We start from the raw sequence: 60,948 nt of genomic DNA on the forward strand, positions 1-60,948 counted from the left end.
ATCCGATCCGCCATAACTGGCTCACAGGGCTGGTTATCAAACCTCTAACTTTTCCGAGGACCATATTTGATAGTTGAGCTTAGAGCAATTCACTGGCACTCTGACGTTGAACAGCCTTCAATAACATGTGGAACAGTTCCTCCCCGATACCTTTCATGAACTACTTCTGGGATTGCTTCAAGAATTCCTTCCGGGATTCCTTCGGTAGTACTACCGGGAAGTTCATCGCTTCTGGGATTCTTCCATGAACTACTTCCGAGATTCTTCCGGGATTCCGTTGAGAGCTGAATCAGGGATTCCTCCGGGATATTTTCTGGGCTTCTGTCAGGAATTGTTTCTGGAATTTTTTCAGAAACTCCTCCTTGGATTTCTGTTTTAGTAACTGTTGATTCTCGTCGTCGCTGTCTTCGTTTACATCTGTTTTTCCGGATCCCTGTATTCCATACAAATTACGGCTATAACGAACCTATTAGTAGTATGGGTCGTGTTTTTAATCGCTGCTATCATGTTTTTGATTTACATTTGTCTCGTGTCTCCAACAAAAACCAGTTTCGCAAAGTGTTAGTTTGATTGAGGGGTTAGGTGTTAAATGTCTTGGTAGAAATAGGTTCTTATATTTTAAGATTGTGTAAAGTAGCTATAAGAAATTGTAATTGTATCATTTGGAAATTGTATTCTGTTGATGCGAAGAGCAGAAGAGGTTTTATGCCTATTTGAAAGAGAGCATATTGAAGCTCAGCTCAATCGGGCTTTTCCCTGCTCCAATAAAGATAAAGATATAGAACTCTTTCTGGGATTCTTCTTGGAACTTATTCCGGGAAGTTCTTCTAGAATTATTTCAGAAATTGCTTCCAGGATTTCTTCAGAAACTCTTTCCAGGAATCATCTAGTAATTCTTTTCTGGTTTCCTCCAACAGTTTCGTTTGGAATTCCAGTAGATCCTTCTGAAACTCCTCTATAAGTTAGAATGGAAATCTTTCAGGAGAAGTTCCTCCTGCAATTTTAGTTATAGATTTCCTCATGAAGTTCCTAAGGGTTGCCTTGAGGAAATCCTTCAGTAAGTTCCATCTGGTTTTCCTTTAAAGCTATTAGCAGAATCTCGGCTGGTATTCCTGGGGGGTTACCGGAACTCCATAAAAAAATTCCCAGAAGGAATCTCCGAAGGAATCCTGGAATAATCTCAGAGAATCATCAAGAACTCCTAGGGAATCCTACATTGAACTCCTGGAACAAATTTGTGGAGAAACCACGAAGGATTCCTTGGAGAAATCCCATATGGGATTCCTGTGGGATCCTAGAAGGACCTCCTGGAGGGATGCGACCGTGCCGTCATCAAAGGGAACTTCAGAAGTAGTTCCATAAAGAATCTCAGATAAAATTTATATTTAATTTTAGAGGAATCCAACAAGGATGGGAACACTCACTTGCAAAGAGTTACACTCACTTGATGTTTTCTCAGCTGAGAAGCGTGCAATCAAGAAACGATGTATGGACGACTTTTGCTTTATGGTTTTGTCTAAAAGTTTGCCGAATAGAGTAGGGGTCGCACACGCATACCGAAGTCGTGAGGAGGCTGCAAAGGCAACTCTCCATGAGGTGAATGTTAATTACACTCACCTCGTGGAGAGTCCCTTTCACAGCTCTGTCATGACTTTGATATGCGTTTTTGCTGCATGAAATTCTCTTCGTCCCTTCCACTCTCATTGAATTTTTGTAAACAACAAGGCCCGAAAATGTCAAAATCCAATACAAAATCAAATGCAGTGCCCTATGGAGTACCACATATGCACTTTTTGATTTGTTATTGTTTCTTCTCCTATTTATTGATTGGCAATTTTCGAATTATTTATGGATTTTTTTGGCATGGGGCATTTACATGAAGAAAACAGTGGGAGATTGCAAAGCGTTCTGGGAGTTTCAAGTGACATCCAGGGTTACCAAGAGATTTCAGGTTCGTTTTATGGGGTCTCAGATGGTTTAAGGGGGTATCACGGGGTTTCAGGGGCCTCTGGGGCGCTTCACACTATTGAAATTTTCCTGAAATCACCGTAATCTCTTTGAAACAACCATGAACGCCCTTATACTTCTGAAACGTCCTGAAATATCCTGAATGTCTTTGAAACCTCCATGATCTCATAGAAAAATCGGTTTTGAAGGCCCTTGAAACCCCTTGGAATGCATTTGGAAGGCCCCAGAAACCCCCTGAAACGCACCTGTAATTGGAATGCCCCTGAAACCCCCGTAATCCCATTGAAACGCTTGTCTGAACGTCCTTAGAAAGGTCCTGAAATACCCCAAAACATCCCAAGCAATGCTCTATTTGTGGGCTTTCTGGGAACTTTATGAAACCCCCTTGTCCTGATCTCAAATGCCCAGGAACTAGACCTGTTCTCATGAACTATGTTTCCTTTTTATAGTCATGGCATTATTTATGCATAGAATTCCCTCTTTTATGCCCTTTTTATTTTATGCACATTTTGAATTTATGCACCCAAAGGCAATGAAAAAAAAATACTGACCGCCCGCAGCTGCTACTCTAACTCTAGTAATCGCCATATCAGCTTCACTCATACAAGCAACCAGCTTCTGGGACTAACAGGCATCTTCAGTGTATGGGCTTGTTCACAAATGTCATAACGCTCGAGGGGGTGGGTGGGTGTCCTTCGTGGTGTTAAAGCCCGAATAATTTATTTTTTTCCCATACAAACAGTGTTACGAAGAGGTGGGTGGGTGACAAAATTGGCCAATTTTGGCGTTATGATATTTGTGAATGAACCCTACACTGAAAGGCGGCTTGCAGTAATGACAAGCATAAAAATGTTTTTAAATTTACCATGGCAAAACATGATCATCGACCCACCAACGCTTCTTGTGTGCGTTTTGTTTGCTCTCATATCAACCGGTTCGATAGCCGAGTGGTAGCGTGCGAGCCTGGTGATGTCAAGGTTCTTGGTTCGAATCCGGTTGCCAACAGGAACTTTTTTTAATTGAAAATCGAGTCCATGGTAAAATTGAAAACATAATTCTGTTGAATTGAAACGAAACTCAGTCTGCACAAATTTAGTGGCGTTGTGTATTTAAATTGACCCTCAGAATAGTAATTTTCACCGCAAGCCGCCGTTCAGTGTATGAACGTTGGTTGTCTTTTATTTTTGGGCGACAATGGCGCCTGCTGCGTCAGGTTGCTGGTCAATGTGGGGAAGGGGAGGGAAGTGATGATTGCAATCGCTTGTTGCCAATAGGCCGTTGAGCCCTCTGCGCCTGCACAACAAGGGCATGCGGATGTCGGTGTGTTGGTGGAAAAGGTTTTATTTTTTGCACAAGATTCATGCATTGGTGCATGGATGCCAGGCGTTAAGTGATAGATTATGTGAAGATTACTGTGAAGCGGCACAAGTTTGCTTGATTGCATAACTTGTAGGCGTTATATGATAGATTGACAATGTGCTGTAATGAAAAGTTGGAAAGAAGGGAAACGAACATTCGAATATACATGAGATGTAGGGTATTAGTTCCCTTATTAAGCATGTGGCTCCCATTTTCATCCTACGAAAAACAAAGGATTGAAGCGCTGTTTGTCTTGTTTCTTATTTTTGTATTTTTTGTTAGAAGTGAGCACCCATGTAAACAAAAAGAACGGAATCAATCGGTGCCGTAATCGCTTGTTTTCGAATAGGATGAATATGGGAGCGTGAGATTACTGATGGATCACATACCCTATATGTCGAAGAGAGTGAAAGTATAAAGTATAAAGATACAAATTAGGAGGAAAGGGACGGCCCATGTATTAAACCCAGGATCTTCTGCATATGAATAAGAAACGGTAACCACTTGACCGTCAAGGCCATCTGAATTTATGCACCCTCAGCCAATGGATTACCGGCAGGGCGTGCGTTCAATGTTGCTCAACAGGAGTAGAATGATTTTATGTTGTATGGCGAAAAGCATCTAAACTCGAATTTCTCGAAATGAAAAGCTTTTACCGAAAAAATATTTGGTAGGCACCAAATCGATCATCATTATGCACAACCGCTACCAAATATTTTTCCGAATAATGTGTTTCACTTCGAGAAATACGCCATTAGGTGCTATTCGCCATACAATATTTTTGCGATTTACTTTTAGCGATCTTTCGCGCATAGAAGCTAGCGCCACATTGGTCGACACGGAGAGTAAGAAAACAGTCAAAGCATTTAATTCATTGCATAAAAAAGACGTTCCAGTGTATTGAGTTGGTCCTTCTCAGAAATCGATAAGCATTTTGTACTATCTCCCTTTCGTTACAAGTTGGACACCATTTACAAATGAATTGTCCAACTTTGAGCTGGAACTAAGTAACCAAGTAACAGAACTAGCTGTATAACAGTTTCTTAAGCTAGAGTTTTCTTCAGAGTAGTTTGTTCCACTCTTGCACAGCAAAAATGTTTGTTGGGTAGGAAAAACAGAAGACTTATCGATTTCTGAGTAGGATTAACTCAGTGACTAAGTGGTTATTTTCTAGGTGTGAGGTTGTTAGAGGTTTATTTCTTAGCTTTTTCGAAAATAAACACCCACGTTGAAATATTTCTTATCAGAGTATTAATCAAAATGAAATGCACGCTAAGAAAAACTTACTCTCAAATGACCCAGACCCACCCAAATCTTATTTTAACTGAAATAGCTCAAAAGTGAGCAATTCGCATTGCCTTTAACTGATGTAATTTTCGCACTTAGGCCAGCACTAGCTCTGGAAATACTATTTATTTAAGAAAGAAAGAAATAAATTCACGGTATTATATACTATAGTTTTTATTCGATCTCACTAACTTAGTTTCTAAGGTTCTTACTACCTATCACAGTTAACAAATTATCAATATTCGAGATGGCTCCACGTGCATCTTCAGTCCTGCCCTATTATTGTGCATGTGCTTTGGTTTCCCGGTAGACATATCGAGAGTTGCTCGGAGAACACATGCAATCGAGGGCATTCGTGCTCCGTGGCTACTCCCAGCCGGCAGCTTATGTACATGTAGCAGAAGTGTGGATGAGGTATCAACCCCAACAACCTTCCTTCGCAAATTTCGTTCGTTATCGGAGCCAATGTGGTAGTTGTGGTACCCTCCGGATTAATCAACGTAGCGCAGGTATTGGGATTACCCGGAATGCAGATACGTAGCCTCTCGTTAAATACTGTCCAGCTGGGACATGCTTGCACTGTAGGAATCCAAAGCTGGCACCGGACGAAGTGCGTACAAAGCCGTGGGTGTGGCAACCGTCCGAAGGATCTACTGTTTGTTACGCAATACTCAATAGGTACTTGGTTTATAGTTCCGGGTGCAGGAGTTGTTGTCGTTGGTAAAATCTGCACATTACAAGTCTCCGAATCACCCGGCAAGCAAATGAAGAATCTCCGTGAGAACACAAATCCGTCTCGACAGGTATGCTCCCTCAAACTTCCCAACAAGCAACTGTTAAACTTTGTGCAGCTCTCCGGATGAGGAAATCTACTCAGCACCACTCCTCTACATGGATTATCTTCTTCAGGATCCTCAGGAAATCCTTCCACACATGTTTGCTGATTGCCTGGGACACATGTCACAAGATCCGTGGAAAATATCGTGCCCTCCGGACAATTCACGATTTCAGCTTCTTCCAAGTAACACACAATGAACTCGTAGCACACATCCGGACTCACCAATATGCCACTGAGAATCCCCTGACAAGGATTTTCCGTCTGCGCAGTTGATCCGCCTTGTATCGCCGCTACGAGCAACGCAAAAACTAACGACCTCATTTTGTTGGCTGCGTTCTCCAAGAATATCGATTTCGATCTAATAACACTGTAAACTGTTGTTGATATGATTTCGACAACTGATAGACAACCGGCTTTTATACGGGAGAGAAGGAGCCGCGTGCTGATAAGGTGAATCACTGTAATCGCCTAAGCCCCACATTTAGTGAATCGGGACCGCTGATTGCTTACGTCGTCGGATGGGATTGCCTTCAGCAGCCAAAACATGGGCCCACGGTAGGCCCGGATAGCTTATCGGGTTTTATGGCTTTTTTCCCAGAGCCATTGAATTGAGTAAATTGCCAGATGAGTGAACCTCAAGGCGGGCTATATTTTCGACTTGTACAAGTTCATATCTGCGCGTGATACGGTGCTAGCTCTGTTTGTACACAAATCTTTATTTGGGTGGGATTTGACTTGCTATTGTCCACCATGCTTACCGGTGATGATCGGGAGCGACAGTGCGGGTTGAAATTCTTCGAAATGCATCGTGACGACATGATGCATAAAAATCTGAATTTATCATCAATCGCTGTGGCTAAATTCAAACTTTGCCCCAGAATTAAACCACTCACTTTCGGTAACAAATGCATGGGGAATCACCATTATCCATTATCCATTGCTGTTCGCGTGTGAATTTGATGGATGAGCTTGGGCTGATGACTTGACAATTCGTGGGAAATAAATGTCATGTTATTACACATATCCAGACAGCTTGAAATGTACTGAGTTTGATTGCATTGTACTTAGTGTTGGAACGGTTGCTTGATTTTAATCCACAATTCAAGCTAAATGTTGCAAAACTAATATTTAAACCTTCTGCACATTTACTCGGTACAAACAAAAGTTTATGCGATTTTATGAAAACGTTGAATTCTTTAGAACTTTTTTCATGGTTCCACCCTTCAGGGATGGGAACACTCACTTGCAGAGAGTTACACTCACTTGCTGTTTTCTCAGCTCAGACGCGTGCCATCAAGAAACGATGTATGGACGACTTTTGCCTTGTGGTTTTGTCTAAAAGTTTGTCGAATAGAGTAAAGATCGCACATGCATACCGAAGTCATGAGGGAGCTGCAAAGGCAACTCTCCACGAGGTGAATGTAAATTACACTCACCTCGTGGAGAGTCGCTTTTACAGCTCTGTAACGACTTTGGTATGCGTGTGCGACCCCTACTCTATTCGGCAAACTTTCAGACAAAATCACCGTCCATTCATCGTGTCTTGATAGCACGCATCTGAGTTGAGAAAACTGCAAGTGAGTGTAACTCTCTGGAAGTGAGTGTTCCCATCCCTGCCAACCTTAGCACCTTGTTGGATACAGCGTAGCTTTACTTTTGAACTGAGCATATGGTACAGCATCATCTTCGTTGGATTGAATTCTTTTCCCCCTGTTTCGCTGTTATTTCTTCCAGCATCATCATGCCGTGACCAGACCACTGAAGTCTGCTGAATTTTATTGTTCATTTATACACTTCATACAACTCGTAATTCTTGCGTTGGCGCCACGAACCATTTTTTAGTTTCCCATCGAATATTTCAGTATCACTTCATGACGATGATGATAACGATCAGCTTGAGCTAATATGGCTTCAGAGTCATATTAGAACGGAATGATCTACCTGATGATTTGTTGTAGCAGGGTATGCTAAATGGAGACATTTGGAAAACAATATTATGGTTGTTTCCTCGTGACATAAGCCTAGCCACTCCATGAACTTTTTCCCGGAAACCAGATCATTTAGCTTCCTTATGCTAACATCCAACCACTTCCCCCACCCACGCAATCCCGATTTATATACCATGTTCAAATATAATAGGGAACAACAAGGAACGATCACTGAACCGCGTTACTGGATACTCAAAAACTTCTAAAGCTTCTTAGTATGCCTTCTTTAACCAACTGTTCAAAGTTTCCTCAAATCTCTGCGAATTGTCCTGATCCAAGCTTTTCTGAACTTCAGCTACTACACTCTCTTTGTGCTGCCGTTTCTTACGATTGTGGACCAAGGAAGTGGCATCCCTATCCCACAAATGCAATGTTTTCGTAGCCAACATAACTACGGCTCAAGCGTACGGCTCAAGCTGACAACCTATCTTTTAACACAGCAGCATAGTTTTAATGCGGGGTTGGAAAACAAGAAGACCATAACAGTCCCCTGTTGTGGACTCGTTCCTCTGCTCTTACCACTCTGTACCATTAGGGTGGGGCTAATTTTGAAAAATCTCTCCGGGGTATAATTTGCCAGGTTGAAAGTAGATCACTGGTCGAAATAAGTGAGCTGTGCAAAACTTCTAGCAGTTCTTCATAGTGTTCAAATCAACGTTTTCAATTTAGAAACTCTTGCCCTTTTAAATTGAGAAAACAGAAGACTTAAATATTTAAATACCTTCTTAAACTCAATCGAATATTCATTAGTGTCAAACGTTTTGCTGTTTTGTTTAGTTTTTATTTTTGGGTTAAGGAGGGGGGGGGGGGGAAGGTGGATGGTGTGTGATCGAACATCGAAACTTCTAGCAGTACTTCACAGTGTTCAAATCAACGTTTTAGTTGCATTAGCGTGCGCAGGGTTCTTGCTTAAGGGGGCACTACAACGTTGGTGCAATATATGATCATGGTACATACAAGATATAGTCATAGTGTTACACACAATATGAATTCCCAAGAAGGGGTTCCAACATGCTGTGGGGCTAACATCGCCAAGTACTTCATATTGGGATTCTGGAGGAGGGTTCGGATGGTGATAGTTTCATGGAAACGCGAAACTTTAATATGAAGTCATTATCTCGACTCCTTCAGAAATTCATCGAGGAGTTCCTTTAGACATTCCTCCAGAAATTTCTACAGGAAGCCTCAAAAATTTCTCCAGAAACCCTTCATAAAACTCTTCCAGGATTTCCTCCAGTAATTCCTCCAGAAAAACTCCAAGAATTCCTCCAGGAATTCCTCCAGGGATTCTTCCAGAAAATCCTCTAGGAATTTCTGCTAGAATTTCTTCTGGAATTCCTCCAGAGAACACTAAAGGAATGTCTCCCGGAACTCTTCCAGGCATTCTTTCAGGGATACCTCCATGGATTCGTCCAAGAATTTGTCCAGGAATGTAGTCAGGAGTTTCTCCAGTGATTCCTCCAGCGATTCCTCTATGAATTCCTCCATGAGTTTCTCCAGGAATTTTTCAAGGACTTTGTCCTGGAATTTCTCCGGGAACTTCTCCAAAATTTTCTTCAAGAATTCCTTCACGGATTCCTCCAGGAATTTCTCCACGGATTCCTCCAGATAATCCTCAGGCAATTTCTCCCAGAACTCTTCCAGGAAATTCTCCAGAAATACCTCCAGAATTTCCTCCAGGAACTCCTCCAGAAAATTCTCTAGGATTGTTTGCTAAAATTTCTCTAGTTTTCCCCAGGATTTACTCCACGAAATCCTCCAGAAAAACCTAAAGGAATTTCTCTCGGAGCTTTTTCAGGAATTCCTTTTGGAACTCCTCGAGGAATTCTTTGAGGGATCCCTCCATGGATTCATCTAGGAATTTCTCCAGAAATTAGGCTGATACAAATTTAATTTTGACTTTTTGTTTCCCCCCCCCCCCCCCCCCCCCCCCTTCAAAAAATTTCGGCTCAAAATGACATTTTGAGGGGGCAGATAAAAAAATATTTATGAAAATATCGAGTCTTGCTAAAAATTCTTTAACAAATCCGATGAGTTTTTAATATTTTTCTGACAAAATGCATTATTTTTTCATACGCCCCCCCCCCCCCTCGACCAGCTAAAGAGTGGTGGGACAAAAAGTGAAATAAATATTTGTAACGGCCTTAATCCAGGAAATTCTTTGGAAATTCCTTCTGGCATTCATCCATGAGTTTTTTTCAGAAATTTCAAAAAAAAAAGAATTCCCGAAGGAATTTCTCCAGAAAAAACTCCCAAAATGCATACAGGGATTCCTCCAGTAATTTCTCCAGGGATTCCTCTAGGACTTCTTCAGGTATTCCTCCAGAAGATCTTCTAGAAAATCTTCCAGGAATTTCTCCAGAAATTTCTCCAGGAAGGCTAGATTATTTCTCCAAAAATAGCCTAGGGATCCTAAAGAGATTTCTTTAGGAATTCCTCCAGAGATTCCTCCAGGAAGTCTTCCACGGATTACTTTGGGAACGCCTCCAGGGATTTTTCCAGAAATTCCTTCAGGCATTCCTCCTTTAATTCCTCCATGATTTCCTCCAGAATATCCATCGGCGATTCCTTCTGATATTCTTGCAGGGATTCCTCCTGAAGCTTCTAAAGGAGTTCCTCCTGGTATGCCTCCACGGATTCCTCCAGTAAATCCACCTGGAATTCTTCATGAAACTCTTTGAGGAATTCCTTTACGGTTACCTCCAGGTATTCTTCACGTATTTCTCCTGAAATTCTTACAGAGATACCGCCCGAGATTCTTTAACCCTTTGGAGACGGCGTTTTTGCCTCTCTAGATGCAACCTCGCTAGTCTAGAACACATTTGTGATGATCGATTTTCTCGGCTGGGCACATACGACCCATCCGTCCCCAAAGGGTTAAGGGATTTTTCCAGGAATTCCTCTAAGGATTCGTCAATGAATTTCTCCAGTCCTTCAAGAATTTATCAGCAATTCATCCACGAATTCTTCCAGGAATTCTTTTACGGGGATTCCTCCTTCAGTTCCTTTTCCAGAACTACCTCTAGCAATTCATATAAGTATTCCTTGGATGGAGTGCCTCTAGGGATTTCTCCACGAATTTCTCCAGAAATGCTCCCAGATATTTTCCAGAAATTCTTTCAGGGATTCCTCCTGAAAATTCCTTCAGGGTTTCATATTTAAACTCTTACATAGATTCCTCCAGGAATTCTTCCAGAAATTTCTCCAGAAGTTCTTCAGGGACTTCTCCTGAAATTCCTCCAGGAGTTTCATTCTAGAATTCCTTCACGGATTCGTTTGGGTATTCTTCCTAGGATTACAGCAGGGATTTCTCCAGGAACTTTTCAAAGCTTTCTCCATGATTTCCAAGGATTCCTTTAGGAACGTCTCCAAAAGTTCCTCCAAGGATTCCTCCTAAAAATCCTCCAGAAATGCCTCCACGGATTGCTCCAGAAATTATTGCAATATTATTTTTATGAATGCCTTCAGGAATTCCTTCAGAAGTTCCTTCAGGGATTTCTCCAGTAATTTTTTCAGGGATTCCTAAAAGAATTCCTCTTGGAATTACTTCAAAAATTCGTCCACAAATATTTCCAAGGATTCCTCCAGAAATTCTTCCTGGACTTCACCAGGAATTCCCCCGAGAATTCCTGCAAGAATTGCTCTCATAATTCCTTCAAGTTCCTCCAGGAATTTCTCCAGGATTCATTGCAGGGGCTTGTCAATGAACTCCTCCAGAAATTCTTCTAAAACTCCTCCAAATGTCCCTCCAGAAATTCCTTCAGGTATTTTTCCAGAAGTTCATCCAGCAAATTCCTGCACAAAAACCTCCAGGCATTCTTCCAAGGATTCCATCAGGAATGCTTCCAGGGATCTTTCAGAGATTCCGCCAGGGATTCTTCCAGGAATTCCTCCAGGGTTTCTTCAGAGTTTACTCCAGGAAATTCTCCAGGGATTCGTATAGAAATAATTCCAAGGATTCCTCCTGTTATTCCCCCAGGGATTTGTCCTGGAATTCCTCCACAAATCCCTCGTGGAGTACCTTCAATTATTTCTCCAGCAATTTCTTCAGTGGTTCCTCCTGGAAGTTCTATAGGAGTTTCTCTAGAAATTCTTCCAGAGACTTCTCCAGCAGTTTTTCAATGCTTCCTCCCAAGTATTCCTTCAAGCTTTCCTTCAGTAATTCCTCCAGAAGGTCCTTCAGGGAATCCTCCAGAAGAACCTTCAGGGATTCCTCCTGGGATTTCTCCTTGAATGCCTCCACGGAGTCCTCCAGGAATTCCACGAGGTGATAGAATGATACTCAAAATGATCCACGTAATGCTATTGCATATGCATAGAATTTTTAAAATATGTATGATGTGAGTATGGTACGTTATAAACCATAATCAATGAAACCTCAAGATAGTACATGCGTGGCAAGTAAATGAAATTTGATATATAGAATGCTAAGATGAAACAAGCGATTTGAAGATGGTGTTAAAATAAGATGATGCATACAAATCAAATTGCGGGTGGCCATAAAGGTACATGATGTCACCATGGTGTATAGGATCCCTTGATAACACTGAGATCGTTAGGATGGTGCATAGAATGCTGATATGGATCATGCCATTCAAAGAGTGTGCATGATGTCAGTATGATGCATTAGAGTCGACATGGGTTATGAAATGCTATTTTGATGGAATTGCGGGAATTGCAAGAATGGTGCAGGAAACTCAATGTGGCACAGAAATCAACATGGTCCAGGTACATGGAATGCTTTTTTGTATGCGAAATGCCAAAATGGTGCATCAAAATCAAATGTGCAACACATCGTAATGGAGCATAAGATGCCTAGACGATAAAATAAACGCTGAAATGATGCTTGTAAAGCTTTAAAGAAGGTGCGTGATACTAGTATGTTGCATTAGTTGTCACCGTTATTCGAAGATTATCAACATGTGGCATAGTTAGGTGCAGGAATTGCAAAAATGGTGCAGGAATTGCAAAAATGGTGCAGGAATTGCAAAAATGGTGCAGGAATTGCAAAAATGGTGCATGGGTACAAACAATATATTTCATATGATGCTCACACCATAACAATGCATCAGATGCTTAGATGATATAATAAACGCTGCAATTTTATTATTATTACTATTTATTAACGACACTTTACCATTGTTGTGGCATTCGTGTCATAAACGCTGAAATGATGCTTGGAAATTGATGGTGTATGAAATTTAATGATGGTTCATACCAGTATGATGCATTAGATACCCACTTGATTAAAAGACAATGCAAGAGATAATGCGTGATGATTCTGTGGCCATCATGATGGTGCATGGAAAGCTTTGAAGAAAGTGCATAAAGTTAGTGTGCTGTATTAGTCGTCACCGTTGTTCAGTGATACCTACTCGACATTTCGTATGGCTAGGTGCACGAATGCAAAAATGGTGCTTGGAATTCAATATGGTGCCGAAGTCACCATGGTACACGTACATGGAATACAATTTTGAAATACGAAATGCCAAAATGGTGCATGTTATACTGACTTGTAAAGTGTTGACTTCACTAATTAGTTGAAAGATGCTGCGTGAAATCAGCATGGATACCTAAATGATTCTGTGAACATCATGGTTGTGCATGTAATACTAAGAATTTTCATGTGTCAGTGGTGCAATAGTTGCCACCATGATTCAGTGATTCACAACATTGCGTGGGTAGATGCAAGGTGCAAGAATTGCAGAAATGGTGCATGGAATTTTGAAGGCAATGTAATTCATTTAGTCACAATATGGTGCATGAGATGCTATTAACCCGCGAGCAGTGGCATCTTTCGACGTTCGCATCACATTTCTTAGACAATTTTTGCGTAAGTGCGAGAAATTTTTAAGGACGAACAAGTGGGGACTTTTCTCGAATCTCCAAGTTGTTTTCGTGGTATATATACCTCCAACTGGAACACATTTTGCTTCTCAGCTTTGTGCTCTATGGGTTATTTCATCTGCCAAAGACAACTTTAAGTTTGTGTATCGTTCGGCAGGCACGAAGATACTCTATTTCATTATGAAAAGTTCTTGAGCTAACCGCTATTCGAATCTGTTACCCTTAGCATGATCTTGGCTAATGTGCGCGACTTAACAAGTTAGATATAGATCACAAATTTTATGAAATGAGTATAAGTGGAGAGCGGTGATAACCTAGAAGTCAGGAATTCCACAAAATTGGGAGTAAATCAATTGGTAATCTGATTATATTTTTTTATTGGACCACACCTACCTACAACGGTATTTGTTATTGATGAGTCAAGCGGATTAAATTCTCGGCATTCCACCTGAACGCCCTACACCTGGCTGAAGCTTCTTCGTGTGCTTCCCAAGTCTAAAATTTGTTTGACTCATTTCGCTATCTTTTGCTGGCCAAATTTCGCAGAATCAACAATCGATTTCGCCCATATTGATAGGGTTGCATTCCGAGCAAATAGCAGTCCTTTAGCATAAAGCAATAGACCTTTCTTTCACGAAAAAAAAACTGAACCAGTTTGGTTGTATTTCTTGAGTATTTATTGTTGCTTTCATCGCCACGATGCTGTATTTTCAACGGATTTTTTATGTATTTTTTGTAAGTTTATTTTTCTAGTGTTCAGTATAGTTCTGGGCTTTCATAGAAATTATGTTACTTAAATAATTATGCTTTATCAACAGTTTTTTTTGAAAATATTTTAGTAGTGTGCACGAGGATGAATTGCAAAAGTACCAACAACTTTCAAAGTAGTGTGTAATTTAGAACAAGCCTTTAAACATTTGAAATATACATATCCTAGCAGGAAACCCCTATTCGAGCCTCATGCGTCAACTAGAATCACATTGCATCGACGACGTCGCAATTATCCACCGATAATCTCTATTGTCATCCAGGTTTATGACTCCGTATGACAAAGTCCACAATGTTTACAAACGTGCTGACAGACGGTTGTCTTCTTTTATTGATTCAATAAAACACATTTGCCACTGTGGAAGATAATTCAATTTCAGGTTGGTGTCTCTATAAAAGCATACGTCCGATTATCAGAGCTCATCAATCCAAGTTGAACAGTCAAACGATGAAGAACATTTTCACACACTCAATTCCGGTGGCAATCCTCGCATCGATCGCTGCTGTGTCTTGCTACCCGCAAGGCGATCCTGCCACACCCGAAAGCTACGATTATCTGTGCACAAACGTCGTCATCGGAATACGGGAACACCCGGAGAGCTGCGATCGTTACATTGCGTGCAACAAGTTCGAGGCGCAAGAAGTCGTCTGCCCCGAGGGACAAGTATTCTCGAGGGAACTGATTCTCTGCGTGGATGGTGATCCAAGCGGGTGTCTGAAGCAGGATCCTACAGAGGAGGTCGTGACGTGTCCCGAAGGATTCGTAGGACGAATGCCGTATCCGGGAGATTGTGGAAAGTTCTACAACTGTGCTGACGGAACTGCCAAGGTTGAGACATGTTTTGAGGGATACATTTTCTACGAACAGATGAAAGTTTGTCTGCCTGGGTACGAATTTGAGGGAGAGTGTAAGTTACATAGTCTGGGATAGGGACACCCCTATTTCGATAACGTAGATGTTAGATAAGTCGAATCTGTTATAAGTTAAATAAGCCGATGATCGAAATATACGAAATATATACTGAAGTGCCTACATTTATACTTCCAGCAAAGCGACTTAAGCGCAACGTACCTGCTAACGCTAAATAATGTAGCAGGCATGCGCGTACCAAATGAACGCGATAAAGAGGGGAAGCACAAATATTCATCCTCTTCTACATGCGCGCAACGCAACAAGTTTGATGCGACTAATGACTTAAGCGGGTGTTACGTTGCGCTGTCACTTGAGCTTAATATGCTTCAGCTTGCGCCCATGATTGTTGGATGATATTGGTAACGCGAGTAACTGCAGTATCGGTCATTCTTTTCACACCCAAATGTTTTCATCCCGAGATCTACTGTGCACTTTTCCAGTATCCTGTAATGAATAAATACATGAATAAATACATACGAAGAAGACTCGGACATGATTCGATGAGAAACAGTAGTTTTATTTGATTATACGATCCCGTACTATTTACTATTATTTAGTACCGTAATCTGGGGGGAAAGTTGAACACCCTTTTTCTATTCTTTTCAATAAAATCAGTTTTATTTCGTCTTGAATGAGTGAACCTATCCCACAGGCTGTTACCTCAAATACTTAAGGCGAAACTGGAGCATTTCCTCATTTTTTCAGTTTTTAATTTTTTTTTAAATAACGAAGCAATATTGCGAGTTCCGTCGAATGAGTCCTAATACCGCAAATCCTTTTGCTGTTACCATACTAATGTGCTCGGCAAAGCTTATGCCGTTTTTCTTTTTGATCCATCCCAAGTAACAGGGCTAACTGAATAATAGTTTCTTAAGCTAAAGTTTGCTTCAGAGGGGGCTTTGTTCCACTCTTGTACAGCAAAAATGTTTGTTGAGCAGTTCCAACCAGGGTTGGGACTGGATGGCATCACAGTTTCAATCCCAACCCTAATTCGGTTTCGCTTGTACTAAAGTTTTTTTTGACGTTGTTTGTTTACACATTTTCCGCCGATCCAGTTCCAACCCAGGTTAAAAAAGAAAAACGGTATTAATTTGCGGTCTATGATCACACCAAGATCACGAATGGAGTCCACACGCTCGATATTGCTGGTTCTGATCATATAATCATAAGACACGTGGGAATGACGTCGGGTGAAAGTAATAGCTTTACATTGCATGTTCCGCGGATATGTTCCAGACGGGAAAATAATAACACGAAAGGTTGTAGAAAATTCTCGCTGAGACCGGTTTAAGGTAGCGATTTTCTGAAAATCCTCGCTAAAAAGTAACGAAAATGCATTTGGTTACTCAAATTGATGGACCCACCGTTAGTTAGAGCCACAACAATTTTTGCGGACCCCTCGATTTTGGTCAAATGGTGGCTCATTTAAACCGTTATAACTCGAAAGTTTCTCCAAAAATCACCTCAAAACGAATTGTTGTTATAAAGAGAAAAAACAGAGCTACTATTTACAATATTAAAAAGTTGGGTCGACCACATTGATTTTGGCCGCCATCATGGACTTTTATACCAAAAAAATTTTTTACCATGATGGCAACCACCGATTTTCAAAATTTTTGCATCAATTGAAAGCTGAGACATTTATACATAACATATCAAACATTTAGAGATGTCTTTTTTTTTCCTATCAAAAGTTATTGATGTACAGATGTAGAATGTGAGACCCCAGCTTGATGAGTTTTTATTCACCGGTGTGACGCTGAATGAATTGGCCTAGCTGCTCATTGTTGGCCACAATAATGCATATGATTCTGAACTAATATTTTAAAAACATGTACTGAGTGGACCTTTATCAAGTTCCGTAAACGAAAGTCTTACAAGAAACTGCTACATTTTGTAAAAAACAATTAAATGACCAAATTTTAAAAGTTTAAAAATAACTTTTCTAAAATTTCCTCTCAAGCATCCAGCAGAAATTTCTCCGAGAATTCCGCCAGAAAAGCATTCATGGGTTTCCTTACCAATTCTTCCATAGATCTTTTCAGAACCCGCACGACAATTCTTTCAGAAAATCATTTCTTCAAAGACTTAGTTGGAAAATTTTCCACGGACTTAAATTTTTTCTCAAGTTTCCTACAGATATTCTAACAGGAGTTCCTCAAGAAATTGAAGCTTGTCCAAGGATTATTTTAAGAAGTATTCTATTCCTTCTAAAATTGATCCATGATTTTCTTCAGCAATTTCTACAGGAATTCGGTCCTCGAATCTTTCAGGGTTTCTTACAAAAAGTTATACCAGCGGATTCTTCAGAAATACTTCCAAGAATGTTTCAGGAAATTTCTCCAGGACTACAAATATTCCTGCAAGAATTTCTACTGAAATTTATTTGAGAATTATTCTGGGGAGATTTCGATGTATTCCTTCTAAAACTTACTTTCGCAATTATTTTTTATTTTTTTTTTTTTTTTAGAAAAAAGAGCTGTATGGATTTTTTTGGAAGTTCTCTAAAAAATTTCTACAGGATTTTTTTTATAAAATCTTTCAAAGAGTCTTTCATAAACTCTACCAGTGTTTTTTGTCAGATATTTCTTCAGAAATCCGTACAGGAATTTTTTAAGAGGTCCATCAGATATTTTTTCAGGAATAAATTACGAGTTTTCATTAAACATTTCTACAGGAATGTATGCAGAAACTTCTTCAGGTATTTAACAAGAAAATTCTGCTAGAATTCCCTTAATGTTTTTGCATTATTACTTTTAGTGAACCAGGTAGGAATTCCTCCCGAGTTTGCAGCTGGAGTTTAGACTGATGCTTCTTCTGGATTTCCTCCATGTATTTTTCGAGCATTTTCTTCGGTAGTTTTTCTATGGATAAATACGAAAATTTCTCCTCGAATTCTTTACGTAATTCGGAATTATTTCTTAGGAACTTCTACAGGAAATATCTCAGGAATTTTTGTAAGGATCTTTACAGTACCTCAGCAAGGCGTTTCTTGATGTATAACACAATGATTTCTCTCCGAAATACACCAACAGATGGCTCCAGGAGAACTCCCACCACAGGATTGCTGAGGAGTTTCTTCAGGTGTTCGAGGTGAAATTCAAGGATTTCTACAACAGTACTTCCTGAGACTTCTACAAGAATACTACTGAATGTCTCCAGGAACTTCTGCAGAGTTTCAGGAATTTCAAAAAAACTTCCTTGGAGTTTTTCAGAATTTCTCTTTTTTTTTGGAAAGCCTACATAGATTACAATGACACATATAGCCCCCATTTAACTGGCACTTGACCAGATTTGCTGGAATATCTGAAACATACTGGAAAAACTTGTAACTAGAAGGCACGAAATGTTGCTAATTGACAGATTAAGAGATGAAAATTGTGAAAAAATCGCGTTCTGGTGGGATTCGAACCCACGACTCCGTATTCGCTAGACTGGCGCTTTATCCAACTAAGCCACAGAACAAGTAATGATTCTGCGGAATAGAAAGCCAAACTGACTCAGAAGCCGCACCGTGAACACTCCTATATAATAAACTCACCTCTCTTTCGGTTTGGATGCCAATCCACAACACACTCCTGTTTGTGCCCACTAACTACAAGTGAGAGCGAATTATTTTTATGAAGCCGAGACTTACTCTCGCACTCCGCATACCCGGCCACCAGGCAGTTTGTTTTGCTGGTGTCTGATAAGTATGCGTCGAGAGCTCGACACGGTCGGACGCTCAGACGACCGAACTGCGCCATGTGACGCAAGCAAGGGTACAATGACACATATTGCCCATTCTACTGGCACTTTACTAGATTTGCTGGTATGTCTGCATAGATTCCTTCGAAAATTCTTCTCCAAGGCTTCCTTGAGGAATTTCTGCAGAGATTCTCCCAGAGGATCTTCTTTCCAATGAGGATTTCTTTAAGAAATTGGTTCTGCAGCACCGTTACAAAATTGAATGGAATTCCTGCAGGATATTCTTTCGTGATTTTTTTTCCTCAATAGTAGTAAAAGTAGTAGAAGAGTTCTCGGTAGGATCTCTTAAGAAATTTCTGAAGAAATTGCTTAGAATTGTCTGAACAAATCTCTTGAAAAACTTCTGGTGATACCTTTGAAGATTCCCCGATACAGTTTCTGAAAATTTTCTGAAGGGATTTCTTGATAAAAATTCCTGAAACAATTTCTGACTTATCTTTGGAGAAATTTCTGGATAAATGCCTAGAAGACTACCCTCAGAAACTCCTCAATACCTTCTTGATTCCTTGAAAAAAAATATCATGAAGGAACTCTGCAAGTAATTTCAAAGAAATTTCTGAAAAGATTCCCATAGGATTCCGTAGATTCTACAGTAAATACAGTAAATACAGACAAAAGTGCTGCTGTAATTCTTGAAGAAACCCCTTTCTTAGGGATTCCTGGAGGATTTTCTAAAGGAATCATTTGAAGAAATCCTGGAGGTACCTCTGAAGGAATTCTTTAAAGAATTTGTTGTGCAATTTCTTGTGAGATATAAGATGTACTGCATAAAGCTGTGGAAAGGAGATTGATCACAGCAGGCGATATAGCGCATTTGAATGTGATGCGAACTGTCAAGCGGACAATGTTAGCATCCCTGCTTGCCTAGCAACAACTCCAGGCGTCACCCAACCGCGTTCACTCTTGCCACTTGCGAACCGACGTCAGCTTGGGTAAGTTGTGTGTGCTGCACGTGAGGGGTGATTCCATCCCAGTGAAATACCAAACTCCACATTTCTGATTTGATGAGTATTTATAAAGCAAGTTTTCAAGAAAATCTTGTGGAAATAAAAAAACCTGAAGGAGTTCTTTAGGGAATCACCAAAAAAAAAATAAGAGATACACACATTTTTGAAGAAACACAACAAAATACCTGGAAGAATTCTGCGTCTAAAAATCCTTAAAAATAGCCAGGAATAAATTCTTTAGTAATTTCTCCAGAAATTGCTGAGAAAATCTTTGGGGGAATTCTTGAATCATTTCTGGAAAAAAAATCTAAAAGAATCGCTGAAGGAAGGTCTGAATTAATCGCTTAAGAATAGTCTTTTCTAATAAACATCTGAAAGAGTTCCTGATTTTGTTTGAATATTGACTCCATATATTACCATCATATATTGATATAACCTGAAAGAATATCTCGAGAAAGAGCAGAAAGAAAGAATATCTTGAATAATCTTAGAATAAGTTTTTGAAGATCCCTGTTTACTAGTTTCAGGATGATTATTTGGAGAAATTTATTGAGACAGTGCTGAAAAACAAAAAAACATAGGTAAATTCCTGGAGGAATTTATAAAAAAAAAATCTGAAGAAACTTTCACAGAAAACATGAACAGGAATGAGTTTAATGTGGACGAATCTTTAGATGAATTTTCAGAGTAATTCTTGTTGAAATTATTCTAGGAAATCCTCCGAGAATTATGTTTTTATGCAAAATCTGGAAAAGTTTTGTTAAATCCAGAAAGAATCCCTAAAGGAATTTTTGGCGGTATCCCTGGAAGTGAAGTAAAGAAGTAAATTAAAAAATCTTGCCGAACTGCTGAATAACAGAAAACATCTGTGAACAAATTATTAATGGAAGGGTTTCCCCGGAATACTTAGTTCTTCGTAAGGTGCAATATTTAAATCATTTACATGGAGGTATACTAGTACAAGAGGCGCTGAAATTTGAAACCTTGAGTAACCAGCTCTTATTTTACCATGACAGCCACTGAATTGTAGTGTCCTCAGTGGTTGAAGGACGTGGATCCCACAGTGATCAACTTCACCCCGCTGATGAACTATAGCCCAGATTACGGTATAATCAAGTACCACTGGCACTGAGGAAGATTATAAGTGGTAGTCGAAATACGCGTATCTGTCAAAGGATAAGCAATTAGGGCGGAATTAAAAGGTACGAAACTGATTACACTCATTCGAACTCACAGTTTACTTATTCTCCACGAATGTTGTCTTACTTTCCAACAGTGGCTACATCATTGACTCCTCCGGATATTTCTTCAAGAATTCATCTAAGAATTTCAACACAAATTCCTCTCAGAATTTTTCCGGCTATATCTCTAAAGGTTCCATCAGTGATTGCTCCAGTGTTTCTTTCGAGGCTTTCCTCATTATATTCGCCAGGGTTTTTATTTTTATACATTCAATAAATGTAATTGATAACTGATTAAGCGCATATTAATCCTTCCAATAAGCCTCAAATCAGCTGAAGATTGAATAAAATCACCAAAATTAGATGTTAAGGAGCTGAATAAAGGGCTGTATCTCTTGTGTAAAGCTTTTGTTCAAATGAAGGCTGATTTAAAGTTGGAAGAGCGTTTGTAAAGCATCAAATTGTTATTTGGGCAGGGATGCCTCCCAGAATTCGGCCGGGATTTTCTCCAGGGATTTGTCCAGGAATCCCTTCAGGGAATGCTCTAAGAGTTCTTCATGTGATTCTTCCTCTCGGGATCCCTTGCAAAAACGTATTCAGGGATTCGTTTAGGAATTTGAAAGTTCATTCCATCAGAATTTCTCCCGGGATGCCTCCAGAAATACCATAAGACTTTTTTTTAATTATTTCACGATTGCAATAAAACCAATCTAGAGCGTGGTGCTGTAATGAACTCAATAGTTCAACTCAACCTTCTTCTTCTTTTCTTTATGGCACGACGTCCCTACTGGCACTTGGCCTGCCTCGCTTCAACTTAGTGTTCTTTGAGCACTTCCACAGTTATTAATTGAAGGGCTTTCTTTGCCTGCCATTGCACGAATTTGTATATTGTGAGGCAAGTACAATGATACACTATGCCCAGGAAGTCGAGAAAATTTTCCCGACCAGAACGGGAATCGAACCCGCCGTCTCTGGATTGGCGATCCATAGCCTTAACCACTAGGCTAACTGGAGACCCCAACTCAACCTACACAATTTAAAAAGGAAATAAAGTGCTTGTTAGGGCAGCTAAAATAATACTTGCAGAAGCATCCATCCCAAATAGAGTTTTGGCAAATATGAAGTATATGGAAGGTTTGCTTGACGATTCGAAGTATGAAAACAATGTCTTCGTTGATTTTGAGGCTTGTGTTGAGAACAGCTCGTAAGCCTTGGCTCCAGATTCATTATCTCCCATGCACTCTGCAAAATAATGATCAAGTCTATATTCAGATTCGTGACTCATTTCTTAACCAAGCAAACTTTAGTGAGTTTGATAGCGTTATTCCCGAAAGGCAAACCACACTTCTTCACCCCAGATAAGACACGCTTCGAAAGCATCAATCAATTATGAATCTATCAGCGCTCATCATCTTGTCACGTGCCTCCCAAATTTGCATCAAGCCCGTTTGATTTGTCGAACTTCATTCGATTGAAGATGTTCAAAGTGGTACATTGATAACTTTTCGCGATGACACCAGGGTCATATGGGCAAGGCAAACGACCTGGATCCAGGACTAATTACATACATAGTGTTAGGTTATATAACCCGCCAATCAATATCTGACATGTGGCGCCTCGGATCCCGAGTGATGTGATCATCATACGGACAATACTTCTATCGGAGATTCCCATATCTTATCGTTTTGGCACATTGTCAGTGAAATGAAGCATGTTCGGAGACCGAGCCTTCCTTGCGATGGCTTCGCGTGGATGCGTATTATAATTAGATTCAACTCATAGTATCAGAGTGTAGGTATCGATAACTTCGAAGTACGGTTTGGGAACATCTCCGTCACCCGAATTGGTGGCGACAGCTATCTCGAACTTTATCAGACAAAAGTGGAAGATTCGGTGGTCACTTGACATGATACAATAAAAAGGGGTTGTCATCTCGGTTCAGTTCGTAGTCGACGAGTGAGTGGTAAATCAGTTGCTGCGAGGAATCGTGTTCTGCTGGTAAAATGAACGGTCGGATCTGTTTGGCCGCAGTGCTACTGCTGGTGGCAGCAGTAGCCAATGGTTTCCCCACCAAGCGCAGTTCCGATATTGATTGTACGGTTGATGGCCATCAGGGTATTTATGTGGCACACCCGGATTCGTGTACCAAGTACAAGGTCTGCTTCAATGGAGGATTGGTAGATGGTAGCTGCCCTGATGGATTGTACTTCGATGAGTCAACTCAAGGATGCGACCTGCCGGAGCGAGTACATTGCCACCTGGCTGAAGCCGATGATGAGGAGGAAGTTGAAGCCCCGGAGGAAGAAGTAACACCACCAGAGGAGGAAGAGGAGGAAGTTGAAGCCCCGGAAGAAGAAGTATCACCACCAGAGGAGGAAGAGGAGGAAGTTGAAGCCCCGGAGGAAGAAGTATCACCACCAGAGGAGGAAGAGGAGGATGATGAGGAAGTTGTCCCAGAAGAGGAGGAAGAGGAAGTTGATGGTGAAGAAGAGCAAGAGGAACCTGCCCCAGAAGAAGAAACTGAAGCTGAAGAAGTTGCCCCCGAACAGGACGACGATGAGGAGGCCGAGCCAGAGAAGAAAAACAAATTGAACCATCGTGATGATGACGATGATGAAGAAAAAGAAGATGAACAGGTAGAGGAAGAAGAAGTTACCCCAGAAGAAGAAGGAGAGGAAGCGGAAGTTGATGAAGTTGTCCCAGAACAAGATGACGATGATGAGGCCGAGCCAGAGAAGAAAAACAAATTGAACCATCGTGATGATGACGATGAAGAAGAAGAAGAGGAACAGGTAGAGGAAGAAGAAGAATTTGTCCCAGAAGAAGAAGTCGAAGAAGAAATCAACGAAGATGAGGAACCTCAGCCAGAGGACGACGAAGCCGAAGTAGATGAAAGCAAAAAACAGAAAAATGTCGATGATGATGATGATGAAGAGGAGGAGAATGTCGACGAAGAAGCAGAGCAGGAGGAAGAAGTCGAGCTCCCAGCAGAAGAGGAAAACGTTGAAGTAACAGAAGATGTGGAAGAAACCGAAGGTGGTAAGAAAAAGAGAGCTGTCGACGACGATGATGAGACAGATGAAGACACGGATGAAGACACCACAGAAGAAACGGAGGAAGAGACGGAGGAAGAGACGGAGGAAGAAACGGAGGAAGAAACTGAGGAAGAAACGGAGGAAGAAACCGAGGAGGAAACTGAAGAAGAGACCGAAGAAGAAACGGAAGAAGAGACTGTAGAAGAAGAGACTGCTGAAGAACCGGAAGAAGAGACTGTAGAAGAAGCCGAAGAAGATGAACAACCCGCTCCAGAAGCTGAGGCCGAAGAAGAGGAACCTGCTGACGTTGAGGAGAGCAACCCAGAAGAAGAGGAAGAAACCCAAGAAGATGCGCCAGTTGAAGAAGATGAAAGCAAATATTCTACGGATAGTGATGACGAAGATGAAGGTTAGTGGTGTCTATCCGATCCGAATGCAATGTACTTAATAGTCTAATTCAAAACTTATTTCCAATCTGCAGAAGTCAACACCACAGAAGACGAAGAAGAGGAATCAGTCCAGGAGCCTGAGGGTAATGACCTGTGTGTAAGCAATTAAAATGATGATTGTTGAAATGAATCAATTTATTTCAGAAGAAACACCCAACGATGAAGAAGAAACCCCAGAAGAGGCAGAAAATGAGGATGAGGAGTCTGAAGACGATGACCTAATTCATACTCCAGATAACACCCTACCAGAGGTGGAAAATCCAGAAGGTAAAATTGTTAATTCTTGCACGTCTATTGGACAAAACTAATAAGCTTACATTTGTAGAGGATACTGAAAACGAGGCTGAGGATTCCGAACCAAAGCTGAGGTATTAGCTGGAAGCAGCATTTCGCCAATATTTGGCCCCCATTAGAATGTAAGATAGCAATACTTTCGACATATTATGTTTTGTTTCCATGAACCGTTGTAAAACAAAATGAAGAAATTTCCGCATAAAACTTTTGAGTTGAACCAAACAACATAGCTTTTCTATTACTAAGAATTCTCTCTCGTATCTAACGTAAACAATATCCTCGTGCTATCTCCTACGATATCACCGTACTCAACAACAAAAGCTTCATCCGGAGAACAGATCCGCTCCACTTGACGATATAATTTATCAAACGGCTTAAAACTGATGTTTATTTATCTTTTGACCATTTAGAAGCTCACCAGCCTTACCTTATATACAAATATAGAGCAAAAACTCTTCACAATCGCACGCTTCTTCATCAGTTCCACTTTCACGATGAACTCGAACACTTTACTTTCTGCTCTTGTTCACGTAGCTTTCTGCGCCTCAGGATTAGCCCAGGATGTTCCCGAATCAATCTGCTCCGGCATCAGCTTTGGAATACTACCACATCCAACCAATTGCCAGAAGTACATCGCTTGCGTACTCTCTACGGCTTCGGTGAACGAATGCGGCTTTAATTTTGTATTTCATCCGCTTGTGTCGTTCTGCGTCCCGCGCTCCGTGTACCAATGTCCAAACGAAGCACAACCAACACCATCTCCGTCAACTGAAGCACCACCGTCTACGACAAACGTGCCGGAAGTGTCCTCAACGCCAAGCAGTTGCCCAGAGAGCTCGTGGGAGTCCACATTCTGTCGTGGCCATGTATCCGATCTAATTCGCAACCCGTTCAACTGCACCCAGTACATTGACTGCAAGCTGGAAACGCGAACCAACAGAGAATGCCCTCCGGGAAAGGTCTTCAGCCTACCGTATCAGGATTGCTTCCCGGGAGATTCAGGTCGCTGCCTTTTGAAGCCGATTGATCCCAGCTTTTGTGAAACGCGACCGGACGGCAACTATCCCCATCCGTATCGGTGCAATAGGTTTGTGACGTGCTTCCGAAATAGTGCACGCGTGGAATCGTGTCTACCATATCATGTGCTCAATCCAGCGACGATGCAATGCGTGAAAGGTGACGTGCTAGGGTGTTCTTCTTTGTTATCACAAGCGTAGATAAGAGAAACGAAGTGACGCATCGCGATTGTAGAATTGTGGTTTGTTTAGCTGAAATCCGAAATCCGTGCATTTATTGGCGTAAATACGGAAGTGCTCTCGAGAAATGTGTGCAAGACTCGAGAAGTGGACGGAGCGTGGGTAAAAATGATTAAACTGAACGAGTGCTTATCTACCCACTTGTCAACTGATGAACGTTTTGCTCCGCAAAGATGTATGGCTGATAAGAGCATTTCATTCATAATTCCGAGAACGATTACTTGAGAGTGTGATTACCATCATATAATTATAAATAAATACAGTGGTATAACATGTCATATCTTCTACATCTACTCTACATTTGTCTGGGTAGCTACCCTGTTTTTTTTCTTTTCTTTTCTAATTAGAATTCTAAAAAGAAGATAAAATTGGGCTTCAACAAAAGCGTAGAGATGAATAGAACAGAAAACCCTGAACCGGGTTGAAGTCCAATTTTCAGCATCGTGTTAGTGTTACTCATAAAGTCATAGCGTTAGATAAACTATTTTCTCATTGCTTTTCAATGATTGATTACCTCGCAATTTTGATAAGAAATAAAAACAAGTGGCTTTGAAGCCACGCAGCCTAAAATGTAACATCACACTTACACCAAGTGTCCATAACAGATGCTACGGGGGTACACTTTGAAATGTCCAGCAATAAAATCAGTATGGCTCCGAGGATGATTATGGGCCATTCGGCTTTATAAACCACGGCACTTATCATCCTCCGGAATTCAAGATACTTGAGAATCGCCATATTTACTTACTTTCTGTCCTGAGCACCCATGGTGGTGCAGAGGGCCGAATCGAAAGATCTCTATGCTGGGCGATTGCCCGCCATTGCCTTGACCTGTGGCCAAGTCGCGTTTCTGTCGACATCCTTTATTTCTTTAAGGATGCTGCGCCACCACGAGTCTCTATTACCTGCCTCTGCTACGATATCCTGCTGGGTTTAAATCTAACACTGGCTTACAGATTTCGTTCCCACCCCTGCATAGTGTGGGCGACCCACTTTAACTTCCGCTCCAGAATTGCTGTCGCTATGGTCTTTTGGCAACATTGACGATAGAACTCCATGTTGGAGATCTAATTGTGAGGCCACCATGCACGAATTATGTTGATGGTGAGACCTGCCACCAAGGAGCGATTGGCAAGATCATCCCCAAGTAACACGCATGTCATATAAGAGTTACGGCAGCGCAAGTTTTGGTTGAATAGAAGTGTACTTGACGTTATTCCAACATGACGTTAGAATAACGTCAAATTTACTGCTATACAATACAAATCTGAGCTGTCGTAACTCTTATATGACTTGAGTACTTATTGTGTTGTTCTTTGTTGTGCGTGCATCACTTCTTTAAGGGGTGAGTATGGCAGCATAATTGATCGCATTCGCTATTGTCTCGCGTGAAAATCAAAACAATAGATACGTGGGTGTTTAGTGTTCAGTATTATGTTGTTCGTTGCAGAGAAGAACATTAATCAAGACAATTAGATGATCGGCATTGAACCAGTGAAAATTTTTCGTGTTTTTCATGTGCGATTTTTGCCTATCCATAACTTTTGAATTTCTCTGCCAATTTTCATGAAATTTTTACAGAAGCTAGCTGAGTATGTGTATATTATGCCTGCAAAATTTGGTGGTTATTGGTATAGTACTTTCAATAGTACAATCGAACCAATGGAGGGTGCTGATTAATTGCTGTCTGAGGGGCTAAAATCACGTTCAGTCCCAATACATGTTTCGACTATAAAATTGTTGATAGTGCATCGATTTTTTTGAAATTTTGCCTATGCAACAAATGTAGATTGAGAGGTTTGTGTTCAAAATTTCAGCCATTTCCTTTACCAAATTCAAAAGTTACAGCGTTGACAAGCAAAACTAGGGGCTGTACAAAATTCAAAGGCGCACATTTTACTCTTTCGTTGCTACAACAAAAAATACTGCACCGATTCATATGAAATTTTGTAGGTAAAATGAACACATCTTAAGATGTCATTAGACAAAATTTGAGCAATTTTAATGTATCTATTGTAGAGTTACAGCTGCATTTCTGTGTCCCGATTATTGCGGAAACAGGCTTTATATTTGCTATATAACTGCATATAAGTTGAAAATTCGCTATTTTCAATATCCTTTCATCTATTGGAAGCTGCTTCAGTTTTGGGCGCTTTCTAAGTTGATGAAGGGATTTATAAATGCTTGCAAGGACTTGTCCAGGTGTGTGGAGCTGAGTGAATTTATGGCATTGTAGATGATTGTATAACATTTCGCCGAAAACCATTTCGCGGAATTCCTTTTCGCGGTGTAACATTTCGCGGAATGACATTTCGCGGAATGTACCATTTCGCGGAATGCACCGTTTCGCCGAAAACCATTTGACAGAATGTACCGTTTCGCGGAAAATCGTTAATAAGAGAGAAAATTTTAACTGATCGAGATACAACATCATGATAATATTGGAAATACTAATCAACAAGTGTAAAATGAAATGTTTCCCATCAACACAGACACAAACGTTACACTTTCAACACTTTCGAGTCGCGGACACATAATCGCTCAATACTGAAACTACAGTAGACGTTCGATAACTGCAACATGTTTACGTTTCACTTAGCGAACAAAATTCGATAACTGCAACGTCAGACAGGCATCAACAACCCATCAATTGACGTTAAATGAACGCAAAATTCATTCGACCGTTCATTTGGGCTAACTTGACGCACCGTTTCGATGGATAGCGGTGCGATAACTGCAAATTTGTTGCACTTACCAGACTTGCAGTTAAAAAGCATTGCAGTTAAACCGTTTGCACCGACCGAACGTTTCCTGTACTGAGTTTGGCCAACCATGAACTAGGTTGCGGTAGGGTGTGAACGTCTAACCCAAACAAAACTGATATGAGTGTCACGAGTGGTCAGTTAGCCAACTTTCAAAGTTTCAAATTGGCAGTTAAATTGGGATTATTAGAGTGTAACGTCTGCTTATGTGTGATATCAATATTTCAATTTTTGTTACAGTAAACTTTGAAAGAACAGCCTATTTATTAAAGAAGGGAAATTCTCTGATAATATAAATTTAGCAGTTCTTATACCAACAAAAAGTTCTATCAATAAGGGTGAAAGTGTGGAGGCTGAGTAGCAGGTTCAGGTCCAGATTTATGATGCTGGTTCATTAGGCCGGAGGACATTAGACTGAATGGACATAAGATCGAATAATCATTGGGGTTTTATGGATAATAGGCCTTGAAAGATCTGCTTATAGTTATAAGAAAAAAAAACCTTAGAAGAATTAGTTAGGTACTGGGTCACCAAACAATTGATTGATTGATTGATTTGTCTTTATTAAAGAGACTTTCAGCCCTTGGCTCACTAAACAACACTGTAGTACTGCATTTTATAAATAAACAACCTATTCTTAAAAAGAAGGAAGAATCTCAGATATAGATATCAGTTTGCTCACCAGCAAGTGTTATGTGAAATGACAGCCTATTAAAAGAAGAATAACAAATCTCATACGGAGTTAGCAGTGAGACCGCCAGTAAATAAAATAACAATACAACTCGAAAGAACAGCTCCTGGTTTAAAGAAGGGTAACGACAGTAGGATCAAGCCTAGCCTAGCTTCTAAAAAACTCACTCAGATGAAGTGAGACGTATGATTGCCAGCCAAAAAGTTCAACAATGTAACTTGAAAGAACAGCCTATTATCGAAAGAAAGTAAAATATTCTATGAAGTTATCAATTTGTTCGCCGAAAACTGCACAATACTTGAACAGCCTTTGACAGGACGAATTGAAAGTTAGCCGTTGTTTTTACCTTTTCCAACAATTTTTGCCAAAAACTAGTTTAACAATGAAACTAGAAAGAATAGTCTATGTTTTAAAGATGGTAAAATTTATGATTTTTTTTTGTTTTTATTAATGTGTATTTTAACTTGGATGCTAATTCTACACTCATATATGAATTGAATATCAGCAGTTTCAGCGCCAAAAACCATTTTAGCAATGATACTAGAAAGAACAGCCTATATTTAAAAGAAGGAAAAATTGATGGGTAAAATATCAGTAGATTCAGCAGCAATAAAGTATCTTCGTGCCTGTCACACGATACACACATGCAGAATGGTCATTTGCAGAAGAAGCTCTCAGTTAATAACTGTGGAAGTGTTCATAGAACAGTTGAGAAGCAGGCTTTGCCTCAGTGGGGACGTAACGGCAAGAAGAAGACCCAATGACCATTCGGCCTGATGACCATTCGGCTTAATGATCATTTGGCCTAATGACCATTCGGCCTAATGACCATTCGGCCTAATGACCTTCGGCCGAATGGCCTGACACCTTTGATAAAAAGAAGGTGTTTGGGCAGGTCGTGGCTCACCTCGGTTCTCCGGTATGGAGCATGCAGATCAGAGCGGTCTAGTGGATCTTGACCGTCGGCACACCGGTTATCATGCAGGCAAAGTGATATCACTATAGAGCACTATTTTACAAACGCGTTTCAAATGAAATTCACTTTTATTAATTCAACTACGAATTTATTCGAACTACGATCTAGGTACGTAATTTGCTGACCGACGTGCGACGTGCGTGTGCCTTTACCGGTGGCTAGCGTAAAACTAACGAACGAGTGGTCATCGTTATGTGGACTGACCACACGATCTACTATCCTAGGCTGAGCGAGAGAGTGAGAAATTCTCAACTCATCGTCGGTTTTGGTATCGGCCCTGAATCTATAATTTTGATTTCAGTGAAATAGAACATCGCCGCCACCTTTGAAATTACAAATTTCAAATTTAAAGAGAAATTCAACTCAACTAATACAAACGCTAGAAGCTACAACAATCGAATTCGTAAATCAATTCTGCTTAAAACTAGATGGTACACTTCTACAAACTAAACAATTTGCAATTCTTCGCTGCTGTTGGTCGGTTGACCATCATCTCGATGCTCGCTGTTGAATTGGGTGCCTTCAGAGCTCGCTGGTTCGGTAGGCAACAGACAAATTTTTGTTGTTGGACGAGTAAAGGTGCCCTTCGACGTCCGCAGCTTGACTACTCGTACCAATCCATCAGCCCCTGGGAAAACAGCTTCGATACGGGCAAGGGGCCAACGAGTTGGATGCTGGAATTCGTCTACGACCACAACTAGTCTGCCAGGTTGTACTTCATTGTTGGGGCCGCATCTGGTGGTGTCGCGTTGGAGTTCTTGGAGGTACTCCGTTCTCCAATGGTGCCAAAACTGCTGGAACAAGTGCTGCAATCGTTGATGGTGGGCCAGACGTGTTATGTTGGCTCCGCTAACGTCAGGATCGGGCACAGCATGCATACTCGTTCCGATAAGGAAATGCGCCGGAGTGATGGCAGTACTGTCCTCTGGGTCCTCCGTCATGGGCACAAGCGGGCGGGAGTTCATGGCAGCCTCTATTTCCGCCAGTATCGTCGTCATGTCTTCAAATGAGAGGTGCGAGCTCCTCAGTTGCCGATGCAGTTGCGACTTGGCTACCTTCACGGCAGCCTCCCAGAGCCCGCCGAAGTGTGGTGCCTTGGGCGGGTTCAGATGCCAGGTGATTTGGTCTTCGGCGCAGAATCTCTGTATCTTCTCGACTTCCTTTTCGTCAGCCAGCATGCGATACAGCAGGTGCAGTTCATTCTTCGCTCCGATAAAGTTTTTGCCGTTATCCGAGTGTATGTGGGAAGGACGGCCTCGGCGTGCAACAAAACGGCGATGAGCGGTGAGGAAGGCGGGTGTCGACAGATCACTCACCAGCTCTAAATGAACTGCCTTCGTGGTGAAGCAGATGAAGACACAGATATATGCCTTCGTGGGTGACGCTCGTTTATGGATGGCTTTTAAATAGACGGGTCCAGCGTAGTCCACCCCTGTCACGGCGAAGGGTCTGCTCGGGGTGACTCGGGCAGCCGGAAGTTGGCCGATCTGCTGACGGACCGGGACGGGATTCGCTCGGGTACACTGAACACAGTTGCGAATGACGCTGCGTACCAGTCGCCTTCCATGGACTGGCCAATATTCTTCGCGCATTGCGGCCAAAGTGAGTCGGCCGCCACCGTGGATTAATTTTGTATGGAAGGAAGTTGCTATGAGCTTAGCAAGGGGATGGAAACTGGGAATCAAAGCTGGGTGTTTGGATTCATATGACCGTTCTGCCAATCTAAGCCGCCCCCCTACCCTCAACACACCTTTTTGGTCTAGGAAAGGATTCAGAAGTCGAACGGAAGATTGCCTTTTTAGTGGGCGGTTTTGCTGAAGGTCTTTCATCTCATCTTGGAAGCAGTCTGCCTGAGCGAGGAGAATCAGCTTGGTTCTGGCTTGTGATAGTTGATCAACGGTGAGCGACAGGCTAGGTAGAGGACCGACAAAAGCGACAGGACGTGTTCTGGATTGCGAGCGGGCGTTCTCAGCAAATCTCATGCAGTAGGCTACTATACGGGTCAAGCGGGAGAACTGCGAGTATCGGGAGAACAGCGGGTTGTACTTCGGTTCGGCTCGAGCTACAGCGGAAATCATTGGTCGGCGTTTACTATCGGTCTCGGATGAATCGAACTGGTTAGGAATCGGCCAATCTTCATCGGAACGGGACAGCCAATCTGGTCCAATTTTCCAAAGCGTACTCTGGAGGAAATCTTCAACGCTCATTCCACGAGACAGCAAATCAGCGGGGTTCTGCGATCCTGCCACATGGTTCCATCGAGCGCCGTGGGTGGTTGTCTGAATCTCGGACACTCTGTTGGCTACGAAGGTCTTCCACGTGTTTGGAGGGGATTTCAGCCACTGGAGCGTCACCGTGGAATCGGACCAGAAAAAAGAGCTAGCTATATTCATGTCCAACGCTTCGGTGACTCGTCCATGTAGTTGAGCGGCGACAACTGCTGCACACAGTTCGAGCCTGGGTAGAGACAACCTTTTGAGGGGCGCCACGCGAGTTTTCGCGGCCAAAAGCTGGATTGTAACTCGTCCTTCGGGGTCTACAGAGCGTGCATAGATACAAGCTCCGTAAGCAGCTTCCGATGCATCCGCGAACGTGTGGAGTTGTACCACGGAATTAGCTTGGAATGCGTAGCGCTGAATTCGAAATTCTGACAGTTTCGGAAGTTGATGGTAGAATGTCTGCCATTTCTGCTTCACGATGTCAGGGACTTCGTCGTCCCAGGAGCAGGCTATCAGCCACAACTCCTGCATCAGCATTTTTCCCCGTACAACAATCGGCGCTACCAACCCTAACGGGTCAAATAGCTGAGAAATGGCGGATAGGATGGATCTCTTCGTTGCTCTCAGGATGGTTTGGCTCACGTGGTAGTTGAACCGGAATTGGTCTCGCTCAGGTTCCCAGCAAATGCCCAACGTCTTCACGGTTTCATCCGGGTCGAATCGCAAGCTAGACTGCGTGCCAATGGAATCAGCATCCAGACCTTGCAGTACCTCTAGTTTGTTGGACGTCCATTTACGGATTGGAAATCCACCTTTCGCAAGAAGATCTGTCAGCTCCACACGCAATTGGATGGCTTCAGGAACGGAATCGGCTCCTCCTATGAAGTCGTCGACATAGAAGGATTTTGTGAGGGCCGGCTTGCCGAGAGGATAAGCATGACCTTCGTCTTCTGCAAGCTGTTGCAGTGTGCGGGTGGCCAGGTATGATGACGGAGCGAGGCCATAGGTGACCGTCTGCAGCTCAAAAGTAGCTGGAGGTTGCGAAGGGTTGGATCCCCAGACAATTCTTTGGAGTGGTGCATCTTCGGGGTGAATTAGCACCTGGCGGTACATTTTGGCGATGTCCGCTACAACAGCCACTGGAAATTTTCGGAAGCGGATCACCAAAGTCAGCAGATCGTCCTGCACAACCGGACCCACACACAGTGCTTCGTTTAAAGAATGGCCGGTGGAAGTTTTGCTGGAGCCATCGAAAACGACACGTGTTTTTGTGGTTCTGCTTGCTTCTTTTATAACAGGATGGTGAGGCAGGTAATAAGCCAGCACATCGTTGTTCCCTTCCTGTACTTGGCGCATGTGTCCCATGGATAAGTACTCCGCCATGAAACTTTCGTAGCTTTCCTGCAATCCTGGATTTTTGGAAAAGCGTCCCTCCAGCATGGAAAATCGCCGGAGAGCCGTGGATTTGGATTCGCCGATCATGGTGCTGAAGTTTTCGCGCTTTGGGTAGCGCACCACATATCGTCCTTCTTGGGTTCGCGAAACTGTTGACACGTAGTAGTCCTCACATGCCTTCTCCTCCACGGAAAAGGCAGACCTGATGGGCAGCTCCTCAACGCTCCAAAATTTCTCCATACATTTTTCGAGGGGGTCCACGGAAACCGTAACAGTTTTGCAGCACACGGAATCCATTGACGAAGGAACAAGGTGAGCACCGCCTGCGACGATCCACCCAAATTCGCTGTCAACAAGTATCGGAAGACTGTCCGACAGCTGAATTCTTGCCGCAGTAGGGAAGCAATCGAAGAAATGCTGCGATCCCAAGATCAAATCCACATCACTGGAACGGTTGAACTCCGGATCGGCCAGGAAGAGGTCTTTGGGAAGTTTCCAATGGTCCACGGGCACTGAACTACTGGGAAGACTGGAAGTCAGCTTGCGCAGGATCAAAAACGTGACGTTCCGCGCAAACTCTCCCTTTCGCGAACGAATTTCGGTCGATACAGACTCGTTAGCGTATTCTGGTTTCTCTCCTATTCCCTGTACCTGTACGTTGAACTTCTGCCGTTTCAACCGGAGCAGCTGTGCCATTCGATCCGTCATCAAATTTGGTTGGGAACCACTGTCGAGCAGAGCGCGAGCGTAGTGCTCCTTTCCATACGCATCTACGATCTTGAGGACAACAGTCAGCATAAACACGGTGGGAACAGCATCACGAGCAACGTTACTACTCTGAACATCGGAGGGTTGAGCGATTGCCGAAGCGGATTGGACTCGGCGTTGGTCGTTGTTCTGGGAGCTATTGGAAGGTAGCGTGGAACTGGAGCTAGCACTGGGTACGTTGGAAGAGGAATCTTGATTGGGTTGATTGGAACCGCTGGCGAAACCCAAATGTAGCAGAGAATGGTGGCGTTTTCTACACACTCGGCATGTGTAGTTCGAAGAACAATCACGGGCGAAGTGATCTTGGCGGAAGCAGTTCACACAAAGACGCTTGGAATTCACGAGACGCAGCTTCTCGGCAACAGCCATTGCCATGAATCGAGGACATCTCACTAGAGCATGACGGTTGTCACAGGCATGGCATTTAGGGAACGAACTTTCGGTCACGGAGTGGGACGACATCTTGATGAAGGGTTTGCGGAAATGGGATCCGCTCGGCTGGGAAGCAGGTGCTGGTTGATTACCATGATGGTTGGCCGAAATCGATTCCAGCACACGAACTCGTTTCTCCAAAAACTCGACCAAACAGGAGTAGCTCTGGTCGTCGACAGTCGCTGCATGGTCCTCCCACGCCTTGATGGTTTCATCGTGAAGTCTTGAACACAGGAGATGTTCCAACAGTGTACTCCACGCATCCGTTGGCTCGCCCAGTTGCTTGAGGATCTTGACGTGTCGCTGAAACTCATCCAAGGTGGAATGTAGCGCGACCGCAGTCTCCTTCTTCATCCGCGGTACGTCCATTAGGTCCTGCAGGTGTCGCTTTTTTAGCAAATATTCGTTGGAATACCGGCCAATCAATGAGTCCCATGCCAGAGGATAGTTTGCCGCACTGATCGCAATTGACTCGATCAGTTGAGCGGCTTCACCTTTCAATGCAGCGCGCAAATAGTGGAATTTTTGAATCACGGGCAACTCGTCGTTGTCGTGAATGAGGGCTTGGAACGTGTCGTGAAACGTTAACCACTGACGGTAATCACCATCAAATTCCGGGAGCGAAATGGTAGGCAACTTCAAACTAGACAAGGTGGAAGGTACGCGAGAGGGGGGATCAGGGCGATTGGCTTGTGGAAGAATTGGCGGAGGCAGTTTGGCTTTAAGATTGGCTTTAATTCGGAAGAGCTTTGGTTCAAACAAAGCACGAGTTTCAAGATTGGCGGTCTTACCCTCACTGGTCGTTTCTAGGTCCTCCAGGGCTGCTTGGACTTCCTCGAGCGATGCCCACAGTACGTCCAGGTTCTCCATCCGTAGCGGTACCTCGAGCTCATCCCGTCCGGCTTCATATTGGACGATGAACCGCTCCGCACGGTCTAGCTGCGCCAACAACGTCGTCCTTCGGGTGGTTAGCTGATCTCGCTGACGTAGATTGGCTGCTGCTGAGCTGACACCGTTGTCCATCATTTTGCTCAATGGATCGGTGGCTGATGACGCTGGTGAACGGTGTCAAAACGGAAGTCGGAGAGTGCCTGGCAAACAGAAACACCAGGTAGACCTGGATGGAGAGAGATAAGCTACTTGGACAGGTACTAACCTTTGCCAAGGCTATTCGAGCCTTGTATAAGCAAAAATCAAAAACACAGGAACAATCTCTGAACCTTGCACGGCTCAAAAGACGTAGATGGGATGCAAATTCTTCGTGGGTAGCTGGGATGGCATGCAACTTTCCTCAGCTAGGGCATGCAGGCTTCGTTGGATACGGGGTGATTCGTCGATGGCACATTAACGGCCGCCACCTTGCAGCGGGCAACTCCGGTGATTGAAATCGGTTTCAAAATACACCGCCACCGCGAGTAGATGATTGACGAGGATGGATTATTGGTTGGTGTGATCGTCTAATTGATTTTGAACGCTAGCAGCACCGATGACGTCGTGATCATGCAAAGGGAAAAAACATCTAAAAGCACCCACAGATGCGCTTTAACACGTTGGAGAGGTACGTTACCTTGTACCTATATTCAATAGGCCTTGATTTAATTTAATTGCAGCAACGTGGATCAGGAACAATGGCTGTACATTCAATCGGCATCTGCACAATGCCCGTGCAAAGAACGGTGTCCAGCTGCAATGGCGCTGTCCGTAGGCGACAACGTGGTCTTCGCAGTGCAGTGTGATGGCTGCTGGGTCGCAACTCTCACTCGGTTGGTTGGAGGAATCAAATGGTGCAGCCCACGATCCTGGTCACGGCACCAGAAATGTTTGGGCAGGTCGTGGCTCACCTCGGTTCTCCGGTATGGAGCATGCAGATCAGAGCGGTCTAGTGGATCTTGACCGTCGGCACACCGGTTATCATGCAGGCAAAGTGATATCACTATAGAGCACTATTTTACAAACGCGTTTCAAATGAAATTCACTTTTATTAATTCAACTACGAATTTATTCGAACTACGATCTAGGTACGTAATTTGCTGACCGACGTGCGACGTGCGTGTGCCTTTACCGGTGGCTAGCGTAAAACTAACGAACGAGTGGTCATCGTTATGTGGACTGACCACACGATCTACTATCCTAGGCTGAGCGAGAGAGTGAGAAATTCTCAACTCATCGTCGGTTTTGGTATCGGCCCTGAATCTATAATTTTGATTTCAGTGAAATAGAACAGAAGGTATATGATGAAACATTTAGCAATTCGTTCGCCAAACAACAACGTGGATAGAACAGTCATATTTTAAAGAAGGAAAAAAACTCTGATGTTGCTAGCAACATAAACGCTTGAAAGTTCAATCTATTTATGTGACAACGATGGCTTGTTGGTCATTACGCCTAATGTCCATTCGCTCTTATTTCCACTTATTTTGATCTAATGACAGTTGGCCTAGTGTCCTTTGGCCTGACATTCAGAATTCTTAAGAACAGCTTAGCTTAAAGAAGGCAAATATTTTTTCCAGAAAAGTATCATATTTACAACAATAATCACAGAACTATGGTGATTATGATTGCGTATGAATCGGTGTAGGGGCGAGTAAAGTTTAGCAGAGAAAATAATTATATGCAAAATATTAAATTCCGCGAAATGGTATTCCGCGAAACAGTACATTCCGCGAAAAGTCATTCCGCGAAATGGTATTCGACGAAATGGTTCATTCCGCGAAATGTTACACCGCGAAAAAAAATTCCGCTAAATGGTTTTCGGTGAAATGGTATACAACCATTGTAGATAGTAGCGACATCAGCAATGTCAATGGATATATTCAACTTTGCAACTCCATCCAAGATTTGTGCAAGTATTCATGTTATGCTATGCTATGCTATGCTATGCTATGTTGTAACTCTTATATGACTTGTGTGTTGCTTGGGTCGAGCTCACTCGGCTTATCAGAACGCCGTTGAGCTAAGAGAGCAACGTCATCAGCCAGTTCGAAGTCTTTTAGGTGCGTCATGATAATGGGCTGCCACAGTAACCCTCGATTCGGTTCACGATCAATCGCACCTACCAGAATCTCGTTGATTACGATGAGGAACAGTAGTGGTGATAGAATACATCCTTGGCTAACTCCAGCAACCATTCGGATGGGATCGTACAAGGCACCGTTTTGCAGTACTCTGCACGAAAATGCCCTGTATTGTGCTTCAATGAGGCCAATGTTTTTCTCAGGGACACCCTTGCACCTGAGGGCTTCCCACATGTTTACGTGATTGAGACGGTCGAATGAACACCAGTTAGAGAGATTCTTGGAGTTCATTGGTTTGCTGCAAGATGATACGGAGCGCCACCATTTTTTTCCACACAGGATCGTCTGGCAAGAATCTTGCTGGCTGCCGTCGGAGAGTTACGTCAATCTTTTCCTGTATCCGGTTAGGGATCACTTTGCAGAGGACTTTGGGAACGATGCACTGCAACATACTACCCCGTCTATTATCGCATACAGTCAGGTCACCATATTTGGGAACCTTTATGTAGATGCTTTGCATCCAGTCGGAAATGTCGCGGTTTCCCATATGTTGCAGAATAATTGATGTGGCAGCTCTAGCGTGCGGAGCTTTTTCTTTTTTCTCACTCACTCTCGTAAACATACACGCGAAAGAAACAGATAATTGAGGGTGCATATTGCCCCCTCTTTTATCTCGCTCTTTCTTCAAAATGAACGAGCGAGAAAAAAGAAAAGGCTGCGCATGCAAGTGTGTAGCAGTTTTTTTTTTTTTTTTTCATTCTTGTTTATTTATTTGGCTCACTTGTTTACTAAAAAACTCTACAGAGCCGAAAATCTTGTAATACAATTTGTTATTCTAAAACTATATTGAAAAACATCAATAACGCGTTCTTCGAGGGACCTTCACTCTCGGTCCAGAACCGGAACTGGAACCAGCACCAGAACCTGAAGCCGCGAATTGGGCCCGGCGTTGATTAGCTTGGGGGTTGAACATCGCTTCCTGGATGGCTTTAGCCACCTGTTCCAATTCCTTAATGCTCTGCTTCCGTCTTCGCTCCTTTTCGGAATCAGTTCCATAAATGCGCTCCTGCGTTCGTTCCGCATCCGATGTTTCCGGCAAATCAACATATTCTCCATCGTCTTCCTCCAAAACCTCGATGACGTCTTCTTCAGAAATTTGCGCATCCTCAATTTCTTCAGTTACACTTCCTTTTCCAGCCACAACGTCAGCATACGAACAAGATTCCTCGTTGACTTGTTTTTTCACGTTCTGCTTGGTCCGAATCTTCCGCTTAGGACAGGCGTCCTTCCGATGACCCAATTCGAGGCACAAAAAGCAAGTGTCTTTCAAACCTTCGTAGAAAATCCTTGCTTTTCTATCGCCGACATTTATCGATGGCGGGATGCTCTTTTCCACGTCCATGTACACTCCTCGGATCCCCGTGTACATGTGGTCAAGACCCAGATCCGATGGAAACTTTTCTCGAATCACATGTTCTATCCTTCCAAATTCCTCAAGTTTCAACGACAAATTTGCGTCAGGTAGTTCCGGTGGCAGGTCGAATACGCGGACGTACTGCATATTAGTGCCCGCAATCGACATCCTCACTGTCACTGATTTACCGTTCGCGTAAGCAAACTGCCGCGGCTCCGTGTTTTTCCCAAGCGATTCCATCATAGCCTCGTGAGAGGTGAACTTAACATACAGCGAACGGTCTTGCGCTGCTTTGTACGCGGTTTCCATTGACTTTAAATCCGTGTCCAGCTGCTTTAAGAAATTAGCTATTTCCACCCATGATGGTGGCGGACTACCCGTCGGAAATCTGAACTGTACGGTATTGATAACCATCTCACTCATTTCGATTTGGTGCTGTTTGTAGCACGGAGAGCACCACCGACAAATGAAGCAAGTGTTAACGACCGACAGACAAAGCGCACTTGATTACTGTTTCCAACACAGCGCGAGCTGCAAACAACGAGAACCGAACTAAAGCGGACACAATTGGACCCGTCCGTGCTCGACGACGGCAGCGGTTGAACTGAAGTGTGTAGCAGTTGTGCAGATACTACGGAGTCAGCTTTGAGTATCTCGGTTGATATGCGATCGACCCGCGGGGCCCTGTTCGATTCCATACTACGGATGGCTGTTCCTAACTCCTGCAATGGAGCTTCGGAGTTGACACGGGTAATGCGTCGAACCCTTGGCAGATCATGCTCAGGTGTTGGTGGCGTGGCCGACACTTGAAAAAGGTTTTCAAGGTATTCGAACCAACATTTCAGCTGATCAGCCGGGTCCGGTCAAAAGCTGTCCAGATGTGTCTTTCACGGACATCGTAGCAATAATCTTAGTCCCACTAAGGCGACGTGAGACATCGTAGAGGAGACGAGTGTCGCCGGTAATTGCGGCTTTCTCTCCTACATTCTTTTTTCTCGCCTACGCTTCACTTCCTTCTCGAAAGCCGAATAGCGCTAACGGGCTTCGGCTCCTCGTATTTTCGCTCGCTATATCGTGACATTGGAGTTCCTTCACTTCATTATCTTCCCTTCCTCCAGGTATCATCTGGCTCCGTCTCCATTTTTATGCAGATGTGGTCGACTTGATTTTCCGTGACGCCATCACAGGAAACTCATGTCACTTCGTGCACTGGTCGATGGGGAAAGAGTGATCCCCCAATCATTATGTTATTGTTGCCAAAAAACTCTGCAAACAGCTTCCCTTCTCGCTCATTTCTCCGAGACCAAGGCGTCCCATGTTATGCTCATAGTACGAGTTGTCGGAACCATCCTTCGGGTTTAAATGGCTCATGAGGATCTTGAAACACTGAAGTTTTTTTTACGCGGTACCGCGTAAAAAACCGCGTTATTTCAAAAACCGTCGTAAAAAAACCGCGTTATTTCAAAATCCGTCGTAAAAAACCGAGTTTTTTCGAAAACACTCGCAAAATAGTCAGGATTACATCTAACGTGACTTGATTTTTTTGGACTTTTTTTACGACGTTTTTTGAAATAACGCGGTTTTTTACGCGGTTTTTTTACGCGGTACCATTACCGTCGTAAAAAAAAACTTCAGTGTATTACCTTTTGGAGTCTTATCTACGACAGTATTCAGTTGGCTGTAAAAATTCTCTTCGTTCTGCATTTCGAACTCGTGTTCTGAATCTGGCCACAATTGTCCTCTCATTAATAGGTTCCCACTTCATTAGCGCAACGTGGACGTGAGCGTTGTATAGGAAATCAACTCCTCGGTGACAAGGAGTGTGATCGCCTCGTAGGCTATAATACAGCAGAATTTAACCCGGTGCCTTTCAGTGAACTCCAACGGCTTCGGCCAACGGACTTCGCTTAGTCCTAGGAATCCAAGCTTAATACGACATGCCTCAATGGGCAGCTGTGTCAGTTTACCCTGGTGGGCTGGGTAAGTACATTCCAAGTTCATATCTTGTTTGGAGGGGCATTTCATACTCGGCTGGTGGATGCCAGAACATACGCTATGTATGAGCCGCACCTCCTTGGTGAACAGACGCTCGGGACGTACCTACATTTTCAAACTAACTGAAGTCAGAAGGACAGCTGTGCTCAGGCTGCACTACCAGCTAAGTACACAACTATAAGCTAGTGGTCTTTGTTATCGATTGTCCCGTGGAAGCATGGGGTAAGAACTTGCGAGGACCAGATCTATGTTGGATGTTCCTTGTCGACTTACCACTTTTCAGCTCTTTCGCTAGAGGCTTCGTCAATCCATCAACAGGTCGTTCTTTCGTTGTTCAAGCTTAATCGTCCAACATAGCTCTGATCCTCACAAGTCCCTACCTTATGCTTCCACGGGTCAAGCGACAAAGACCGCCGGATAAGAGTTGTGTGTTTAGCTGGTAGCGCCTGGGCGCTGTTGTTATTCTGACTTTAGCTAGACTGCCCGTATTCGCATAGTAGATGTAAGCGCCACTGTACTTTTCAACATGCTTCTGGAATTTTAACAACGAATAAATATAAATTTCAAGATATTTACCACTTTGACATCTAACTAAGGGTTAGATCTTGTGATCTATTGAATAAAACTGGTCACAAATATGCACATGCGTTAGATATTAGCTTTTGTACGGTGGCATTGTCAGTGGTGGTTACATCGACTATGCGAATATGGGCAGTAGATTGGGAGGTACTTCCCGAGCGCATGTTCACCAAGAAGATGTGGCTCAAACAGGGTCTGTTCTGGAATCCAGTGGCTGAATAAGAAATGTTATATCGCTTCAGCTACACCTAAGGTTGCAGTCCTACCAACGCGATATAGGTTGCGTGACCCCGCTAAGGTAGCCTTTCGAAGCCTTGCACCACCACGAGAAATAAAGATAATAGAAGAATATGCGAATGATAACCTCAGAAATCGACCCGACAACGAAATAACCCTGGCCAAGTTCGCAGGGGTTGACGGTATTAAAGTGAAGGAGTTTCATTTTGATTATTGTAATGTAGTGTTCTTTAGTGAAACATATCACCTTTTTAACACTTTAATGCGCCTCCAACGGTTCACCACGAACCGGCTGCTGCAGATGGAGTATGGCTGATCATATGCATCAAACATGTTCGATAAACAGGAGGAACCGCCGGGGCTCAGTAGAGTCTATTCCCAAGCAATAGTTCCAAGTCGGTTGGATTTGAGAAGGTTTTGATGATCGTTACAAATCCTAATAAAAGTATTATAGGATTTGTGACAGGTTTTGGAACCTTTTACAGCCATCTGACTTCAAAATGTTGTTTGGGCTCTATTTCCCACGTTTCTCGGTTGATTTTTATTACATAGTAATTTATTAATGTCATAGTCGCTTTTTCGAATTTTTTCAATGTTAGTTGGTCATAATTTATTTAAATAAAGCAATAAAAATCGACCGAAGAATCAATAGTGGGAAGGAGATTTGCAGCACTTAATTGTGCTGATAGATTCAAAGCTAACGTGCGAACACTTAAACGCATTGTTGACGTCAATGCGTTCGACGTGACATTTTGGACAAAAACTGACTGCTTTATATTAACTGAACAACGTTACTTGTGTATGACTAGGTTGACATTTCTAGGCTACGCTTGAGAAAATGGCATGGTTCATCTAGGTAGGACCGATAGGACAATTTAACGAATTTGAATATTTTTAAAAGTATTTGTAGCGGGATGAAAGTTGACATGAAATCTTTATTAGGCTGACACAAATTTCGATTTTCTCTAATGTCACCCCCCCCCCTCGGAAATTTTTTGTCGGAATTCGACATTTTGAGGGGGAACACAAATAAATTATTTAGGAAATTTAAAAATATTGAGGTGAAATTAGAGTCGTCGAGAAAATTTCCTAACAAATCCGATGAGTTTGACGACTTTGCCCAATTGTTTGGGTATTTTTTCTTGAAATACGTTTATTATTTATCATCCCCCCCCTTGACGAGTCAACGAGCAAAGTGACAAAAGAAGAAAATGAGATTTGTTCCGGCCTTATTTTAAAATTTTATTGCAATCAACTGACCAACTTGGCGTATTTTTGCTTATCTCTTAGATGTTCAGAAGTTCAGTTACATGTTTCTGAGGATTTTGGACCGATGACAATATAAGGACACAAGAGATGAACACAAGTAGAAAACGATTAGCGAAATCAAGAAAACAATTTGACACAGGATCGACTATAATTTAACATACAGGGTTCGATTGATTCGATGAAAAAAAACAACATACGACAACTGTCTTAACGAGGAGAAAAACATATTTAACCATACCACAAAATCAAACAAGGAGACAAACACAAACCGTGTGACCATAACAAATCCAGGCAAATCCTGACTGACTGACCAATTGAAAACTTTCCAATCTTCTACCGTATCTTTCTGAGTCAGTTGCATCAGTGTCTCAATGGATATCATTTTCCGCGTACGGCTGGCAAACTGCTTCTGAAAGGTTACGTACTCTTTTCTATCTTCGGGTCTAGTGTAGAGGTTTCAACTCTATTCAGAGTGCAGCTAGAAACCTAGCAAAAAAAAAAAAGTCGACCCGACAACGAAATAAGGAATATGATTGGAAACTCGGTATCTCGAATGTCAGGACCTTAAGTGTACCTGGACGAGTGAGCCTTTAGGCTCGTCAATTGCAGAAAGTTGATGTGTGCGTGGCTGCTCTTCGGAAAGTTAGGTTGTCCGAATCTTTCGAACATGAATTCAGGGTGATGGATCCCGTCACCAACACGGGCGAGTCATGAGGTGGAAATCGATCAACGAGAGGATCCGCGTATTGAGGATTCGGGGGAAGTGCTTTAGGCGCAGTCCACAAATTACGTAACGCTCTAGAGAGAGGGGGGAGCATGGCCGTGCGTTACGGTCCATACAAAAATTTTAGGATTTACATAAACAAAAAAGCGCTACGGAGGGGGCAGGGGGGTCTAAAATGTCGATTTGAACGTTACGTAATAAATGGATGCTGCTACAGCCAGATCAATGTCTACACTGAACTACAAATCAACCCAAATTTAAGTTGTTTTGACGCAATCCCGGTCTTCCGTGGAATAACTCAAATTTGCGTTAAACAGCGAAAGTGGCGAGTGAGTAGTTCTCGTTTGAGAGCGGAAAAAAAATTAACCCAGTGGTAAGTTGTTTTCACCCAACGGAGGCTTCAAATGACGCAAATTTGGGTTAATACAAGAAAACCCAAATTTGGCTTCTTCCACGGAAGAGCAGCGGATGCGTCGGTGCTTCTCTCTTTGTTTTCGACAACATTGCGGTGGGGCGAGGGAGAAAACAACCCAACTTTGAGTTAAAACTTTAAGCAGTTTAGCCAAATTTGAGTTTTTGAAACTTATTCTTTGGGTTATAATATTTTTCCGTGTATGCGCCGCTCAACGACAAAACCGATGACGTGAAGGATGTGTTTTACGAGTGCCTTGACAAGAGCTATGGATAATGCCCAAAACATGACGTTAAAATTGTCATCGGTGACGCCAATTTGCAGGTAGGAAGAGAGGACGTTTTCTGTTCAACTATCGGCACGGAGAGCCTTCATTCCGTTACAAACTACAACCAACGTCCTACTTTGCGCGCAAGAATATCTGCAAGCGCACCTGGAGACACCCAAATGGCGAAACATACATTTCTCCGACGCCATTGATGTTTGAACTAGGGGTCCCAACGTCGTCCAAGATCACTACCTCGTAGTTAGTAAGATTCGAGTTCGAATATCTGCCATGTGGCGATCGATGCGTGTCAACATCCAGCATTTTTCAGCAGACGCTATGATAGCTGACTATCACCAGAAGCTGGACAAGCAGATAGGTAAGATCAACGAGAGCCTTACTCTCAACACTCTGTGGGATCTATCCACAGAATGATTAGCGCGGGAGGTGTTTTGCGCTGTTCAAAAACGACCTGGGAACGGGCATTTGTTTCAATAGATTCCCTATTAGAATACCATCTTTGGCACCAGGAGGCTCCTCAGCAGTGACCCAATCGAACACCCAAAAAAGGCGCATTTTAACTGCTTATTGGTTACCTGGGTGGCTTTTTAGAGACTGTTTCAGTCCTAGGTTGGTTCATTTCCATGATTACGTAACTAACCAGTACTTATACCTAACTTAGTGCAATCACGTTCGCCAGAAAATACGCCTGTGCACATTATAAACTAATTTACCGTACTTAGACATTCATGTGCTCTGCTGGTTCAGTCCATGGAGATAGTTTCAACGAAATCCATAGAAGTCTGCTGGCTGTTATGTTTTCCCTGGGGAATACATCCGGAGCTCGGAGAACTTTCACTTTTGAATAATAAGTCTATATGCTGACGAGCCACCGTGTGGCTTCCCCGCCTCTGGCAATAGGAGCAGATCCTGTACTGCTTCCAAACCTCTGGAAGGCTACCTCGTGTAGACTATAGATAGTAGAGTAAACATAGATCCGCTAAGATGAATCCGTTGTATCCAAACGAACTGTCAAAATCTGTATCCAAACGAGCATGACGTCACGATTTGGACAACATCAATAGAACGCATGACGTCATATTCAATCGTCGCACTTTTGAAAATTACTACTTACACGCTTGAAAAATTTTAGTCAGCGGTGTCCGCGGATCTATGTTTACTCTACTATCTATAGTGTAGACGTTTCTAAGAGAGGAGGCCAATGACTCGGGTCATGACGTTGCAAGAGTCTCTCAATCTTCCTCTCCAGTATGTCTGGTGGGAACCATTACATCTCGCGTCTTACAAACGACGCAGTAGGCATCTTGCCACGGGTTCATATTAGCATTTAGGCCTTTGTTTTGTTTGGCCCAGAGATCTTGACCGCGACTACACTGCCGTAAACACCACCTGCCGTTCATTTCCTCTCCTAATCAGTACCTACACGGAAAGATCGATGTACACAGAGCAAGGAGTAACTTTCACGCAGCGATCGAAAAGACAAAAGATTTCAAGCAAACTTGTGTGAAATTTCACACAAATTTGTGTAACACCGGATCAGCACATTTTTTGTGTTGATCCAGTCGTACACAAATATGAGTAAAAAATCCTTTGTCTTTTCGCAAGTTACTCATTCGCTGTGTACTTTCTTTTAAGGGTGTACGTGCTTCGCTACATTCGTTGCCGAGCCTGTAATAGAAGAGCCCGACCGACGTAGGTTTACAATAGCTTGAGCCCTCCAGTACGCCGGTGGTCTCCCTATTCCTATTCCTAGGGTGAATCAATCATCCATCATCCTTATACATCATTCATCATTCCATGAAATCTTCCAGCAACTGGAAGCAACGTACGGAATGTTTCATTTCCGATTTGTCCATTGTGAGGAATAATTCAATTTATTTTTCAATTTCAGTTTTAATTAGATCGTTTCACTCAAAACCGATTCGCTAAAAACCATGAATCCAACTCCGGAACGCCTTTCCCAGCTAGTGCACCTATTTTCCGCAAAAAAAAAGGAAACTCATGATGTTCCTAACTCCTAACTCCTATTTTCCGCAAAAAATAAGGAAAATCATGATGTTCCTAACTCCTCGAGGAACTCCACACCTTTCGACTACACACGATTGCGCAACGATACGAGCTAGTTTTCTGAGGCGATGGACGACTGGGTGCTGGATGGTGGCCATCAATTTCTGTTCGGTTTCAACTGGACTAACGGCAAGCGAGGAGCTGCAATCATTCGAAAATCGGAAGGTGAAAAATCATTTTCCATACAGCTAAAAAACTTTCCCACTGCAGCTTGGGAATTGACGGTGCGGACGGTGGATTGCAGGAACGTGACTTTCGTCCAGTGTAATGGCCGAAATAAAGGGAATACCATTCCATCTTTCAGCTCTCGTTGCGGTGTCGTTGTGGTTAATGAATGGCGATTCATTAGATTTGTTTCAAACTTCCAGGATGGCGTGAAGGATGGGATTCCTTGTGGGGGCAAGTAGATTTTTGTTTGAAATCTATTTATGTATGAAAAGTTTTCCACGGTCAAACGAAATCTATTTATTTGTTTTGATATATAGGTAGTACCGTAGTTTCAAGTGAAGTTGACCACTCTACGTAATTACGTACCTAATTATTTGTTATCAATCCAGGTCCCGTCTTTTAACATATGAAAAACTTCCATCAGTTTCCTCAGATATTCCTCCATAGATTTTGAAAAAAACTATATTTAATAAAAATTCAAAAACCAATAAGTGAGGAAATGCTCAGTGGCGTAGCTAGGAATTTGGGGGCCCGGTGCGGAAGCAAATTGGTAGGCCCCCCAGAAAATTTCATAATATGTACATATTTTACAATGATAAATCTATATATTTAACTGTCGAATGATCGCACTGTTGCATTTTGTACAAAACATTGAAAAAATCTCGCATTTTGTACTAAGCATTCTAGTGATGCTGACAGTGCACTGCAGTGATGGCCAACGGAAGGTTAAACATTATCTATCTTATATTATTTACTGTATTCCTTCATGATTTTTTTCGGTAGCGAAAGATTTTTTTTTATAAGAATTATGCCGAAAAAGTTTTTAACAAATTTAGAAATCGCACAAAATAGTCCTTATAAAAGGCTTTCAAAGATTGCTCTCCCGGGTAGACGAGAATATCTAAATCATATCTCAAATCGAACACTTTTTGCTGTTATAGCTCGATGTGATTTTGATGTGTTATTCAAAAATCTAATGAATATCGCACGAATATCTCAAAGTGATATGATATCAGTATTTGTTCTTACCGAAATAGCTGAATATTTCTAAGAACAAGTTCAGCTCTTCTACACGAAATGGAACACATACACCCAAAGAGATGGTTCAGTGTTAGTGAAATGCCATGTGTCCCTTTCTGAGCTGTTGAAACGAAGAACCGCATGCTCTTATTCCCATGTTATTTACAACAGCGAGCCACAGTTGAGTGGTAAGCATCGCCGCCTGTGAAACCTAAGGTCATAAGTTCGATGCTGGATTCTGATATTTTTTTTTCTAGAAAAAATTGACAAATCTTGTCTGCTATTTTTTGATCTTGTAATATCTTAACGAGCTATTATTGAGTAGTTCACCATATAAGATTCTGCTATTATTTGAGGGGCCCAAATGCAAAGGGGTATAAGTGACCATTGTTTCGATTTTGAGCTGAGCATATCAAAAAATTCTTCAGATTTCAAGCTTTCAGGAACTTTTTTAAGTTTGTATTTACGATGTTTGGAAAAATTACAATAAATCGGAAAAGAATGTGTCGATTTTGCAACTCCATACATTTTATATGGGAAGAAAAATTGGTGAAAAACTTTAAACCTCATTTACTCGAAAGTGGGTTTTTGTCACTTACACCCCTTTGCTTCTAACCCCCTCATTTCTGTTCTTTTACCTCTTATATCAATCAAACCAATATCAGTTTTTGCTCTTCAGTAATTCAATTCAATCATTACTGAATATGCTATTCATCAGATTTTTCCACCTACTCGGGTTACCTTTATCCTTGGGAAATCTTTCTTGAAGAATAATTTGTCTTCAAGAATCTTTTAAGTTGTTAATGCAAGGATGTCATTCAGTATTGAGCATGAGCATGAGCATGATTGACCGCCCGCGGTTGCTCCTCTGTTATTGCAAGCAGGGATGGCAAAAATACTTTTTTCTCTTTTCCGTTCATCGATACTGGCAGTAAAATGAAAACAAAACAACGGCAGCACCAATACCATCAGACGCCGCGCCGACGGCAGTCAAGCAGACGCTTGATGGTTTTCGCTTCCCCACGAAAATGTTTATGAGCAGTCATGCTGAGGCGGGTGATTGCGAAAAATGTCAAATATTTTCAACAGCTAATAACTCACTTGTTCTAATAAATAATTTAAATCGATTTGCACAGATAGCTAAGACACACTCCTAGCTTTGTGATGCATGTAAAGAAGTTTGTCTAGAAGCGGTTTGAAACGCAGAAAAATGCGAAAACGGGAGAGACAGAAATTTTTGTCGTCGTTGTGCTCGAGTACTGGCGCTCTCGCGCTTAGAAACCGTTTCGAGGAAGAAGGCAGCAGGAAAAAAAATGTTATGACATTTATTTTTCGAACAGTTTTAGTTTGGCTGGGCCTGTGATGTTCGTGTGGAAAAATGTCAAATGTACAGCCGGTAACCGTTTTTTCCAGTACATTTCTCATCCCTGATTGCAAGGACATCTGCATTTACACAAAGAACCAACAGATGAAGCTTGGGACTAGCCTTCTCTCATTGTGTGCAAGGATGTCATTCAGTATTCTTCTTAAAACGCTCCTTCAGGAATAATATTATTATTAGCTTTATTAATGAGGCTTTCAGCCCCTTGGCTGGTTCACCTGAGACATTCAGGAATGTTTTCAAAAGTACTACAGAGCAATTCAAAAGATTCTTGCAAAGGCTTCATCGAGTAAGTCTCGAAATATTAGTTCAGGAATCTATCAATTATGTCTCTGAGGATTTATCTAGAAGATCATCTAAAGAATTCTTGAAAAATTCCAGGAAAAATACTACTAAAACCACCAATGATTCATTCAGAACCAGATATTCTTCCAAGAAATTACATCTGGATCCCTTCAGAGGAAGAGAAGCCCTTCTAGAATTTCTTTAAACCTTCTTCCGTTTCTTCCAGGGAATCCTCTAAATATTCTTTTGGTGATTTTCGACGAAAGTCAAATATTTCTCCATATACAGGGGATGGACGAAATGATCGGGACAGGCAAAATTTTCACTTCTCAATTTTTTTTTTCAAATAGCTGTAACTTTTCGAAAGGTGAATCAAACATTCTCAAATTTTTAATGTGAGATGATCAACTAATTGTGTATTAGTGGTCTAATTTTGGAAAAGATCGGGCTATTCTGTACGAAGTTATGATGATTCTAGAAAAAGGTGTAATTATCTGATAGCCAACTTTGAGCTTTCATATCTCCGAATTCAAATAACCGAATGCAAAGAAATTTCGACCAATTATGACTTATATAATGAGCTTTGGAAAACCTTTGACACAACATAGAATTCTCAACGCGGAAGAGAATTATAACGATTAGATTATTTTTCTAATAAAACACCAAATTATCCAAAATTTCAACATCGTTTCAAAATTCAGGATACTAATTATAGTTAATTAAAACTCCCGCAAATTGAGTTGAATATAAATATGTAATGAAGAAAAGTAACAACATAGCCGGCAATAAATTAAAAAAGTAATGGGGTGCATATTAAAAATAGACCAATTTACTAAAAAATCATAATATAAATTAAATCGCTATAAATGTTTTGCTTGTTGAAAATTTCAAATTGAGTCAAACGTTTTTCAGAGTTCATTATATAAGTCATAAATGGTCAAAGTTTCTTTGCATTTTGTTCATTGAATCCAGAGATATAACAGCTCAAAGCTGGATATCGGATAATTATACCTTTTTCAAGAATCTTTATAACTTCGTGCAGAACAGCCTGATCTTTTCCAAAAATGGATTACTAATACACAACTATCATCATCTTACAGAGAAAATTTGAGAATATTTGATGCACTTTTCGAAAAGTTACAGCTATTTGCAATTTTTTTTTTTTTGAAAAGTGATAATTTTGCCTGTTCCGATCATTTTGTCTATCCCCTGTATTCTTCAAGCATTTCTCAGTTATTCCCACAAATAACTTTATCAGATATTTCTACAATAATTAAACTTGGAATTTCCTCAAGCATTCATAACTTATCTTGGCGTCCTTTTTAAGATTTCTTAAGAATTATTTCCTAGGATTACTTCAGAGATCTCACCAAAGATTCCTTTTTCCAAAAGTATTCTTCAAGAAGTTTCTCTAAGGTTTTACTAAGAAATTCATCCTAGAATTCCTCCTAGAAATTTCCAAAGAATCAATTGGATAATAATAAAACAAAATCTCCAAGAATTCCTACAGAAAAAAATTGAAATAAATAAATTATATTAATTAAATTAAACTTTTGGAAGGACTTCTGTAGGAATTCTTTCGAAAAATACTTCTGGACTTTCAATATCCATCAACTCTAAGAGTTTTTTCAAGAGTTCCTTCAGCAATTTTTGCTAGTATTCCTAGCACTTTTCAAAAAACTTCTATTCCGCTTTTTGATAAGACTCCTTAAAAATTCTTCCAAGAAACCTTTTGAAAAATAATTCTAAGTTTCCATCACGCATCTCAGTCAGGAATTTCTCCAGAATTTATGATTGATTCCTCCAAAATTATTACGTTATTTTTTATATAATCCGTGCTCACTTCTAACAAATATACAAAAATAAGAAGCAGAACAAAAAGCGCTTCACTCCTTTGTTTTGAGTTGTTAAAAGCTGAATACAATACCATTCGATCATCTGAATGCAGGTTTTGTGTCCGATTGATGAAATTCAAGATATTGACGAGTTTTAGGGACGATCTCCTTAAATTTTAGTCAAATTTCCAAAAATATATGAAGAAATGTATTTTTTTCAATAAGAAAAAACAATCTAAAAATTCTTTTTCAGCGTTTGTTTGACATATCATATGTAGGCGAGTTACAGTAAAAAATTCAGCTCAATCGGAGCATTGATTACGGAGAACGGGATGTGTGAAGTGAGTGACGTTGCTTAAAAATAGAACAAAAATCGATTTCAAATCATCAACCTTGTATGGAAAGTCGAAAAAATTTCCGCTATACTGTAATTTTTTTCCTTCGCGTTTTCAAACTCAGGGCATGATTCTACACCAAAAATGATCATCAGCTTACCGAGTTCAAAAATGCTGTAAACTAGTGTAACACCAGTTTTGTCCGGATTTCCTTCACGAAACTTCTAAGGAAAGTTTCTAACGATTTCATCAAGCATTTTTTCCAAGTGCGGAGCTCCAAGAACTCTTTCTGGGACATCTTTTACGATTCTTCTGGGAAATACTTTAAGGACTTCTTTACAAATTCCTCCAAGATTTCCTGCGAAAGTTGCTACAGCGATTCCTAAGGAAATTCCTCCTTCATTTCTGAAGAAATTTCTTCAGTATTATGTAATCCCAAGAACTCCATAAAGAGTTTCTTAAATATATCCACTAACGATTCTTTTGAAGCTATCCCACATGTTTTCTTCAGAAGTTTTTCAGAGGAATACTTTAGGAATTCCTTCAAGAACTTTTTTTATAAACTTCTTCAAGGGTTCATTTTGCACTGCCTCATATGATTTTGAAGTCCTTTCAAGGATTTCTTAAGAATTTTTTCAAGCATTTCTTTAGTCATACCTGCAGCGATTTCCTCAGAAATTTCTCTAATAATTGCTGTAGGAAATCATCCAAAGAATCCTAAGGCAATGTTTTCAAGTCCTCTTTCAAAATTCGTTCAATAATCTTTCAAGAAATTCCAGTAAAGATTAAATCTTTTCTCCAAGGATTTTTTTCAAGTTACGAATAAAGATTCGTTCATGGATTTTTCAGTTTTTCTTCAGATAACCCTACAAAGATGAACACATTCATCCCCAAAGTATTGCTGCACAAATTTCCTCATTTCCTCCCCCTGCAGAAATTCCTCCAAGGAAATATGTAGGAATTATTTTGAAGACTGTTTTTTTTTTATTTGCACCAAAGAATTTGGAATTCTTTACTAATTCTGTAAAAATACTTCCAGAACATCATCAAATATACCTCCAAAATCAACCCAATGATTCTTTCCTAAACATCTTAGAATTCATCCAGGCGATTTTTCAAGGATTTTTTTTAGAAATTTCTACAAAAAAATGCTACAAACATTTCTACAAGGATTCCTTCGGGAATTCATTCAAATTTCTTTAGAAAATCTCCCAAGGATCCATTCAGGTATGGTATGGCTCCAAGCATGATCTCAAAAAATCATAAATGATATTTTCAGTGAGGAACTCCTGCAAGATTCCTTCTTGAAGAAATCTCTAAAATCATACTTGGACAGATTTCTTATTATTATTTATTATTATTTATTTATTATTTTTGTCCATCTGACTTCAAGGTCTACATGAACATTTGGAAAACCTTAATTTCTAATAAACATTCGTCTAAGTCTTCTTATAAAACTATCTACAGATACACAAAAGTCAAATACACTGACGACACTGTTGAAAACGATGCACATTGCTCTAATTGGTTCATTCTGGCCATAATCTGGCCGATGAAACTCCAGCCGCAGGAAGTCGTTGTTTCTTAATACCCGAGGAGGAATATTGATGTTTATTTGTCGCAGTAGAGTGGGAGAGTCTATTACGTTCAATAGCAGCTTTCCAACAAATGCTGCTTTAGCAATAATTCGTCTGTTTGTGAGCGTTTCCATGTCCAAAAGGCGACAGCGTTCTTCGTAGGGCGGCAAATTATCGGGAATCGGGATTGTTCCAGGGTAAAAATCTGAGGGCATATCTAATAAAACGCTTCTGGACAGCTTCAATCCGTCTACCCCAGATGTCAGTGTAAGGACACCACACAATAGACGCCGATTCTAGTACAGAACGTACCAATGACATGTACAAAGCGCGCAAGCAGTACGGATCACGAAACTCGTTTGTTATCCTGAATATAAAGCCGAGGTTCCTGTTAGCTTTAGCGATGATAGAAGAGTAATGCTCCACAAACGATAGCTTAGTGTCAAGTAGCACTCCAAAGTCTTTCACTACAGAGACTCGTTGCAGTTGGATCCCGGACATCTTGTAATTCCAAATAATGGGAGTTTTCCTTCGCGTAAACGAAATTATGGAACATTTTGAGATGCTTATAGCTAGCATGTTTCTTAAGCACCAGTCTTCGAAAAGATCTGCTAGTCGCTGTAGCTCCTCGCAATCTTCCTTAGATTTAATCAGCAGATATATTTTAAGATCGTCCGCGTAGAGTAGTCTGCATCCATCAGGGAGTACTAGACAGATATCGTTGAAAAATATCGAGAAAAGCAATGGGCCCAGGTTACTTCCTTGAGGAACTCCAGAACAGGCATGAAAGTAATCAGAAATTGCACTTCCAATCTTGACATAAAGAACACGATGGTCCAAATATGATTGCAGCCATGAGGTAAATCTAGCAGTAGCACCCAGACACTGCATTTTAGCTAGCAGAATACTATGGTTCACCCGGTCGAAAGCAGATTTCAGGTCGGTATAGATGGCATCCACTTGACCACCTGCCTCCATTACTTTTATAGCGTGTGATGTAAATTCAATGGCCCATCTAAAGGATTTCTTGAAGGGCATTATGACATAATCCTTCAATGGCTTTATGATCGTTTCCGAAGAGGTATTTCTGAACGACTGCTTGAAGAAATTCGTACAAAAAAAATCTCGAAGGGAATCCTGAAGGATTTTTCGATAATTTGTTGCAGAAATTCCTGAAGAAATGTTAGGAGGAGTTCCAGAAGGAATCATTGTAAGTATTCGTAAACCAATGCTTAGAATTTTTTGTAAGCAATCCCCAAAAAATGTTCTGAAGTAAATCTTAGAGGAATTTTTGTAGAAGTCTTTGAAGTAACTGCCTGATAAATCGTAAAAAGATATTCTTGCCCGAAGGAATTCTCACAGAAAGTCTTCAAGGACGTTGAATGCGTTCAGTTCTTAATTTTGATGAATGGGGCCCCTGAATTTCAGCTGCTATCTTAAGCTAAATCAAGAGCTTTGTTTGGTTCTGTGGTTAGGATATCATGGATGTTTTCATAATGCTCATGAATTTTACATCCATATCGGTACACTAAAACCTCTTTTTATGCATGTTTTTTTATGCACTTTTAATTTATGCACCTTTTTTTATGCCCTGCATAAAAAGAGGGAGAGCTACTCAGAACCAATATTGTGCATAAGAATATTTAATAATGCCAGGAAATATTGCAACGGCGACCGGGGGGTGTTTACAGATGAGAGCAAAGGAAGGTTACAGGTTCGTTTTTGGGTGTGTCCGAAGGTCTCATGTGCGTTACATGGGCTCCGAGTGGGTCTTAAGAGGATGTCGGAGTCATTTCGGGAGTCTCAGAGCATTTTAGGCTGGTTTCAAAGCCGTTATGGAGGCGTTTTTAGGGGTTTTGGTTTAGGAGGATTTTTTTTAGACATTTCAAGATGTTCCAGATCATTTTTGGCGTGATTCAGAGGCGTTACGGAGGAGTTTTCGGGGTGTTCGGAGCCTCTCAGGTGCGTTACATGGGGTCCGAGGGGATTTAAGGGGGATTTCGGAGGCATTTCAAAATGATTGAGAGCATTTTCGGCGTGATTCAGAGGCGTTACGGAAGCGTTACGGAGGAGTTTTCGGGGTGTTCGGAGCCTCTCAGGTGCGTTACATGGGGTCCGACGGGGTTTAAGGGGGATTTTGGAGGCATTTTAAGACGTTTCAGAGCATTTTCGGCGGGATGCAGAGGCGTTACTTATGCGTTACGGAGGAGTTTTCGGGGTGTTCGGAGCTTCTCAGGTGCGTTACATGGGGTCCGAGGGGGTTTAAGGGGGATTTCGGAGGCATTTCAAGACGTTTCAGAACATTTTCGGCGGGATGCAAAGGCGTTACTTAAGCGTTACGAGGAGTTTTCGTGGGGTTCGGAGCCTCTCAGGTGCGTTACATGGGGTCGGAGGGGGTTTAAGGGGGATTTCGGGGGAATTTCAAGACGTTTCAGAGCATTTTCGGCGGGATGCAGAGGCGTTACTTATGCGTTACGGAGGAGATTTCGGGGTGTTCAGAGCTTCTCAGGTGCGTTACATGGGGTCCGAGGGGGTTTAAGGGGGATTTTGGAGGCATTTCAAAATGTTTCAGACCCTTTCCGGCGTGATTTGGAGGCGTTACGGAAGCGTTACGGAGGAGTTTTCATGGTGTTCGGAGCCTCTCAGGTGCGTTACATGGCGTCCGAGGGGATTTAAAAGGGATTTTGGAGGCATTTCAAGACGTTTCAGAGCATTTTCGGGGGATTCAGAGGCGTTACGGTAGCGTTACGGAGAAGTTCTCTGGGGTTTCAAAGCCTCTCAGGTGCGTTACATGGGGTCGCCGGGGGGTTCAAGGGAGGATTTTTGAGGCATTTCAGGAAGTTTCAGAGCAGACTCTGAAATACCTTAAATCGCCTTTCAAACCTCATGCACCCTTTAATGTCGCCTGAGATCCCTTGAATTGCCCCTAATGCCCCTTGGAACGCCCCTGAAACCCACTTAATACTATTGAAATACCCCAGAATTCTCCGTAATCCCATGAAAACACCAAAAAATCTTGACAGAACACCCTTGTAAGGCTCCTCAAACCCCCCGAAACAACCCCTTAAAACGCCCCTGAAGCCCCTTGGAACCCCCTTTTTGGGCTCTCTGGGAACATTCTGGAAACCCCCTTAGCCCCACCTCATCTGCCCAGGAGCAAGATCTGTTCTAGCAAGCTGGATTTTCTAATTAAAACCCAAACTTAATTTATGCATAAATTTCCCTCTTTTTATGCCTTTTTTATTTTATGCACATTTTTAATTTATGCAGTCCCAGCCATGTGCATAAAAAGAGGTTCCAGTGTACTGAATATCGTAAAATTCAATTTTGATTTTGAACACATTTTTATTGTACTTTGGGGCTCCTGCAGAAGCAAAGAGTAGTCATCAAACTAATATAAACAAAACTACACGAATAAAGTGTATACATTTTTAATTGTTAATAATAGAACTTCAAAATAGCCATCTGTATTCTTCATTCCAAAATATCTTGATCATCACGAAGAGGCCCCTGCATAACTATCAGCAGATCGGCAAGTGTTGAACTTATACTTATAGGAATCTTTCTCTAATCACAGAACTTTATTCAAACTGGGCCCCCGAAAACAGAGGGCCCCCAAATCAGGGATGGTTTATAACAATAGACCTGCCATGATTTGGAGGCCCCCCGAATTCGGGGGCCCGGTGCGGACCGCACCCCCCGCCACCCCCCCTTGCCACGCCACTGGAAATGCTTCCAGTTTCGCCTTAAGTATAGTTTCAGAAATATGTCGAAGAATTCAAAGAATTGATTTCTCAATAATAACATTCTAACTTCTTAATATTAGAGTATTTATAAGGATTTTATTTTGTTCACTCTCGCGATATCACACTTCATGCAAAGTGCATGTTTCGGCATCTCCCGGTAGACACTGCTGCAGTCCCGATACGAAAATTTCACCACAAGGACAAGCCTCAACGGTAGCAACTCCACCTGTACAGGCGATGTACAAGTCACAGAAGACGATATGCTCTATCAGTCCATCTTCTCGATCATTGCAGATCCCTTCGAATGACACACAGGTATTGGGACTACCAGGAACGCACAAGTCCCTATCCGGATTGTATATTTCGCCTCGTTGGCAGGGTACGACGTGAGGCATTTCCGAAATGCACGATACAAACATATCGCACCGCACTGGATGAGGAATGTGTTCGTTCGGTCGGAAGAGACAAATGTGCGGGTAGAATGCACAAGTCTGCTCATTGCCAGGAACGCAGTCAATGAAGCGTGGACGCAGAACAGCTCCATCCTGGCAGGAATCCAAGGTGCCGACTCCGTTTGAACAAGTCATGAAGTCATTGCATTGCTGTTGATCTGGAACCGGGAAGCGTCCCTGAGCACGGCCCGCACACATATCCTCTTCTGGAATGAACTCGCAAGTGTCTTGAATACCCGGAGTGCAAACTTGCATGTTCGGGTGCAAAATCAGACCTGAAGCACACGTTCGCATGCTGGTTAATCCATCACGGCATTCGATGTACAGATCGCAGAAATTCGGATGTTCTATTATTTGATCAGCCATAGCTCCGCATACCAACTGCCAGGATTCGCACGCGTCTCGATCTCCGATGACACATACTCCATTTATGAACACCATGCCACGAGAACAAGAATCAACAGATGTCTGACCAGAATCACATCGCATGAAGAGGTGACATTCCGAAGGGTGTGGAATGATTTCTTGTCCAACGCCTATGCATCTATCCAAGTACAACTCACAAGTATCCCTGTTGCCGGCCACACATTGGATCGTTCCTGGCTGTATTACAGTTCCTTCACGACACTGCTCGATGCTGAGTTCACCTTGCTGGCATCGCACAAACTGTGCGCAATCGTAAGGATGTGGATAGATTACGGTTCCTTCACGGCTGTTGCACATTCCCTCAATTGGGGTAAACTGACAGGTATCACTATTGCCAGGAACGCAGAATTGCATGTCGGGACGAAGAATTTCTCCCCATGGACATTGGTGCACCGACGTAACTCCATTAGTGCAAATCATGAATAAATCACACCTATTGGGATGGGGAATCACTCCATCAGGACGGTCAATGCAATACTCGACCAAGTGGTCACACGTCTCCGTATTCCCGGGAACACATTGCGATTGTGAAGAATCGAAGATAAGCCCATCAGGACAAGAGTCAAGAGTGACTTGTCCAGATCGACACTCAATAAACAGGTGACACCTGGATGGATGTGGAATTATACCGTCTGGTCGTCCTCTACACAGATCTACATAAAGTTCACAGGACTCTGTGTTTCCCGGAACACACTGAATGGTTCCTCGTTCTATGATGGTGTAAGCAGGGCAGGAGATAATATTCAGATTACCTTCCTCACATCGTATAAACTGATCGCACCGATCCGGATGGGGATATATGACCCCATGGCGTCCTTCACACATCCTATCAATTTCAAAGGCTTCACATGTGTCGTCTTCACCAGGGACACAAAACTGCATATCGGGTCGAAGAATTTCGTTTGTTGGACATTGGAAGACGTTAGTTTGTCCATTTTGGCACCAAATGAACCATCCACAATAGTTGGGATGTTCTATTACGTAGCTATCTGGACGTCCTGCGCAAACACCATCCATAAACTCACACGTATCCGAGTTACCTGCTACGCAAATAGGAACTTCTGGTCGAAGAATCAGCCCTGTGGGACAATCTTGCACCAATGAGCTACCTCCGCTACAAACAACGTATTGATTACACCGATCTGGATGTGGCACGATGCCATCAGGTCTGCCAATGCAAGCTTCTTCAGGTCTACTGGGAACACATGTTTCCCGATTACCGGGCACACAGAACTGAATATCTGGCCGGAATATTTCATTTGGTCCACAAGTCATCAACACTGCCTCGTTGCCGTCACATTTCATGAACAGGTCGCACAACTCCGGATGTGGATGAGTACTATCAGGTTGTGTACTGCAAATACTCTCCGAAGATTGACAAGTCTGCGAACTTCCGATCACGCAACCCACACCACCTTCTTCAAAGATCATTCCTCTGTCGCAGTGCACAACATTGCTGCGCTCACCAACACACTCAACAAACTTCCCACATCCTTCTGGATGCGGAATCGCTCCGTCTGGCCGTCCCATGCAGAACACGTCGCCCGGTTGACAAGTCTCTCGGTCTCCAAACACACAGGACCCCTTCTCTTGAAACCAAATCTCGTTCTCCAAACATTCAATCAGCGTTGCTCTTCCTCGTTGACAGAAGATGAACCGCCCGCAGTCCGCCTCGTACTCAAACACGCCATAAGACACATCGGCACAAATCAGATCCAACTCCGGGTCGATCTCCCGATCGCAGTCCTCCCAGTCTCCGGGAACGCACTCCGATATAGTTTCGTTGAACACAAATCCCTGGTTACACTGGTACAGAAACACCTGCTCGAAGGCACACGAAACGTACATGAAGCACAGTCGCGGGTCCGGATGTGGAAAAATACCCGCGATGACGCCATGGCAGAAGTTCTCCAGCTGCGCAGAAGTGGCCGGAATCGTGAAGGCTATCGCTACCGCGGCGAATAGCGCTAAGCGGAACATTTTTTTTCGTTTATCACTTTTGGTGGGCAGAATCGATACTGAGCCAAAGATTTGTGAGCGCCATGGCTTAAGTATATTTGATGGATTTTTATCAACTAAAGCGGGGGTTGACCACCGAGATAAGCCACTTATCGAAGCGCATTTTGGCAATTCAATCGTCGTATCTTGATGAGATGTAATTTGCTTATGATGTTTGTAGCGTAGCGGCGTGCTGCTCAAATCAATAAGCGAGGTAGAATGACACGGGATATCGCTGTTATCAGGCCGGAACGTTTCCTAATGCGCTTGTGGGATAGGGTGGTTCCAGCAGAGATTTCATGTTCCGGTCAAGCAACATCGGCACGATTTGTTAAGATTTGTTTTAAAATAAACTCGTCATTATACATCCTCTGGACAAAGTTGTCCGGAGTTATGTTCTCCTCGCATGCGGCAAACATGTGGTCGCATATTGTGCGAAACGTGAACACACGTACAAAACGTGTTCTGTCTTTTCTTCTAAACCTGCACAAATCGAACATTGTAACTTGACCATGGCGCCTATTAACACAGCTATCTACCCTCGGAATCAACCTATGGGTCCACCATCCTTTGGTGGAATTGTCCCACGCGCGCTGCCTTATGACATT

The 60,948-nt window shown here is 42.1% G+C and overlaps 5 protein-coding genes across 6 annotated transcripts; 2 read left to right on the forward strand and 3 right to left on the reverse strand.

The window, feature by feature from the left end:
- Positions 1–4,763: 4,763 nt before the first annotated feature.
- On the reverse strand, positions 4,764–5,860 carry LOC109410590 (uncharacterized). The gene has a single exon (XM_019684114.3). The coding sequence runs from the start codon at positions 5,771–5,773 to the stop codon at positions 4,880–4,882; it is 894 nt and encodes a 297-aa protein (XP_019539659.2). The 5' UTR covers positions 5,774–5,860; the 3' UTR covers positions 4,764–4,879.
- An 8,643-nt stretch (positions 5,861–14,503) lies between these two features.
- LOC109414406 (protein obstructor-E-like) lies at positions 14,504–14,986 on the forward strand. The gene has a single exon (XM_019688212.3). It carries the CDS (start codon positions 14,504–14,506, stop codon positions 14,984–14,986), a length of 483 nt encoding a protein of 160 aa, XP_019543757.3.
- A 7,662-nt stretch (positions 14,987–22,648) lies between these two features.
- LOC109410544 (probable serine/threonine-protein kinase kinX) lies at positions 22,649–25,866 on the forward strand. Of its 2 annotated transcripts, none has more exons than XM_019684076.3 (4): positions 22,649–24,287; positions 24,360–24,410; positions 24,475–24,594; positions 24,653–25,866. In XM_019684076.3, the coding sequence occupies exons 1-4, from the start codon at positions 22,847–22,849 to the stop codon at positions 24,700–24,702; spliced, it is 1,662 nt and encodes a 553-aa protein (XP_019539621.3). In that variant the 5' UTR covers positions 22,649–22,846; the 3' UTR covers positions 24,703–25,866. The 2 variants fall into 2 exon arrangements, with proteins under 2 accessions (XP_019539621.3, XP_019539620.3); XM_019684075.3 differs by having other exon boundaries at positions 22,658–24,287; positions 24,472–24,594.
- A 4,354-nt stretch (positions 25,867–30,220) lies between these two features.
- Positions 30,221–36,710, reverse strand: LOC134289702 (uncharacterized). Its single transcript, XM_062855997.1, has 2 exons — positions 36,688–36,710; positions 30,221–36,594 (listed from the first exon to the last, which is right to left on the reverse strand). Exon 2 carries the CDS (start codon positions 36,144–36,146, stop codon positions 30,753–30,755), a length of 5,394 nt encoding a protein of 1,797 aa, XP_062711981.1. The 5' UTR covers positions 36,147–36,594; positions 36,688–36,710; the 3' UTR covers positions 30,221–30,752.
- Positions 36,711–57,531: 20,821 nt separating this feature from the next.
- On the reverse strand, positions 57,532–60,379 carry LOC109410546 (uncharacterized). The gene has a single exon (XM_019684078.3). The coding sequence runs from the start codon at positions 60,320–60,322 to the stop codon at positions 57,584–57,586; it is 2,739 nt and encodes a 912-aa protein (XP_019539623.3). The 5' UTR covers positions 60,323–60,379; the 3' UTR covers positions 57,532–57,583.
- Positions 60,380–60,948: the final 569 nt, after the last annotated feature.

The sequence above is a fragment of the Aedes albopictus genome, chromosome 3 (assembly GCF_035046485.1).
Source record: "Aedes albopictus strain Foshan chromosome 3, AalbF5, whole genome shotgun sequence".
Classification (NCBI taxonomy): domain Eukaryota; kingdom Metazoa; phylum Arthropoda; class Insecta; order Diptera; family Culicidae; genus Aedes; species Aedes albopictus.

Bases quoted from the DNA above. Each gene is read 5' to 3' on its own strand.
- LOC109410590 (XM_019684114.3), bottom strand. From the start codon at position 5,773: ATGAGGTCGTTAGTTTTTGCGTTGCTCGTAGCGGCGATACAAGGCGGA.
- LOC109414406 (XM_019688212.3), top strand. From the start codon at position 14,504: ATGAAGAACATTTTCACACACTCAATTCCGGTGGCAATCCTCGCATCG.
- LOC109410544 (XM_019684075.3), top strand. From the start codon at position 22,847: ATGAACGGTCGGATCTGTTTGGCCGCAGTGCTACTGCTGGTGGCAGCA. The intron at 24,288-24,359 runs GTTAGTGGTGTC...TCCAATCTGCAG, and splicing joins TAGTGATGACGAAGATGAAG to AAGTCAACACCACAGAAGAC. The intron at 24,411-24,471 runs GTAATGACCTGT...AATTTATTTCAG, and splicing joins ATCAGTCCAGGAGCCTGAGG to AAGAAACACCCAACGATGAA.
- LOC134289702 (XM_062855997.1), bottom strand. From the start codon at position 36,146: ATGATGGACAACGGTGTCAGCTCAGCAGCAGCCAATCTACGTCAGCGA.
- LOC109410546 (XM_019684078.3), bottom strand. From the start codon at position 60,322: ATGTTCCGCTTAGCGCTATTCGCCGCGGTAGCGATAGCCTTCACGATT.